The 72,089-nt window shown below is 37.4% G+C and overlaps 1 long non-coding RNA gene across 1 annotated transcript; it reads right to left on the bottom strand.

The window, feature by feature from the left end:
• Nucleotides 1-11,860: 11,860 nt before the first annotated feature.
• LOC119716426 (uncharacterized) lies at nucleotides 11,861-49,788 on the bottom strand. Its single transcript, XR_005264386.2, has 3 exons — nucleotides 49,326-49,788; nucleotides 14,778-14,927; nucleotides 11,861-14,215 (listed from the first exon to the last, which is right to left on the bottom strand). It is a non-coding gene; the product is annotated as an uncharacterized lncRNA (long non-coding RNA).
• Nucleotides 49,789-72,089: the final 22,301 nt, after the last annotated feature.

Below are 72,089 nucleotides of genomic sequence, written 5' to 3'. Positions count from 1 at the left end.
TTCGTACCTGTCCCTTTTTCTGTCTATCGGTATAAACTTGTATGAACAAGTTAACAGTGAACTTTAACACTGAAAGTCATAGTTAAAGTTTGAGTTCCTAGTAGTTGTTTTTTTGTTTGTATGTTTGTTTGGTTTTAATTAATGGTCCTCTAGCCATGTTTACAGACACCATGACAAAGGCTTAAAGAAGAAATAAAGGCTCTTACAGAAGAGCCAGGAGTGCAGAAACTGCATCATTAGCTTGGCTAATTAGCTTCACCTTTCTTCAAATTTGGAGACTCACAAGAGGGCAGTCCTGTAATCACTGACTCCAGTGACAAAGCTTCTGCTGACTATACTTGCTCAGGAGAAACTGCTAGGGAGTACTAATATGTATCTCTAGGCAATAAGAAACAGCTCAAGACTTTTCTATTGAAGATTTCTGTCCTTTCAAAACCTTCAATATTAGTAGCCAGTGGGCAAAAACTATCTATAAATATAACCAGTTAAAAAGAGAGCTAAATATTTTATGCACTGAAAGTGAACCTGTAAGAGGTAATTTGCATGGATTATTTTCTGAAGGTGTGTTTTATTGATGTTAGAATTCAAAATCATTGAATTTCTAAAAAATCTTAGGAAGCATATCAGTGAGAAGAGGTGTCTATTTTCTATATACTTTTTTTTTTTTTTTTAATTTATCAGATACACAAGCATTTTCTAATTTTAAAAGTTCATTAATTTTCATTTACTCACATTTAACTTTATCTGTACATAAAGACCAAAATCAGAACTAAGGCTGATTGTATGTTACATGCAAGTCTATTAAATCACAAAGAACAATGAATATTCTAGAGATTCCAGAAATCACAGAACCTTTTCAAAAAAAAAAAAAAAAAAAAAAAAAAAAAAAAAAAGTGAATTTTCACAATACACAAAAATTTTCTCTGTAAGTGTAAATCATAGCTGAGGAGAACCCCTGCATTTTCAGATTCTCAGAACTCAAATTTTCATTCAGTAAAATATACAGACACACACAGATCTTTAAATACACAAGTACTCTTCATTGGTATTGCATTTTGCCTTATTATGTCCTATTTCTTTTTATTTACTTCATTAATCAGTCAATGTGAGTGGAACCTAATTACCCTGGAAGGGCTCTATAGCAGACCATAAATTCATCCTCATGTAGCAAGTCAGAGGAACAGAAGTGAAGTTTTCCTTGTAAAAACAAAACAAAACAACAACAGAGACCTTCTTATGAACATTGATTTGGTCCTCCTTAGCAAGGTTTATCTTTTCTTTTTATTTATTTGTATTTCTAAATTGTAAATTCACAGTCAAAATGACTGAAAGGAACTGTGAAGGTGTTTGCAGGTAGTCTTTCATCAATCACAATTCCTCTTATTTTTAATTTGTTCATCTAATTGCATTGTAATGATTCAATTTAGTTTTTTATTTTAATTTTATTTTTTATTTTTCTACTGTTCTCAAAGTATAACTTCCACAAAGCAAATTTTGCAGCCAGACCTCCTTCATCTTTTTTCCATTCTGGGTACAATGTTCTGCAAATATCAAACTGTGAGAACATCTCTCTGGAAACTATGTGCCATTTCAAATTATTCAGTTGATCATGAGTGTTTTGTAATTGAATATTAGAAAAACTTTAAACAGTGTCACCTGTTAAAAGAGAATGAAACATTTCATTGTTTGCTAAAGTCTGCCATTTTTAACAAAGAAATCAACAATAAAAACTGATGTTCATCTCAGTGCTTTTCTTTAAGCTTTATCTCTTAGACCTATTCAACTGCCCTCTTCTGGATATCTGTGTCCTCTTTTTCTTATTCAAGTGTGGAAGCTGATTCTAGAAACCTTATTCCTCATACAGTTGAATTTACTTCAACACTTTTTTTTTTTTTTTTAAGACAGGGTAGAATTATCCCTGTTTTACAGATGAAAAATTGAGACATTGAAGGACTAAGGGAGAGAGCAGAATGCCTCATTAAGTACTTCTAATTTAAGCATTTCAGTATCTCAGTATTAGGATTCTGACTCATTTTAATTGGAGGCAACAAGTCAGAGTTCCTAATTTAGAAGGTTATTTATCTTTGTTGTTTTCTGTTGTCAACCAACCTGAATAGGTTTCATCTGACTGAACATTTGAATGACCCCCTGTAGGACAGTTACACTCCTGTCTGCTATTTACTCATTACAGTGCTCAGTGAGCAGTGGGGTGAACCCATGCTTTTATGCATGGATCCAGAGGATTCAGAATATCTATATTTGGCTTCTATGCTTCCTCTCATTGGGTGCCAAGCACTCCTGAGCTTAAGCACTCTAGTCACTCTGCTAATGGGCACTGAACATCCAAATGTCACCTAAATGCCAAATCCCTCAATTGCCTGAGGAATGGAAATCAGATCATACTCTCCCCAGTTCCCATTGAGTAGCCTTGCAACTAGGCTTCTGAACTATGTGTTTTTCTCTTCTTGCCATCCATCTGGTTCAGGTTCACCATTTTGGCATTATTTCTAAAGAAGCTCCCAGTGTCTGAACACAACCTTTGAACACAGCAGTGGGACACAAAACCAGGTAGACTTAGAACTGATTGATATCTCTCACTTTGCTCTACGCTGCCTTTTTATTATTTTATTTTATTTTATTTTATTTTATTTTATTTTATTTTATTTTATTTTATTTTATTTTATTTTATTTTATTTTATTATTTTATTTTATTTTATTTTATTTTATTTTATTTTATTTTATTTTATTTTTAGTAGAGGATGTCTTCCTTAGGTTTGATTTTGAATGAGATTTCTGTGCTGTAGGTTGTAGTCCATGTCTTTGTCATGTGAAGAACACAGCCAAGAGCTTGGCCTCCCTGGAGAATTAAACAGAAATCAGTTGTTGTTTTTTTTACCCCCAAGTTATCTAAAATCTCCAATAAGCTTGATGATAATGTTTCTTAATCTGTGCTTCTCCTAGATATGTATGGAAATTATATTTCCTTTGAAGATAAATAATTAAACTGAACCTTAATGAAAATTTAATGGTCATTGGAGCATGGACTACCATGATTACTGTTAGGGTTCTGAGAGCCCTGATACATTGTTACAGACTCCTTGGGACCTCCACCAACCCTGTCTGTGTCCCAGATCAGCCCAGACCAGGGCTGTCAGTCCCTTCCCCAGTGGTGCTGTAGGATGTTTGTCTCCTGCCAAGGGCCCCACTGCTCCAGGACCACCTTTGGGTTGACACATCAGCTTAGCTCTGACCTGTACCCTCCCTATGGAGGTGACCAGGGCTGGGGCTGCCCAGATAGCCCCTGGCCTGCCCTGTAGTCTGGATGGTATGGTGGGATGGGCCCTGGCTGCCAGGCTGTGCCCTGCCACCCCAAGGAGCCTCGGCTTCTCCCAGCACCCTGACAATCACCTTCATGAATTTATTTGTTAAATTACTTCTTAAGCATTCAGTCATTCCAGCTTTGAAAATGGTCTGCTTGAAGATACTTGTGTTGCACAGGATTTTTAAAATGAGTGTAGTCTTCTAAGCCCAGGAGAACCTTATTATGGCGCATTGCATACACTAAGTAGTCAATATACAACAGTCATTGCAATATAGTTTGCTGGTGGAATGGGTCCAGAAGACAGTAGTGGCAATCTGTTATGTTAAGATTTATAAGACAATTCCCAATTATCATATTTGCATTCACTCCTCCTGCAACCTATTAATCAAGAGAAAAACAGCTGATCTCTACAATTAGAAACGGTTACCCAACTTCTCCCCTACAGTAGCCTCCCCTGCTAGATGCAAAAGGGGTCATGAAGCAAAGCCCTCAGATGCTTTAATGTTCAACAAGTACCATGAGCAAAAATTGAAACTGATAGCACTTTAAGAGAACACCAGCTGCCAAGAACAGTTTTTGCTAAGAAGTGGACGTACCACCTATTTTGCCAATTCTTTTAGGGGCAGTAATTTCTGGCAGAAGGCAGGGCAGACAGCTGGAGATGGTAATTTCTTAAATTGTTCTGTATTAAATCACCAGAACTCATTAGTCTGGTCTATATTATTTGCTATTCTCACATACTTTGTAGATGCAGTGTGAGGTGTTTCATGTCCTGTGGCTGAGAAATAAGTGAGCTTTAAAGTTCAGATGCAGATTTGAGTTTCCAGCATGATGCAGTTTCCATTGTAGGTCACATACTTACATTTAGTTTAAGGCCACTGTTTTTAATTTTAATGATTGTGCCAATTTCTTTTTTTTTTTTTTTTTGGGACTGTGCATTTTTTTCTTAAATATGTTTCCTCTTTTAAATGCTACATATATAACTTACACTTAAGCAAGTATGTTTCACAGATACATTACATTAATATAGTAATATAGGCCATATGGTTCAAATTCTCTTGGAATAAATTAGGAGCCATTATATGTGTTGTTATTCTAAGTGGATTTTTATGAATGGTTGCTTTATTCTATGTAGCATATGTCTTCAGTATGATTCTTTTCTTAGTGTTTGTGCAGTGTATTCATTCAAACCAACCAGATTTGCTGCATATGAAGTTTTAATTTTGCAAATGTGATATTCTTAAAATTTGTAATAACGTTGCACTTATCTGTTAAACAAGTGTCCATATAGAGTGAGATATATTTTCAACATGTCTTTTAATAGTGTTCGAATTATTTTGTTAATTACAAATGCATCATCATGCTGAGTTGCTTATTTAATTAGTACTAAAGTGTTAATCAGAAGCACAAAAAATAAGTTTAGGAAGGAATGATTGTTCTTAAATCTTTAATTCCTTTTTCCCATCAGTCACATGGGGCTATTGCATAACATCAATTCTCTGCTCATTCACAGGCAAATGAAAGTGGTCTTGCCTGTAGTTGAAAAATAATCCATTGAAGTCTATCAAACACAAAGCCATATGCCTACCTGTCAAATCATCTTCAATCTAAGATTTATGTACAGTGGCAACTGAGAGACCAGGACAAGAGTTAGAACGGATAGAAATAGGTTCATTTCACTATCCTCTTTCTAGAAGTGAGCAAAACACCCACTTTCCATATTGCATGTGATACCTAGAAGACCTTTAGTGTAGTTTGATGTACTCCAAAATACTGAGAAACTTGTAATTAATAATTTGGAGAAAAAGTTTAACAATACATTTGAAAATCAAGCCATTTTTTTGAGATTAAAAACTCCAAAGAAGAGCCTCACTTTAAAAGAGGATAGTGTAATTCTGTGGCCTCATTAACACATGATTACACTAGAAACAATCTGGTTATGCCACTGAACATGATAAAGCATTTATTATAAGGCATCACAAATTAGTTGGCATAAAAATTCCAGCTGTCCTTGCTGTAGGCTGTGACAATGCTTTTGTAGAAAGGTCTGCACAGTCACACAAGATAACTACAAAGGAAGATGAAACACATGGCAGCAATCACTTCACACTATGGGTAGGTACAGGGTTGTGTCCTTTTTAAAAAGTAACCTGTTTCCAAGGATTCTGTTCTAATGGTCCTGGCAGTCAACTTCAAGCTCATGCCTACATAGCTACCTATATCCTTGCAAAGGAGATATGGCACAAATTTAGACTCAAACATAGCCTCAAGTCTGTGCTAGAAATTTGAGTTACATGTGGCCACTTATAATGCATTCTTCATCACTCTTAACAGCCTTGGGAGAGAAGATACTGTTAGTATGTAAGGTAAGTGGCAAATTGCCTTTCTTTTCCAAAAGGTGTTTTGATATTTCAGAAATTATTCTTCCATGCTGTGGAAGCATGCTGATTTATTTATTTATTTATTTATTTATTTATTCATTTATTTATTTATTTATTTATTTATTTATTTACTTTGGACAGGAAACAGGGACTGAGACAGTTTCTGCCACCCTCTTCTAAGAATCAGTGGTGAGAGCATCCACTGAAGATATTAGAGAAGTAGGAGAAATCTTTGCTTCCTCAGACATATTATTCCAGTTTCTACCTCAGTCTTACATACAACCACACACAAGAGTTGTTTTTAAATTTTAAATTCTGTCAGAACTTAAATTTTGACTAGAAACCTTACTTTTTTCTTCACACTGATTCTAATATTCTCAAGGGAAATACCAGTTTCAGCTAGTCAATATTTTCTGGTTATGGAGATTTAAAAGATAATTCAAGGTAGTTCTGCTTATGGTATCAGTTTAAAGAAGAACCATTAGACAATTCAGATCACTTGTAGTCAGGGGGCATCAGACTCTTAATGCAAGATTAATTTAGTATCCCCTCCTAATGACATACTATCCTACTTTTCTCCCCCCCCCCCCCTTTTTTTTTTTTCAGTATAATTTTCTTTTGTGTGCCCAGGATTTGATTTTTCCAGCAGTAAACCTTCACTGGGGCTGGGAGTGAAAGGTAGGGGGTAGGGAAGTGGCGTCAGGATAAGACACAAGGATTCTTAGGATATTCCTTGTCAAATATGTTATGTGATTATAAGATCTTCTCCTACCTGGTGTATTGTGTCTTCTCTGAAAGTTCATGACACTTGCTGGCAGTGATGCACAGGAAGTTGCCTGTGTTGGATTGCATGGAAGCTGTGACAATAGTTCTAGGTAGTAGGTTAAGGTGTTCACATCACTAAGGCAATCAAAAAGCATCAGATGTCAATAACACTCTGTCAGCAGCTTTCTGCTGTTATCCTGCCCAGCTGTGCACAAAACTGTGGCCAGGACAGTTTCTGTATCACACTGTACTTACTATAATTTGGCAATAAACTGAAGTCTATTAATAAGTTTCACGGCCAGCCTAAACTGTAAACAATTTTGCAAAGCAATGGGCAAATCGGCATTCACTGGAAGAATTAAAGGTTTTTAAACCTATTACTCAGCTTTTAACTGAGGCTGCCAGAATTTTTTCCAGTGTTTTCTTTCCCCCCAAAAAAGACTATAATCCTTTCTCAGAGAGCACGTACTTGTAGTATCATACTCTGGAGTTCTTGCCAGACATCTCCTTCACCTCCTACACCTTTCACAGGACAGTCTTTGAGCAAAATTGTATCCTAGTTTATTGTCACAATTCATATATATCACCATAAAATACACAGGAAGTCTGCAGATTTCCTCATGGATGCTGGTATCATACTTCAGGTCTATCGAGTCTTCTGGTATTTTCCCCAGTTGTCTGTCTTGAAACTGTGTTTGGTATAATTATTCTCATGTGTATTCTCATCATTACCTGCCTTGTTCTGCCTGCTGGGAGGTAGTGTCTTGCAGATGTTCACAGTGGCTCCCCACAGAGCTGAAAAGAATGATGATCTACTTGCCATCCGTTTTTTATAACTTTGTAACTTCTGTAGTTAAGTAATTAAACTGTGCAAAATCACTGTTTTTTATGGGGACAAGTTTGCATATGTCCTCTCTGAAATGGTCTGTGATTGCCATGGCCTTTCTACTCAGTAACTCGGTCAAGGTCACACAGTGGCTCAGTTATAAATATTGCTGCTACTCTATGAAATATTTAGAGCATTTGCAAACCTGTCACATTCCTCAGCTGCATTGACACTGTAGGAAAAGAGCAATCCTCGAAAGCATGAAGTAAAAAAACATTCTCCTAGTTCAGCCATCATTTCTGCACCTGCTTTTCTTTTAAGAGTCGAATGAATGTAGTGATTTCATTCAAATCTGTAAAACTGCATTATCAAAAAAAAAGTTCTCAGTGGTAGATTGAGATGTTGAATATCAAACCTGGGATAAAATATTCAGGCAAAAGAAGCAGACAGCTAGGGAGGGCAAACCAGGGCACATGAGATAAACTGTAGAACTGTAGCTAGCTCTTCCCTTTTGCTGTTGATTCTGAGTTAGTTGCTTAAAACAATTCCATTCATGCCATCTTACACTTGAGAATTCAGATGCTTTGTACTACAAGTCTCTGTGTCATTTCTATCAGTGCACTTGGTTCTCAGCTCTGAAGAGAGTAATCTCTCCCATGGCTTACTCAGAGAGTAATCTCTCCAGAACTCCTCCAGTTCTTGCCTTATACCTGTCCCTTCAAATTACCACTGCAAGTCCATTCATGGAAACACTAGAAGTTCCACTTTAGAAAACAGGTATAAGGAAGTGACTGAGGGTTAATGACTTTTTGTAGCTTCACAATATGGATTAAAAGTTCTCCCTTGCTAAATACAACCATAATTTCTAAATTGAAAATGAAGCATCAAATTTAATGGGAGATGGAAAAGTATGGAGGGACCAGAACTCAGCAAGATTTTATGGCTGCTATATAAAGTAATCATGGAAAGTACTTTTTATTTTTATTTATTTATTTATTTATTTATTTATTTTTGGTGGGGGGGAGGGTCACATGTAAAAAATTTCTGTATAAAAGGCAATAAATGCCTGACTAGGGATGCCCATGCACAAAAACTCCAGACGAAACAATTAGTTTCAAAGCAAAAAGTGTGTTGTGTGTCTGTGTTATTCTAAAACAGAGATTTCAAACTGATGTCCCCTAAAACAGGCTGGTCTGGTACAGACCAGATCTCATGTTACTCCTTGTCCTACTGTCCTGTGTGCTATCCTGTGTTTAGCATACAAGACCTTGGGAACAGGAATCGGTCTTCATCATACATGTATGCTTGTAAAATTCATAGCTCAGAGAGGACCTGGACTGTGTGCTGATCAGACAATCCCTGCAATCTGTAATCCCCAAAGTTATTTAGTCTCCTTTGTTCTTCTTAGGTGCCTTCCTCCTGCAAATTTGAGTGGGAATCCATGGCAAAACCTACATGTTTTTATGGCTAGGGACCTTAAATAAAGCTTGACACATGCTACTTTTTCATACATATAACAAATTGTTACCCTAAGGGTTTCAAATACATCTACAACCTAATTGAAATGCAGTTATCATTCTAGGAATTATTATTTTATGTTGCTTGGGTTATTATATTATATAAAATATGCCATGTATGATGCAGGCAGGTATGAGTAAGGACACAGCCACTGCTTGGGAGATATTAGAATCCATAAAAATTGAGACTGCCAAAGGGAAAAAGCAGAAAAGGGGAGAGAAATGATAGGTATATCCTGCAAGAAGATGGCCTGAAAATATTAAAACAATTTTGAAAGCATTTTATGTAACATCTTAAAGTAACATCCAAGCTATGCTTGATTTAAAATCAAGAAACTTGGTAACTAATTCCTGAAAAGGAACTTTCTATTCTTAATCATAATTAAGATTTTAAAGATTTTTCTTAATACAGCAAAGGCTGAGATGACATTGTTAATTAAAGGAAGTAGACTCCAAAGCCACCAAACTTTGCATGTCTTAATGTACATCCTTTTCTTTCTCATAGGTATACCTAAACTTATCAGTCTCTTCAGGAACTGAATGCTGCAACTAATTCTTTTGTACTAATCTCCAAAGAATTGAGAGCACCAGGTTGTCATCTAGGAAGCTATCTCAGAGATCTGTAGGAGGAGATGAAGAAGACCATAAATTGGAATAAACATGATCAAACCCATCTTGCTGCTTCTGCTCTCCAAGAAGGAAAGTGAGAAGGTCTATGGTGTCAATGATGAAGACAGCTGGAGGAGATAGGGATACTGAGAGAGACACCTTGAGAGAAAAAGTCCTTCTTACAAGCCTCCCATCCCCATATGCTGTTCTCTCTGAGCTCCTTCACTTTTGTTTGAACTACTTTGGGTCTATTTCTTTTGCTCCAAAACAGGGCTTGAATTTCAAGAGGGTTTATCTGTCTTCACTTGTTTTGGAGAGTGTACCCTACTCTACTCTATCATAACTGAACTTAACTTCTGTATCCCCAGTGCAAAATTCTGTTGCAATTTTTCTCCCTTTAAATGTTTGATTCTGTGGGTTTGTAGCCAAAAGACAGATTAAAAACATAGGTATTTCATCAACCTCTTGCCATATATCAGTTGCAAATTATGATATTACTATGATATTCCACCAGAATTTGCACATTCTGCAGCTCTGGATTATTAATAGCTTTTTCTTCTTTTGTTGTTGTTTGCTAAAGGGAAGAGATTATTAAAACAGTGGGATTCAGTCCTACATGTCAGTTCATGGTCTGATTAGCCCATAGAGTGGGTGCAAGGAAAGGGAAAAGTTCATTGTCATTTGACTATGATGCGTGTTCTATAGCACAGCGTTTCCTGGGGTATTTAGTTCCACATTTCTAAAAAGTTAAAAAACTGTCTCACCAAAATTTTCCCAACCCCCTTCACCAGTAAGGTGAATCTCTGTAAGGAAGGTGCAATGACCATTGCTGTTTTCCCAAGGCAAACAAAATGCTCTAGAGGTTCAGTACAAGGTAGGTAGAGCTGAGTATGTGTAAAGGATCTCAGACTTTTCAAACCGGGCTCAAAAACACTGTTAATGAACTTTGATGTCAATATAATTCATGGGCTCATTTTCTGTATGACTGAAAGATCTAGAAAGGTTGGAGTAATGTTTTGAATTCCAATGTCAATTGTAATTTATCTTATTTAAAATAGGAAAGCCTCCTTGCTGGGTGATCTGAAGAAAATTCTTCACTGGAAATCAGACATGATAATAAATCACTTCTTGGATTTCTTGCATGAATAATTTGTATCTTGTTATGCAAAGCCTGGCAGCTAATTTGAAGTTGAGACCAGAAACACACAAATAATCAATGTTTCTCATTCTCAGATTTGCTTTTCAGAGAAGCAAAAGCACTCTGTGTAAGAAATCAAGTAGTATACTGAAGAGTGAAGAAATAAATGCAGTGACAAGTTAAGGCTTAGCAATAACAGTACTGCAACACAGCAAGCAACATAGCCAATAAGTGATGGGGGCAATGTCACCTTGAGCTTCTGTACCTCCCTCTAAATTTATATGTCTTAAGGAAAGAGGAAGGATAGCATATCTTACCTCTACACTGGAAATAGGGACTGCACCATAGGCAAGGTTGGGGCACTTTAAGAACTGAGCTGTAAAAGACAGAAAATTATTCTTTTTTGGTAGATAAATAATATTTCGGTCTGATGTGTTCTTTGGTCATTTCCACTGCACTACACTCAAATGCATGTGCCAACAGAAGATCAGAAGTTAAAGAGGGGCACAAATGAGCAGCTGGAGTGAGAGCAGGGCAGAAGATTGTTTCTTCTGATGACTGCTCTGGCTCATGTCAGCTGAAAACGTACATCAAGCTTCATATGAACTGTAGTCTGCACTCACTTTGGAAAAGCTGTGAGAAAGAGTATGACCTTTAGTTATAAACACAGAAATCTGCCAAGTTATTTTTGCTCCTGGAATATCGCAATGTATGGACCAGATTCAGGTCACTTATTCTGCCTAAAGCTTTCTACCAGATGTTTCCTATCACTTGCCTTACTTGTGTTCCACTCAGCACCATGCTTAGCCCTTCTGAAAGTCTGAAGTATTAAGTGTCAGAGGTATTAGGTTCCCTCTTCTAACAGGCTCATGAATACTGCTGACATAGGGATTGCCTGGGCATAGCTGTATTTAGAATCTCAGCCATAAAGCCAGTTAGGTTTTTGATAGGTTCAGAGTTTCTTCTTCAGCATCTTCAGAGACAGGTAATTTCTATGTTAGGCAAGAGTATTTTTAAGAATAAAATTAAGACTTTTTGATATCCAATTGATATCCATTTTGATATTGATATTTAATATCCAGCATAGAATCAGAATACAACAAGGATGGTGATGTTGTGTTGAGTTACTTACTATTTGTGTTTCCATGTTCTGTAAGATATCAGTGCCTTTTCAGGTTATATTACTTTATTTTTAAATTTCCATTTTAACAATCAGTTATGAATTTGTGGCTAGACAGTTCCTTCTGGAAAAGTGTGGGAATGGCACATAATCCATTAACTACGTGCAGGAGGAAATAACCATTTCTGATTTTATGTTTTTTTGTTTTATGTTGTTTTACCTCTGAACAGTTATGAAATGCCCAGACACTGAAAAGTGTTTGGCCAAAATACAATTGGTAATGTGGAAAGAAAAAGCTCTCCTCATCTTTTTGAATCGTTAGAAGCCCTGAGTCAGATTCAGTTATTTCTCTTTCACCATGCTACTGATTTCAGCTTCTGTTAAAAAAATAAAGAATAAAATAAAACATGGATACCTTGCTACCACTGGGCAATCTAATTCTGTTCATACAAACCTGAACTCAGTTCATTAAAAGATTTTATTTCAGATATTTACTTGCACACTTGTATGAGGCCTGTTAATTTTGATAACAAAACTAATTATGTCTGATAACAATGCATACCCAAAACACTTATAATAGGAAGATAGAAAGACTTGTAGTCCAAGATGTAGTGTTTTATCTAGGTAATCTTAGTTCTAATTTAGATTATATAATGGTTTTACTATTTGTAATTTAACAAATCCCTTGCTTATGCTAGTTCAAATTAATCCTACCTGAGTTAGACACTAAAGACCATCATGCCTTTTGCAGTCAATGGAGGGAGACAGACTTCCAGCGGGTGTTCACGTCTCAGATTTTCTGACCTGTGAAGGTTCCATTTCCTTTCACTTGATGACAGGGGATGAGTATAAGTGTATGGCTAATGAAAACATCTTCAAATTTTAAAGTGAAGCAAACTTATGTGGATAGCCTTGAGTATGTTTCTATTACAGAGTATCCAAGATGGTTCTTACTGAGACAGCAGAGGTGTTCCTGTATGAGCAGCTGTAGGAACACCGTTGGAGATCTCAGCTCTGTAAAGTCCTGTTCCACCTTCCTTCCTGTGTTTTAGGAAGCACTATGTGGGATGTTCTATGTATGCAATATGTTCATCTTCCATACACCTTTATATCCACAAACAGTTTTTCCTTCAGGAAAAAGAGAGTGTAGTCCAGAATATTTATTATCATATAATAAATCATAAATCTTTTTCTTCATTCATATTTATCATTATTATATTTAAGCAGTGCAGATTTCTATGGAATTACATTCATGAAAATCAAATAAGGATAAATCAATGGGATTCATCAAACCTAATATTAAGCATTCACACTGTAGAGATTTTTTAATGCAGTTAATCATTTTGATCTACATTTTTAATCCAAGGGAAACAAAAATAGGCATGTCTATAGTAAGCCATGTGAACTCATTTAGATTTCTTCTTTTGCAGTAGCTGTATTATGTGCAAAAGGTCAGACTTCACCACTGAGATGAGTGACTAGCTCTAATGTAGACATTTCACCTGTAGATGTTTACATTCAGTGAGATTCATGCCTTCTGAAATGTAGAAAAATGTTGTGATCTTTGGTTCTTTATGACAGAACTTTTGCTAGGCCAACTCCTACACACATACTCCACACTATTCCATACTCCATTCACTATATACAATATGTTATCAGGTCTAATTAGTCATCTTCATGGTTTTCTAGATCACCATCCTTACTTAACACAATCTACCCGCGGATAGGAAGGAAAAGGTGATCGTGTCTTTTCTTCCATGATTTCTCTCATGAGATTATCTCATTATCATTCCAAGACCATATCTGAAATCTGAGCAGAAGTCTGGAGTATTTCTATGTGAAAATTCATTATTAGGTATTTTTGAAACAAGTATGACTTCAGTGTGTCTCATGTGTTATTCAGCTTTTGGCAGCTTCTCATGAGTGATGTTTCAAAGGAAGTTTGGAAAGTTCTGCAATGTATTTAAACATCTGGGTGATGTAGTAGTTAGTGAAAGTTTTCCTTCCTGAACTACACAGATAAATGGCTTGTGATTCAAAGATGAGACCAATCAGTCTTCAGAGCATGATTCTGGGTGCATCTCTACCTTGCATCATGCTGGAGTATATGGCACATTTATATAGTATTACTCAGTTCTTGGCAGAGATATCCAGTTGGACCCTGCAAACCAGGCAGCATTAATTCATCACAGGACATAAATGAATTACCTTGGTCTGTTAGCAATACTAATTAACCAGGACTCAGAGACACACTTACTTGGTTATTTTATTCTATTTCCAGAGATAGCCTGTCTGACATAGCTCGTAAATTTATACACCTTTATTCTTTGCCTGGAGGAGATGTGCCCTGGAGTATCCTGGCTCCTAATGGGTGTCACTTCCTGGGTAGCCTCTTTAATGTCAGGGTGGTATAAATCCTTATAGAACTAGGCAAACCTAGCTGTGCTTGCTTATAGCAAAAAATCATATCATTCTTGATGTTATCTGAAAACTGTTGGGCAGTAGAGAATCATCTATTTTTCTTCAGAGAAGCTCATCTAAGAATAGAAAACAGCATACAAGAATTAGTCATTGTAGCCAAAATCATAAGTGATTTTTATGTAACAAAGCCTTTATGATAGCAAAACCATAGTACTAGACTCAACTCACAACAGTCTTTAACTAGAAACAAAACTAAATGTGTTAGCAGCATGGTGATTTAATAGTTTCATTTACATTACTAAATGTGGAAGATATATTTAGATATATTAAAAGATTGAAACATTGTTTTGCAAAGAACTGTCTGATTATAACAGAAGAAGACAGTTTTTGTCTTAGGGGAGTCTGTACTTGAATAGACAAGAAAGATAAAAGAGAAACAGAAAGACTAGGGGTGACATAACTCACCTAAGCTCATAGAGCAGATCAAGGGCAGAGCTATATTTTACTTCCCCCTCCAAGTGTTCCCTGTCTTTCCTTATGTATTTTTTTTTTTGCAAGATGTTAAATTCATTCATTGATTCTTAAACTTCATGTGAATTCTGGGCTCAGAAGCAGTGTGATAAACTCAGAGACTAAAATCTCCTCAACAGCTGCAGGAAGAAGTAAATTCAAACTCACTTGTCAAATGCAAGCCTGCTGCTCGGCACTTCAAGCTCCCAGGGGCTGTGTGTGGATTGTATCGGAATCACCCTTACTGCTGATGAAGCAAAACACGTGTTCAAATCCATTCAGCCATTGAGACCCATAGAAAGCTTGTCACCTGGAAAGCTGTAGAAATGCAGGAAGAGAAATTGAGCCAAAACCCATATTTACTTAATATTTTAGCAGCAATTTAACTTATTCTCTTCCACAGCATAGAAAAAACAGCCTGGTTCCTCACTGGCTGGCTAAGTACATACATTGGAAATGTTCCTGGACCTTCTTCCCCTTGTCTCCAGCCAACCATGGCAGCAAGAGTGAGCCCACTATGTTTGCAGTGTTTTAGCAACAGGGAAAAGTACTATATTCCCTATTGGAAAAAGTTTTATTATCTTTGAGACTGATGGATTTAGTGAGAAATGTGTGTTTATAAGGATGAAGATATGACTCATGGCAAGGAAAATCCTAAACATCTGACCTTGTCATATAATCTTTCCTATTTTTTAGTTTCATACAGCTGGAGACCAGGGGGGATTATTGAAGCAGGAGCAAGGAGGAAACTGTTGTCACATTTACAGAATTAAACACAAAACAAAAGTGATTTGTAAATGTCCCCAACTGCTAAAACGCCCTAATCATGCAGTGGAATGCATAGTGTCACTTTGGGAAAAGGCTGTTTGGCTGCCTCAACTGTGCCTGTCACAAGCCATCAAGTATCATCTACTTACCTCCACGCAGAGGCCAGTCACATAGTCTCAGATCACTATTCCATGTCACTACAAATATACAAAGCTATAGTGTATATATAAAGCAAGAGAAATAGCAATGCTACCAATGCTCACAGCCTTAAACAGCTTTGAGGAAAGTCATTCAAGTAATTCTAACAGGTAACCCATGCCCCATGCCCATTTAATTTGCTAGTAGTCCTTGAATGGTCTGAATTAGGCAAGATTTAATGCTGGGAGAAAAAATTTGGCTCCTAACAAAGGATGATGTCTTATCTTGTAGGCACTTGACTTCCCATTAACTGGGCCTTCACAACCTGGATATCGTCCACTAGCCCATTAATTGTCTTCCTTCCCTGCATGACACACTTAACACATTTCACACTAATAAGGGTTCAAAAGTTCATTAACACTCCAGTTCATGAAGTGAACTTAGATATTAATAGCAATAGAGTCTCGTAGTACACATTTATTCACAGATTTAACATGAGTATGGAATATGTAGTTAATGTACAGAAACTGTATGCACATACAAGAAAACTGCCTGAATCTGTTTTGTTGTTGTTGTTTTGTTTTGTTTTGTTTTGTTTTTTTCCCTCATAAATACTTCAAGTTCTACCTTTCACTCAGTTCTGATTGTCATAGCCCATTTTCACACTCTCTCACCCTGAAGGACGCTGGCTACATGCTTGGCACATGGGCTTTGATTTTCACCAATCTTAACTGAGAGATGCAATATAATCAGGACTTTGCATGGCTTTCTGCTCTCCTGTACCAAAAACCAAAATGAGCAGAGTGTTCACAGAGCTAGAGCTATACTAATTCATTCCAGGGCCAGAAGAGGCCACCAGACCCATACAAACAGTAACTTCTTTGTGTTTTTTTTTGTTTTGTTTTTTTTGTTTGTTTGTTTTTTTTTTTTTTTTTTTTTTCTGACATATACCTAGCTTCATTTGAAAGACTTCAGAAGACAGCTAGTCCTTCACAAATACAGAAGCAAATTGGACAAGATGTTGCAATGCTTTAATTTCACTAATAGAAAATTATATCTTAATTTGTACAACTTCAGTTTTCATGTGTTGAGTCTTGTTTTCTCTCTGACAGAAAGGCTGAAAAAAAAGCCTCTTTCCATCATCCAATTCTCTCTATGCACAGCGCAGCACCAGGTAGAAGTTCTCTGGCTTCATGTTACAAGATCACTATCTAACCTGTGGATCATTTTATAAGGATCTCTTTGAGTACCAGTATTTTCATATCCTTCTTGAAATGGACACTATAAATGGGCAAGATGTTCTATAGTATCTCTGCTGCATGACTAGAAACTGTAGTTGGAAGGATTCTCTCTTCATACCCGTGTGGTAGTTTTAGTCACAGAATTGCATTGAAAACTCACAGTTTAATTTATTTCTTTCCATCAGTCTCTAGTTCTCTGAGTGTAATCTTCTTTCTCTTTTTCTGTATTTAATCTGTCTTTGCCTACCTCACCAAACTTCTGTCAACTGCAAATTTAAACAGCATTTTTCTATTAGTTTGTAGATCATTTATCCTCACAACACCGTTCCAGAATCCAAGTGTTCCTTTTCCATCTTTGGAAGATCTCCAGGAGATTATTGGTAAGAAAAAAATTTAATTCAGGCTTTATGGGACTTCTGGTGAATGGATTGTTGTGTTTTCCTTTGGATTAGGCATAGGATTAGGCCTGCCAAATTGGGTTGTCACGTGGAATCTAAATGGTTTAATCCTGTCAGGGCAGATGTTCCTCTAGGTATCTGGCATTCAGGTTTATAGACAATGTTCTAGAAGAAAGGTGGACACTTGGAGACTTTAAGAAGCTGAATGATTTCAAAATCTGAAGTCAGACTGGAAAAAGATTAAAATATAAGATTTTTTTGTGGATCTACATTATGTATTTTGATTTTATGATGGAGCTGGAAAAAATCATAGAAATCCCATGCCAGCTAGATCTATCTGTGGGAACAGAGTGTCTCAGGTTACTCACTATGTACATCCACATTAATAAATAAGAGAACCAGGGATGTCAGTACTAGATCCCTTGTTCTATTCCACTCCTTCATAGCTAGCTCACTACCAGGCTTCTTCTGAACTTTTCTATGTAGCTCTACCAAGGCTGTGACTGAAAATAGTTCTCAAGTCGTTCACTAGAGAGTACTCCTGAGTCTCAATATGAATGAGACTACTATAGATTGGTTTTAAATGTTATCCCAACAAACTTTACTCCCTCAAATATATGAAAGCAGGCAATAAATGCTATCCAGTGTGTTGCTATCAATCCTCCACTCTCATGGGCTTCTACACAGATTTCACATTATTCCAAGAGTTTAAAAGGAAAAAAGATAAGTGTTAAATGTCTTCTGTCTTTGGGCTATAATATAGGGCACAGGAGAGCTAGAGACAATTGGTAAAGAGAATGAGTGCAACAGGGCCACATTACTTAGCCTCAGAGCAAGAAAGAAGGTCCTTGCTCCTATTCACTGTAGGTGTCGCTATCTGTTTCCACTCAAAACTACAGAGTTCCATTGAAGAAACTTACCCATTCTTACCCATTTGTATTGTTCTCCAGACAGTTTATGTTCTGACGCATGCCAGCAAGGGAAGCTTCCTGTAGTGAATCTCAGCATCATTTTGCAGGCTTTTGGTAAATGACGTGGTTAAGTTATCCACAAAAATTATTGTGTGTTTAAGTGCTACTAACAGCTCTCCAGAATCTTTCTTTGCTCTGTTCTGAACCACTCCAGCACTCTTTATATCTCTAAAACAAATCCACTACCCTGGAGGTATTTAAGATGCATGTGGATGTGGCATTTAGGGATATGATTTAGCAGTGGACTTACAGTGTTAGGTAAAAGGTTGGACATCCACCTGCTCCACCGGGGGATCCTCCACAGGCTGCAGCGTGGAGATCTGCTCCATGTTGGACCCATGGGCTGCAAGGGGACAGCCTGCTCCATCAGGGGCCTCTCCAGGGGCCACAGGGGAACTTGTGCTGCCTTGTGCCTGAAGCACCTCCTGCTGCACTCACTTTGGGGGCTGCAGGGCTGCTTCTCTCTAAACTCTCACCCCTCTCTCCCAGCTGCTGTTGCACAGCAGTTTTTTTTGTTTGTTTGTTTTTCCTTTATTAAATCTGATTTCACAGAGGTGTAAACAACATTTCTTATTGGTTCATCTCTGGGCAGCATCGAGTCCCTTTGGAGCTTTCTGAAACTGGCCCTTATGGGTCATGGGTCAGCTTCTGGACTCTTCTCACAGAGGCCACACCTGCAGTGCCCCGCTACAAAAACCTTGCCATATAAACCCAATACAGTAGTGAAATGGGATCTTCAGCAAAGAAGGTGGCAGGGAGAGGGTAGCAACATATCTCCTGCCTCTTCCCCTACCTGAGAAGCTTGGGAGAATGAGGAAGCGAAGATCCCACTACTGCTTAGGTACCTCTGTGGCTTGGTCACCCCACTCCAGTTTCAGCTGTGAATTATGCTGCGTACAGAAATTTAAGTTAATGGGTATTCTGGTTTCATTGCTTTTATTTCTCAATTTCATCCTGACTGTGGCATTACTTTGGCATATGTTAAGAGTTCCTCACTTAAAAAAACGCTGGCTGACACATTTTAATTTCCTTTCAGCTTTCAATTTCTCTCACCAAAAAAAAAAAAAAAAAAAAAAAAAAAAAAAAAAAACAAGACGAAGGGACATATTTATTTATTTAAATAAATTTCTACAGTTTTTCTTCTCGGGCACTTAAAAGGTTGCTACAAGCATCTCTGTTGCATGCTTAGGGCACAGATTAGTTCACTGATTTGCCAAAGGCTACAGAGAAAATATGTGGCTAATTCATTAAAATAATAAACTTCTTTATTCCTATATCTACCACTCAGACTCTAACTTCTCTTTCAGATCAAAATTAGCACTCATTTGTGTAATTGTTATGGAAAGAGCCAAAGAAACAGGATAACAGTGAGATGTTAAAATTAGTACCTGAAGCAGGCAATGAAGGAAAAGGTGATGTTAAGAATTATCATGTCTTAAGAAAAAGCTCTTGCTTTTCGAAACCTCTTGCTTCTACTCGCTTCTTGCTTCTATTGGTTCTATTGTTTTATTTGTTAGGTAACCCTTATTTGTTAGATTTCTTAAATCACTTAAGACATCTCTTTTTTTCTCCTGACATTTGCTCTATTAAAAGAGAATAACAGTGACATTTCTGCTGAGAAACAGAAGATATTAAGGCCTAATACATTTCCCGATTTTTTATGATTTTTTCTGTTTACTTCTCTGAAGGTCCTGTACACTAATTCTTCTGCCCCTCCCTTTTAGATCCTACTCCTAAAAAAACGTTGTGTTAGTATAGAACCACTGAAGTATTGAAAATGAAGTTTCTGAAGTCTTGAAGCACCCAGGGCTAAAGGTGTAATCCAGCCACAGGTGTTTCCATTGGAGAGTGCTTTGCTGGATCAAGTGGAGGTAGAGGATCTGTGCCCATGATGAGGAAGAATTGAGTATGCATTGCATTACTCTTTGCATCAGGGTGAACTAAATCTATGTCAGTTTCAGGTAATGGTCTCTAGATTGAGTCTAAGTATTGCTATTATCAAAAACCACTAAAATGCCTTAGTGGTGTTTCTACTTCTGGTGGCTACAACCTTTTAGACTGTGGTCAGTGTTTTTAACAATCATTTGGGTTTCAAAACATTATCCTTCTGTATCATTCATACGTCTGCTCTATTTTTAATATCTTTTTTTTTTTTTTTTTTTTTTCCTCTCTACTCTGTTCACTTTCTATCTTCAGTTTAAGAAACACAACTACACAGGAAAGACACTTTACTTTCACAGAGCTCATTGAACCATATCAGAGGTAATTAGTCAATTTAACATCCACCAGGAAAATCTCATCTTTTCATCAGATGTGACCAATGTCATCCTGTTCCAGACTGTGCCATCAACTATGGATACATTTTTAAACCAACACCTGAATGGAAATGACAAGAAGGCATTTCTGTTCAAGCTGTCTTTGTAGCTGAGTCCTTTCCTGACAATACCTCTACTTTCAAAAATGAACACAGAAGACATTCTTTTTTAAAACGCCCTGAGGAAAGGCCTCTCCCTTTCTAGTCTTTCTGCAAATGACCACCGTGCCTAGCGGGAGAACATGTTGAAAACCTGAAGTTCAGTTCTCTCAGCCTGGACAGCTTCAAATCTACATCTCTCAATGTAGAGACCTGGGGGACAGCTTACGTGGAGACAGAAGGAAAGTGAGTTTTTAGGCCTCTTCTAGAAAGGAGGAAACTGTTCCAGGCCCTATTTCCAGCACTGTTTATACATTTTACATAAAATGGTAAAGTAATAAAAAGTGTGAAAAATCCTTAATACAGGTGCTGGAAAGCAGCCTCAACGAGTTCCCTAACTGTTCACTCCAAAAAACAATTTAATTTGAATTTTGTGATTTCTTTGATAGTTGATCATGCTTAGTTTTTATTGATCATGCTTATTTTTTCCTGTATGCAGCATATACACTGACAATAATTCTACCGTGTTGGAGAAATGCAGTTCCAGAGCTGAAGAGAAGTGTCAGGGATGAAGTAGAGTTAGGTATCCCACACTCTAGTTCTAATAACTCAGCTGATGTATATAACAGAAACCTGTTTCTGTTATGTTTACAAGGAAAGCCCCGGCCATGTCTTTCTGAGCAGCCTGGTCTTGTCAGCCTGTATGACATGGTCTGAAAATTGTGGCCAGGGCGACATTAATTGGGGTGAGACTTATCTTCCCTGGTCTGAGATTTTTGTGGTGTAGACATTTACTCCTGAACTCATCCCATGTGCTCCTTTTTAAAGTTGTGGGAAGCAGGAACATTCAGAATATGGGTCATTTGAACTATTTTTTGTCAAATTGTTCTCTGAGATGATTCAGCTTGCTAATGTGGAAGAAAATGATCCAGTCACTTTTCCTTGGTTATTTCTTTGTTAGGTTAGTGAGTTAAATTAACTCACAAAAGGGTGCCAACAGGAAAGATGAAGACAAGCATGAACAGAGATAAACAGTTAGATTAGTGCATCCTGTCTTTTCAAACTGAAGCCTTTGACACCTAAATTCTGTTTATATCACTATTTAGGTGTCTGGATATGTCTCATAGCATAGCAGTTTCTGAAACAACATACCCATCTATTTCTGCTGATGGGGATACGTAGTTTGAGAGAAGCACTGTTGTTTCCAAGTCAAATGAGTGAATGTGCTGAATATTGCAGTTTTTACAGCATAGATGAAGGTATGAATGAGAATGGGGAATGGTATTGAATTGATTTAATGATAATACCTGTAAAATATGTTTTAAAATATTTAAGGTATCTCTGAAAATGGAATGACACATTTGGCTTGTTAAATTTCTGGAAAGAAAGAGGTAAGGTATATATTGTCAGCTTAAAACTAGTTCTAGTGAAACCTTCATTGAAGAGAACAGATAGATCCTCTTTAATGTGGAAAAGTGATTTGAAAAGACAAGTTTTGAAACATTTGTCTGAATGAGTATGCGTTTGATAGTTGGTTTATACAACACTTGCTCACTATAGAACACTGTAATAATACACAGATGATTTTGCCAGCTAAAGATATAATATGAATAAGTAAAGATTTAATTATGCTTTTACATTGGGGTGTAGGTTTTGGACCTAGGCAGAGATACACCTACAGAGTATTTTGCAGATGATGTTTTTAGCCTCCCCTATCTCAGCCAAATCTGAGCAAACTCCAAAGAAGAAACTACAATTTATGCACTGCTGAAAGGCAGACTATGTTTGCTTAGGCTCTGAAGTATGGTCACATACCTACCAGGCCCCTAGTTTGGAACTGTCAACTGCTGCCACAGGTCTGTAGTTCCAAACACATGAGAAACAACATTAACATTGGAAAACTAACATAAGGATTTATTCCTCAAGAATGCCAGCTTCAGGATTTTTTTCAAGGCTATAAATATATCTGAGTAACTAAATGCATGCCTGGAAAAGAGTCTGTCTTGAATGTCTATTCACCACTCTCACGGGTATTGGAAGAACTGATTTGACCTAGACATGCAATATACATTAAGGTTTCTAGACAAAAGGCTCTGTATTTTCAGAGTTCCGTTACAATGAATGAGCTGAGTATGCTGAGAGTGTTGTTACAATTTTAATAAAATCAATTTAATTTGAATTGGTAAGCAGTTGCTGAGAGACAGCAGTTCCCACTCTCACCTGTAAAGGAAACCAGATCCTTAAAGAACTTTGAAAGATGTATAAATGTAATAAAGGATGCATTAAAAAGTCTACAAATGAGTTTCAAACTAAGCAGGAGAACAATTGAATCATGTCTCTTCCCAGGCTTGATTTAAGCTAATTCTGAAAGAAACTTCCGTGAAGAAAGTACAGTGTGGTGGGTTTCTTGATAGCAGCACTAAAGGTAAATACTTGTAGAAAGTATTAGACAGGCTTCCATTTAATCTGCTCGCTGTTAGAAGTATACTTTCACAAATACTGCTGTCTAGTTCTGAAAGCTAAAACCCAGATCTGATGTCATGAATAGTTTAGACAGTGTGATTAATTGGACTCTGAGGAAATTATATCCAACATAATTAAGAAGTGTACCTAGAGTTTAAAGAAAGGATGCTCTAACAGAGCAGAAGGAAAGGATGTGTTGCCAGACTCAAATATGCATAAAAAAAATAAAAATTATAGATGAGATGAGAAGCTAGACAGAGATGGAAGTTTGCAAAAAGGAGCTAGAGAAAGGAAAGAGGGTTTCTTGGGACTTCTTGGAAAATTAGCCAGCTATAGGAAATTGTCCTATCTCCTAAGTTCATGCAGTAAACCCAGACATGCTGAACCATGTTCCCTTCTTCTGTCTGGCTCCCATCCTGTGGAAAATGGGTGGGTTTGGACTTCAGCACAATTTCAGCAAGAGGTGGAACCTCTGTTTACTGGGAAACTGCTGCAGGTTTTGCAACTGTGGTTCTTCCTGGTAGATTAAAGATGTTGGGATGTAACACCATCAGTAAACCACATGGCTATCGATGTTGATGTAGTGTAGAAGTCTGGGGAAGCTGTTAATTAATATTTACACAGTTGGCCACTGTATGATAAAATATAAAACAATAGTGTCTCTTCAACACTTGTGAGGCACTACTGAGGGCATGTAATATTCATGTAGTCATACCAAACTCCCTAAGAAAATAACTAGCTGTAGATGAACAGGACATAGCATCCATATTACTGCAAAGATCTGAGTCAACACAGGTGTACTACTTGATAACAACCTACAGACTGTGAATATCAATCACATTTAGAGCTTTCTTGTGACCCAATATAGTCTCCCTCTATTGTCTCCACAAACCATTCTGCTTTTCTCACCAGTTCCTATGTTTAGCTTCAGCTGCTCCTCACACAGCTCTCCTAAAAGTGGGAATCTCATTCAGAAGGGCTTGTATCTCCCTCTAACACAGGTCAGGAGTTTCTGCTTGTGCCTAAGGTTAGGGTGAAATATCTAGATCCCAGAATTTTACAAAGACTTTGTGATAATAGATTTCATAATGGCTGTGAGATGCTCAGGTAATTTGGAAGTAGGAACTCTCCAGGTGATTTAGTTAGGTGGGTTAAAAAAAAAAAACTCCATAAAACTCTTTACCAGAGTGACACCTGGACCTGCTACTGGGTCTTGTCTTATGTTACTGTTGTTATGTTTGTTTTACTCTCCTGTGGCTCCTTGTATTTGAGTATTAACTGGTGCCATTATTACCGAGCTGTGTAATTGCACAGTGGATCTCTCAGTAGCACTAAATATATAATTATGAAGTTCTCCAAAGTAGAAGGACAAAACAACTGTTCAGTGTTTGCAGACAGCAGAGTTTTACTGTATGCACTTTCCATACCACTTAGTTTACTGCCTACTTAACTTTCCATAAAATGTAATTAGGTTCTGGGTTGGGTTGGAAGACACATGGAGTCTAATGTATTAACTGCACTTCTTATTCATAAGGTAACAAAGACTCTGCATCAAGTTAATGCCAACAGTTTCCCTTGGAAATAGCACAAATAATTTGTCACTGCTCATTACTCTCACACTACTACCCCACTGCTGGCTTTTGAAAAGACAGTTTCTAAAATTATCCAGAAGAGCTGATTACTGGTTTTGGTATTGTAATGTTTAAATGGACCAAAACAATTCAAGATCTACGCATTTAATGCAAGCAAATAGAAGTACTTTATTTTTGCATTTGTCTTTCTGGCATCTATGGATTGTTTCTTTCTGAAGGATGAAGAGTTCCCAGTGGAATACAGACAGCACAGAGCCAGTCCAAGACCTTTGTTTAAGTGAGGTGCAGACATTTGTCTTTTGAACAGAAGCCAGTCTGACCTGAGCCTGTTACCAATGACAGGAGTGTTTGCTCTTTGGAAGCAGAGACACCAACAGAGGTTAGGTCATGTTGTGTGAGAGGCTTTCACAAACACAGTGAGGTTTGAGACAAGCTGGACAAAAAAGGGAGAAAAGAAGTTCTCCAAGGTCACACACAACAGACTCATAGTAGAACTAGGAATAAAAGTAAGAATTCCGAAATGCTGTTAGTGCCAGGTCCACTTGAGCATACTGTTTAGTCTCCCTGTAGCCCCCCTAATCCACCTCAAACTCATTAGGGAGCCATTGCTGAATTGATCCATTTCTTCCTGTGAATCCAGCTTGATTCATCTATCACTGTGCATTTTGATGCTTTCTTTGAAGATGCACAGGCACCCTCCACTCACAGTGTTTGCACCTGCATCAACAGCACTGGCAGGGGGAACTGATGTACTTTCCACTTGTACACTCACAAGACTGAGAGATCTGATTGCCATGCCACTTGTGGTTTACCAACTTGTGTGAATGTTCCTTTCTGAAATCATAACTCTTTTCCTTTACAATACCCATCCCTGGCTGGGAAGGCTAGGGATTCACTCCCCTCCATTTTACCATGGTGAATAAGAATGCAGATTCATATGCATTCTCCTGGGAGCAGAACAGAGGAAAAATTATGATGGAGAGACATATTTCATGCAGTTTTGGAATGGAGAATTATCTTTTTAAGATACAACAGCTCTCCCTCTCTCACCTTCTGAGGTATGAATGGCTGACTGGAGCTAGGTCTCCTGCAGCTCTGTAGAAGATACAGTGTGGGGGGTTCCCCTTCCTTCACCTTGGAGCCATGTCACCACCAAGAAGGGAAGCAAGAGTGGTTTCTTGCATATCTTAACAGGGATGGGAGACATTACCCCAGTGAGGTCAAAGCACTTAGTGTCTCTCAAAGAAAAATGAGTTACACAAGACCGGATCTTCAGTCCCCAGTCTCAGTCTCATCCCTTTGCTATACTGACACAAAATCAGCTGACCACTAAAATCTGGCTGTCTGTTAGAGGGGTATCAGCCCAACATAAGCAAACTCAGGGGAGACTAGGAAAATAGGAACTGACTTTGAAGTGATCATTTCTACTACAGAGAGAAACACTTTGATGGACTGCTGGTACTGTTTTACTCCAAGTTTCCCCAGCTGCTGTATCTCTCTTTGTTCTATGAAATCACTTCACAGTTATGAAAGTCCTGCTATATAAAGAGATCACATTTGAAAATTACTAAAGAGTAAAGAATCCTAAAGAGTAAGCTTAAATTTTCAAAACTGTCAGTCTCCTCTGTTTCATAGGTGGTAGACAAAAGGGGAAAAAAAAAAAAAAAAAAAAAAAAAAGTATTTTCTAGATCTTATTTTTCTATACTTTGCTTTGGAGCCACCATTTTTCATGTTATGCTCCTTCTCATCTGCTTTTTTTTTTTTTCCTTAAAGAAAATAAAAATAAAAAATAAAAAAAAAAGTCTTCAGAATACAAATCGTTCTTTCCTTTTCCCACTGTTGTTTGTCACTTGAATAATCACCCAGAGAGACTCAGTGTGGTACTAGCTTTTGTGAGCATGTCCATATTTCACTTGAACTGAATTTCTGTTTCCATATTTAAAGAGTTAAGCTTCTATTAGGCTAAAGCAAGGTGATGACATGATAAACAGAGACATAATGAAACTTTTCCTATAGCTACAGAAAATGCAGATAACAGAAAGTAACTTCTCATTTCAAAAATCTTCTCATAATGATAATTTCTGATCCTTATAGAGAGAAAAAAGACCCGTAATTAACTCTCTTTGCTTATCTGTCTTCCATCATATTCAGGCATATTTTGTAGGACTCCATAGCTTTATATACTGCAGCACAGTCTCATCAATTGTGGTTATGGTTCCTTGCCTGTCTTGAGTATCTTTGTTCAGCAGTGGATCTGAAACACAGGCAAAGCTGAAAGGAGCTACCAGCAATGGCACATGAGGACAAAAGAACAGCATGAATGCCTTAAGTAAGCCTCAATATCATAACAATGCTTCTCAACAGCATGGCTTATCAATATGAGGCTCTTAAAATGCAGTTTAAAATGTTAAATAATAGCTTTATCCCCACCAGCAACACATATAAAAACACTGAACTGAAGCAACTGTTAACTTCAATTGCTTCTAATTAGAGATGACTGACTATTCCCATTAAATGACTTTTATTTTAATAGGAAACTAATTGTTTTCCTCCAAAAATTACTTTTATCACATATTTCTTTGGCTTTCAAATCAGTCTATTAGTCCACCTAATCTTGTCATTCTTTCCTCCCAAGAATCTATTTTTATTTGAAAAGTAAAAATTTCTAAATGTAAATATTAAATTAGGATTTTATACAAGAAATCCGTGTCCAAATTCTGTTATCCATTTCTGTGTCTTTCAGTAAAGCTTAATTCTCTGGTTCTATGATTCTATGGTACTATGATTCTATGAATCAGAAATTGAATCCCCTGAAATACAAGAATATTTATAGACTCGTGAAAAATAAAATAAATAAATCCTTGTTGGATCAAATGTCAGCTAATTATTTAATAGAAAAAAAAAAAAAAAGTGGGGGGAAAACTTATAGAGATCATTCTCCTACTTCTTCTTTAGAAATAGAAACTTTAGGTACAGAAAATTCAAGGTGCCTTTAGTTGTGTTGTAAACTTGATATAAATTGCATGTGACCCAGTTCAGTATCTGGTATGTAAAACTTTCTCTTCTCCCTAGAATATTCCATAAGACTAACGTCCTTGGCTACAAAGAGGGCAGAGGGAGAGGGGAAAGAAGAGAAGGTCAAGAAGATTCTGATTAATCTATTTCCACTTCTAGAGATTCTTCTTTTCCCTTCAGTGAGAGCAAAAACCTATTCCTAAACATGTTGAAGACCAAATCAGACATGGGGCATGATATTTATTTATCTGCTACTTAAAGACTGACAGTATGGGCAATTGATTTTTTTTTATACTCATAGAATCATAAAATCATAAAACAGCTTGGATTGGAAGGGACCCATCCAGTTCCAGCCCCCTGCCATGATCAGAGACACCTCCCACGAGACCAGGTTGCTCAAAGCTCTATCCAACCTGACCTTGACCACCTGTGATGGGGCATCCACAGCTTCTCTGGGAAACCTGTTCTACTGCCTCATCATACTCTGAATAAAGAATTTCTTCCTAATAACTAATCTAAATCTCCCTTCTTTTAGTTTAAAACCATTCCCCCTTGTGCAATCATGATCTACCCAAGTGAAAGGTCTCTCTCCGATAGTCCTTAGCGAACAGATTGATGCAATACAATCCTCCCCTTGTGTGTCCCACAAATGCTGTCATCATAGACTGAATAGCAGTAGTCACTGGTCTTTAGACCCCCACACTGTGCCTCTATTTAGTAATAAAGGAAATCAAATATCATAATAATATTTAGATAGGAGTAATTAGTTTTACATCTAGAGATCACAGGTGTCCAGGAGACACAGGGGAGAGGGTAACCTCCTCTGACAGCAGACAGACTGGTTTACTGGCCAGGGAAAGTTTAAACTGCTTCAAGACAGTGTAAATGACACTGCGTCACTTGCAAACAATATTATTCCCTGGGGACATTTCTACTTGTCAGATCCATCTATCATAGAATGACAGGTCAAGTCAACACAACATGTCAGGGAGAGATCATCATGAATGCTAAGAAAGCAACTGCAGAATTACTTTTGGCTGGTTATGCACAGTTCTCACTTCTATCTCATATCTGCTTCTGCCAGCCCTGGTGCCTGAGTTGTTTCCTGTTCCACATGTAGTGATGGGAATGCTGCAACATTTAGTGTTGTACAAACAGTAAAAATGCTCCCTTTGTCCTAGAACACTTCTTATTGTAATATATGTTATGTTATTTCCAAAGTAAATGATAAAACTTCCTCTAGCTTTGCTGCAGCATGAGCAGACCTCAAGAGATACAGGACCTCAGGACATACAGTCAGGAAGAAGATTTAATTCTTTGAACTTGCTATACTTAATTTGGTCTAAGACAGACTGATGCCAAAAAAAAAAAAAAAAAGAAAAAAAAAAAAAAGAGAAAAAATAATAATGGTAAAAAAAAAAAAGGTTTCCTGTTGCCTGCCATTTGCATTGGTCATGCAGTCCTGACTTTTCCCTTGGGTTGGCATGGATTTGGCTGCATGGTGAGTTTGAGGTGTTGTGAACACCAGAGGGACCATTTTCCATTCGATTCAGCAAAGTGTTTGCTTCACCCCTTGGTTCTATAATCCCTGAACTGAAGCATGGCAGCAGCAAGAATACAAACCTGGCTGGGAAAATGTAGTAGTGGAGGAAGTAGGGGTGAAGAGGACTCCATCAGTTAACATAGTGGGATCACATAAAGCATAACATGAAACCCAAATCACCAGTCACAACTCACGTGAAGCATACAGATAATTGTTTAATCACCTTTGCACTCCTGGAGTCCAGGATCTGCTTTATTCTGTAAAATAGCATAACTCCTAGGCAGCTCTAATTATGTTCTTCCAATTTCAGTAAACAGGATCCAACCTTTTATCATCCCCTTCTTAGCTCAGCCTCTTACTCTGGGATCCCAGAATGGCAATGCTGTTTTCATAATGTGAGAACTAGAATTTCCACCAGGAGAGGTGGTATACTGTAGCTATCAAAAAAAAAACAAAAACAAACAAACAAACAAAAAAAAGATTCTGACTATATGCTCATACTTTTTAAAAATTCCTTTCTCTCCCAAGGAAGTAAAATTTACAAAATTTTGGGAAACATTGTTAGTGTTATATTTAGGATTCAAACACATATTCAACTCAGTTGAGTCAAACTGTGTACATAATTTTAAAACTGGTCCCATGAACACTTACGGGGCAAGAACGGCAAGAACTGTAAATGTATAAGGCTGATGGCTGACTACAACAGTGAATTGAATGAAGAAGGAAGAAAAAGTGAGAATTTTCTTCTTTTGTATATCAGAGGGGAAAGAAGTCAGGTGTAAAATCTGTTCATTGAAAAAACAAAAACAAAAAACAAGCAAACAAAACAAAAATAAAAATAAAAACAAACAAACAAAATTAATATTTGTGGCATCACTGTTCAAAAGTGTCATAAAAACTAAGGAAATTGAATAACTTTTACATGTATCGATATTGAGAGCAATTAATTATGTCTAAATGTGCCTGAGTAAATATTCTCCCTAACCTAAAGGAACCTTGAAGTGCTGCAGTATATGCTTTCTGTTCTTGCTGCACAGGAAGGACCATTCTTGAGCTTGCAGGAAATTATCCTTGATAATCAACAAGCTCTTGTTGACCTCATCTCTTCAGGACTGATTCCCAGGAAAACATAGAGTCACAGAATTGCTTGGGTTAAAAGGGAACTTAAAGACCATCCATTTCCAAACTCCCTGCCACATCCCTCTAGATCAAGTTGCCCAGGGCTTTGTCCAACCTTGCCTTGAACACCTCCAGGGATGGGGCATCCACAGCTTCTCTGGGCAACCTATGCCAAGGCCTCACTACCTTTTTCCAATCATTATATGCCTGAGCAAAAAGTTGCTCTCCATCTTTTTTATAAGCACCCTTTAAGTATTGAAAAGCTGCAATGAGGTCTCTCTAGAGCCTTCTGTTCTTCAGGCTGAACAATCCCAACTCTCACAGCCTTTCTTCATAGGAGAATATTTCCCTGAAAAGGCCAAAGACTGCTCTTTTCAAATCTGGGTTTTTAATGTTGATTTTTGCCCTGCTCATTCCTCAAAAGATCCTGAACTCCACCATTTCATGATCACTGCATCTTTCCTAGTTTTCACATCCCTGACCCGTTCTTTGTTGTTTGTAAGTAGTCCCTCAGTAGTTCATCAGTCTCTTGAGTTGACAGTACACTACAGAAACATTCTGGATTTCTTGCACCCTATTATGTTGTCCTTTTAGCAGCTACTCAGGTGGTTGAAGTACCCCATCAGGACCAGGACCTGTAAACAAGAGGCTTCTTTATTCTGTTGAAAGAAGGCCACATCTACTTTTTCCTGATCAAGTGGCTGGAACCAGGTACTAACAATGTTGGTCTCTGCTGTAATCCTGATGGATGAATCCCAGACTGCCTCCTCTCTCATTTCCAAGTAGAGCTCCACACATCCCTTCTGCTATCTCGAAGGCAAATCTCCCTCCCTACCCTCCCAAGCTTGCTCTTCCTAAAGAGCCTGTATACATGAAGAGCATCTATCATTACAGGACTCCAGCTGCGTGAGCTAACCCACCAGGTCTCTGTGATCCTTATGAGATGACAGCCTTTCACACAGATATCTAATTCCTCCTCTTTTCCCCTATGCTGCATGCATTAGCATACAGACACTTCAGAGAGACACCCACTTGTGCTGTCCTTTTCCCACAAAACATATGAGAGTTTATCCCATAATCCGTGCCTTTAGGCACTTTATCCATGTACAATGGGAAAGGCACTTCTGCACTATTTTGTTGTTTTCAAGGGTGTCTCCTGTACAAATCAGCTGTACCCTTTATTTCTCAACCTGGTCCATCACTTCCTCACTTGATTACAGGTTATCTTCTTCCTCCCCTATAATTCCTAGTGTTATATATGGAGTGGTAATTCGTGTCGAGAAAATGGTTGACATTAATAAAGAAGGGGGAGATTTGAGAGTGCGGCCATGGGGGTTGGAAAGCCCCGTGGTTGATGATAACATCAGACTCTTAACAATGAGACCATCCAGAATGTAAAAGAGTTTAGAGGGAACAAAGACGGGTGACTCAGGAGACTCCATGCAGTCTCAGGTTTCTTGTTCTCCAGCCATTAAGGCATGGAAGTTTCTGGGTGTTTGCTGTTGTTGTTATAGGCAAAGTTGTTTGACCAATTAAAAGTTGTTTTGAAAAGGACTGCTGTGGGGAGAAGGGTATAAGAGGGGAGCCTGCCCTTAGGATAAAAAAAAAGGCAACACAATGTGATGAAGTTATGTCATCAATAAAGAAGCAGAAAGAAGGAATGAAAAGGAACAGGCTAGCAGAACGGACACTGGGATGGGAACAGGCACATTGATCACCTCATAAAGATAGGTTCGTCCAGACTCAGCAAACCGCTCAAAGAAGCTCGTACTGAAAGTCGCTGGAAATAGGCAGCACTAGAGCTGGAAAGAAGCTCAAGCTGAGAGAAGAGGACCCATGCACACAACTGCCCCTCACTGGTAAGCAGTTGTGCATTATGGGGAATCCTACGTCCTTAGAAACAAAGACTGTCCTGGTAACCTTACAGCTTTTTCTCCTTAACAATAGGACAGTTTATGATCCTGAAATATGGGACCAAATTGAGGTCAAGGTGTGGGACTCTGCAACTAAAAACGACAAGGTTACAGTGGGATTGCTCGGCACCTGGCGAGCAGACTCTGAGGCCTTAAAGAGTCATGTGGGGCCACAATCACAAACGTGTGGTTTACCAGACAGTGAGAGAGCTGTGGGCTCCTTTACTGATCCGACTGCTATGCCATTGGCAAATCCACTGCTACTGCCATCGAAGGCCTTTGCTGTTATGCCCCCTGCTGACCTGGACGAACCTTTTGACCAAGGCCCTATTGGCCTTGAAAAGGAGATGGATCTGCTTTTCTTCTATCTGGGAAGAACGGGATACATAAGGCCTGAAGACCGAGTTGCTTGACAACTTAAAGCGAGACATATTGTTCAAAAGGAATGGAAAATGGAGACTGTTAAGTCATGGAGCTTAAAGGATTGTTTGTTACCTTTTCTGATTGTACGTATGTATAGGCATACTTGCGTTTAGCATGTAAAGCAATGTTCTATATATTTAGAACGTTTGATGTTCGTGTGTGCATGTTGGTGGACTGTAGACTCCCCGCACACCCAACGCTGCTTACTTGCCTTTTATACCTTTTTTAAGTATAAATATTACTAAATTCAGATTGAGTTGAGACTTCATTTATAACACTAGCTTATTTAAGAGTTGAATAACTCTATGTAAGGTAATTTATTCAATCAATGATCTCTTTAATAAAAATTAGCGCACAATAAATGAGTAATCCAGGATCAACTATGCACACAGTACAATATCTGTGGAATTTCATAAATGACAGATTCAGTAACCTGAATGTATAAATAGGATAAGAACTTATCTTTACCCTTATTATTACTTGGTATATTTTATTTCATTCAGTCTTTAGAAATTTTTATGTATGATGTTACAAAGACAGGTTACCGTTGTTTCTCTACCAGGCCCTGAGAAACATTGGAAACGATTGTAAGCGCAGTGTCAAATATTGATGACTCATTCTTAGTTTCTGTTCTGAATCATTTTTTATTTTATTTTTTTTCCCTCTGCTTTTGACAGCATACATCCAAACTAGAAACACACATACAATAAAGGATTGAGTTTTCCCTATATCCACTCTGTATCATCCACTGAAAAGTTCTTGTCACGGCAAAGATATCTACTGTCAGTACAGATGATTGATATGCACCTGAATTAAATTCCAGAGACTGGTAAATAGAGATGATGATGATGATGATTACTATTATTAATGAATTATTATTATTATTATTATTATTACTGTAGAGGACAAGAATATGAATCATTTCCCTTTCAGAACTTCTACCTTCTCCTTGATTTAAGTAAGGGACCAATGTGGAAAATTTTTCATCCTGAGACTGAATAGGACTCTTGTGTAGGCAAAGGTACTTGCTTATATGCTTGGATTTGGGCTTAAATATTTCAGCTTGAAACAGCTTGACCTTTCAGGGCCTTCACTGGTCTCAGAAAAATCTCAAGAACAGCTGATCAAATCTGAAAAATGTTCATGCTTTAGAGATTGCAATGGTCAAAAAGGATCCAGACAGACAGACTTCTGCATGGAACAAGATTCTTGCATTTGCAAGCTATTGTCAAAACACTGAGATATTACTATATTTATGTTCTGTCAGTTATCATTATTTAATTTTTTGTCACAATATTTATCAATTCCATTTATCAACAAAAATTAGGAAAGGATCCTGGCTTTGCTGTGCTTTTAGTCAAAAGGTCACAGGGGTGTCTTCCTCTGACAGAAGAATCTGGGGGCAGAGGTATAACTTGGAGGCGGCTCTGACTGACCAGGTGGAGGAACAGGAATATGATACTGTTAGTTTCCCTGTCAAAAAATCCTATGAGTGCGGGAAGCTCAAACCAAGTTGTGAGAGGGATAAATCTGCCAAGAAGCATTTCATTGTGCTTCCTTCAGCCTCACCTGGTTCTGCATTTGTTAGTCAGCCATGCAAGGATGACTCTTGGAGACTTTTTCTTCTTGTTCACCCTGTCTTCCTCCCAGAGTTTTGGGAACACTTTCATTACAGTGAAGTCTTTTCTTCCAGGAATCAAATAGGGGTAGAGGCATATGTGATTAGAGAAAGAGTCCAAGAAAGTGTTAAGTCCAGAATGACTGTCCCCATGGTTATACCTTCACATCTTCCAACAGTTTAGGAATTCACTGAACTGGAGACTGAATCTGGGCCAATGTTATTGCTTTAAATGTTGCAGTCATTTTTCATTGCTTTAATCATTTATACATTAAAAGCCCAATGGGGTCCTCAGAGCTAAGTCAAAGGATAGTAGTAATGCTTGCTCTTTTGTGGGGATGCAGCTGCCACAAGGAAGTATAGCTTGTACCTGAGTCCCCAACAAAAGAAAAAAAAATAAAAAAAAAAGTAAACACTGAGGTAATATTCGTCTGAAGGCATTTAAGGATGGAAAAAAAAATGGCTTGCTTTTCTGTTTTACAGATACTTTGCCTGTTACAGGATATAACAAAATATTTAATGAGCATATAAAACAATAACAGGATACAACACATCATTATAGGCAAAATATTTGGAACATAATGTGAAATTGCAGCAAATCCCATCCCTCCCCCAACTCACCCTGCTCTAGCCATCATCATAAAGATACTTACTCTACATAAAGGCAGTCAATTCTTGATTATGCGTAAGTACATTAGCAGCCTGCACAATAATATAGACCACATTTCCTCCCTAACACCGTAGTCTGGAGAAAAGTCTACAGAAAGCCCATACTGCCTATATCAAGCTATGTCAAATTTCTAAAGAAACAAACTTACAAGATTCACCAATTTAAAAAAAATGTATTAAATATGTTTTTACAGATAAATTTAAATAAACATTGTATTAGCTACATCTTTCCTTTGTTAAAACTACCCTGCCCTGCTGTGACTCTAGATTGATAAACTGGCTCTCTTAATACATGGCTCTACTCATGTATTAAGAACAACTTTTTTCTTACCAGGAAAGGGGAGGACAATTTCAAGATGAATTTGGTGGTTTAGACCAAATGTTTATAGCTCAGAAATCTTACCAGTTAAGCTGTTTCTCTGTGCAGTACTAGAAGTGGGAAATTTAGAATGATCAAATTAAAGTTTTCCTCTCATTTGTTTCAAAACTGAGTACACCCTGCAACAAGATTGATATAGAGAGATGGATTGATATGTTTTTTTTGTATTTTTTATGACAACTTTATTATTTTTAATGACAATTTATGACATAATTCCCAGACTTATAATTTCTCTTTATTCAATATCTCCAAAGCTATCACAGTTTGTATTCAGCATACAACAGGAAAGTAGATGCATTTCAAATTATTTGAATGACTTTTCAGTTGGAAAATGGCATACTTCAAAGAAAACATAGCTTAGGTCTATGAAGCCAGCAGTGACATGGAAAAATAATAACTGTAGCATAATTTGTACATTGGCTTTTCCAGGGACATGTAAATGGAAAGATCAAGCAATGTTGTATTTTTTGAATGACATTTATTTCTTCAAGTTTTGGAATTCCTTACCTCAGGACTTTGTGGATGCTGAAAGATTATAAGTACTAAAAAATAAATAAAATAAAATAAAATAAAATAAAATAAAATAAAATAAAATAAAATAAAATAAAATAAAATAAAAGCTAAATTAAAATCACAGAAGAAAACAAATAATCAAGGAATGATTAAAAACAAAACACAGATCTTGGTTCAAGACGTCTCCAAGCCAAAATTTCAAGGGAAGATATTCCTAAAGAAGTGTAAATTATCTTATTCTAGTATCCAGCCTGAGCACCTGCTATTAGATTCACTATGAGAGGCAGCAAACTGGCTGAGGTAGACTATTGCCTACTGTGTAAAACAATAATAGTATTTTTATGTGTTTTATGTGTTAATATGGTTAAAATATGTAGCTCTCAAGATACCAAACTGTGTCTGAGGAACTAAAACACAAACGAGATTTACATGAGATCAAAGTCCTTCTTTACTGGTAGCTGGAAGTTCAGCAGAATATTTTAGGAAAGCTAAGTTGGCATAATACATCTGCTTTAGAGCAATGAGACCTTGGAGATCTAGTCAATACAGACAATGGATTTTGGAAAGATATTCAGTTCAATTTATAGTAGAAACATACCTTTAGACAGTCAAATAGTTCACTAGATCACTTTGGCTTAAGTGGGACGTCCATAACAAGAGTTATATCTCTTAATGTTACAAAGTCCACCAGAGAGAAAACTTCTCCATTTAAAATTCCTCCTATTTATTAGACACATATATCAAGAGATGTTGTACTGGAAAGTTTAAAAACTTTTTAGACAAGATATCTTCTATAGAGATTCCTAGCAAACAGATCTTTTTAAGGATCTATGAAGAGGGAAAATAAATAAATAAATAAATAAATAAATAAATAAATAAATAAATAAATAAAATAATCTTGTCTAGAAAAAAATTGAGGCACTGGTGCCTCTTTAATTAAAGCAGCAGTAAGATATTTCTCTAGAAGTTTGCTAATGGAATCTAAAAAGTGAATGTCCTCTTTAGGTAAAAACTGGACATAAGGGGCAATGAATAAAGACAATTTCCTTATAATCCTCACCTTTACTTACCTTTTGAAAATAAAATTGCCGGAGGACAATCTGTTGCAGCAGTTTCTTAAGAATGATACCAAAACTGAATAACAGGAAAGAAAGTGGATGCCTATATCAAATATATATTCACATGAACAATTTCTACTCAACTATTTCAAAAGTTATTTATAAAATCTTTTTCTCTTTTACACAGAGAGAAAAAAAAATCAAATGTTAAATCTCTCTCTTTTTTTTTTTTTTTAACTGAGATGGAACTATCTTTCTTACATTGGTATACATTGCCTCTTACATAAGAGGCATTAAAACAACTGAAGTGTAACTTAAATGATTTTATTTAATTTAGCAAAAAAGTAGTGAGAGACCCAAGATTTCAGTTGTATTTATTAAATTTATGATAGAAAATTGGGGTCTTTCAGGTCTTTACTTTTAAAATAATTAATATTTTATGAAATCATCATTTGTAGTGAAGTTGCTGTGAAAATGCAAGAGGAGTTGTAACAAAACGCTGGAACAAAAGTGATCAGCCAGACCAGTTATCCAGCTCCAAACCAAAATAAAGATATATATTTTTTTTTCAGTTTGGATTGGCACACTAAATATATTCCTTCAACCAGATAGTTTTCTTGTGCTAATGCAAACACTCCTTCACAAATCTAGAACTTTAAATGATTTTCTTATAGAATTATTGAGCCCTAACTGTACAGCTCTTCATATATAACTTTAATAAAGAAGTATTTTTCTATCTTAAATCTTAATCTAATTTGATAAAAGAAAGAAGTGATCCCGGGGAAAAAAAAAAAAGGGGGGGGGGGGGAGGGAGAGAGGAGGGAGGGAGGCAGAAATGACTGTCAATTAGAACAAAATCTGAACTTGACATCAAGTGTTGTAAAGTTATTTTGGAGTCTAGCCTCAAGTTCTTTTATCCTTATGTTCTAAGAGAGTCTTGACCATTTTCCAGAGGCATGAGATAACAGCTCCCTTAAGGCTTTGGCTATCTCCCAGAATAAAGGAACAGAACTGTTCCTAATGATATTTGTCTGTGCCAACAGTCAGTATTGATTTTTTTTCAATAATTTTTGGAATGAGGCTTTCATGTAAAGCTACACTCATCCTTGAGAGTTCCTTGCTGTTCCAGCTGGGAATTTTGTCTAAAACTAACCCATGTGAGGTTAATGACAGCATCAGGATTACCTGCATGGTCAACTAAATGTTCTAAAATAAATAAATTTATGTATTAAGAAAAAAAAAAAATGGGGGGAGAGAATCTTCATAGAAATCTTCATAGAATCTTCATAGAAAACTAGAGTTTTTTAGTTATCTATATGTGCAACCTATTATTTGTATATGGAAGGATACATGTGTTTGTAAATGCAATGTTAAAGTCACCAGTTAAAATCCAACAATCCTATAATATTTATAAGAATTTCTCTTGTAACCTCCATCCTGTTTGATTTTTGTTCCCTTACAATAATGGTTACTAAACCATATGCAACCTAAATTCTTTTTTTTGTTCATTTTGTATCAAAAAATGTTGCTGTATTTGAATATTCTTTGCTGTATTAGTAATAAATAAATAATAAATTTAATATAAAAAATTATTACATGTTATTCATTTGCTACATCCTTGCTTATCAGCCCTTTTATCTCCTCTATTGATTAACTCCTTGATTTGGGCTTTGGTTAGAAACCTTGTGTTCTCCATATCTTTTAGCTCAGATCAGCTCCTGTGTGACTACAACAAATAATTTTTTGAAGTGAAGACATACGAGATATATTTTCTTTGCCTAGAAAATCTATAAACTTGTCAAAGATTTTTATCAAATTAACCTCATATGAATTATTCCTAAAATTATAGCTGACTAATCATCTCAATAAGATTATTAGGTTTTAGATTTTTACAAAGTCAGAATATGTAAGCATATTTTCGGTTTATCTAGAAGACCTAAACTGTCCCATTCCACCCCCCTCCCTCCACCTCCCCTTCACCTCAGCCAAATTTGAAAGAAACATCAAGGACTCAAAATTATGAAGTTTTATAGAAACTATTGCATGGTTAACCACAGTGGGATGGATACAAATGGGACAAATGCATTAAGAAACACAGACATTATTGGATCTCCTTCCCACAAAAAATATCTGCTCTGCCCTTGGTAACACATGTGTTAAATATCATAAGTTAAAACTCATGAGGGCTAATTATTTCATTGTAACATTTTGACTGTGCTGCTTCCATGCTTGGGGCAATGGCTGGGTTGAAAACCTTCACCATAAAGAAATCTTAGAGGCTTTTCCACATCTAACTTTTCCTCAACAAAGCTAATTTTCAGACTATCCAAACAATGTGTTTACTCTCATTTGCCTTTTGAAATCAAGTAACTTATATTCGGACTAACTTTTAGGGCAGGTCTTTTTTTTATTTTTTTTTTTATTTTTCTTTTCATTCAATGGATTTGGATCAACTGTCAATCCCATCATTAGGATTTTAATATATTATTACCCAATATGTAATTCTAAAATTACTAACTGTAATGACGGGAGGGTGTAAAGAAGATGAAGCCCCGTTATTTTCACTGGTGCCCCACAGCAGGATAAGAAGCAGTGGACACAAACTGGAACAGAAGTAGTTCCATCTAAATATCAGGAAGCACTTAGTTATGGGTGATGGAGTACTGGCACATGTTGTTCTTAAAGGTTGTCAAGTATCTCTCCCTGGAGATCTTCAAAAGCTGCCTGGACATGGTGCTTGGCACACCACTCTGGGTGCCCATGCTTGCCCAGGGGTTGGACCAGGTGGCCTCCAGAGGTGCCTTTTAACCTCAGCCATTCTGTGATTTTGTAACTACATTTATCTTGTCATATTTTGTTATGTATTGCTACAGCAAACTTCTCAGAAAAAAATACCTATCACAATAAAATTTCATGTGTTTGAGTAAGGCTTTTCAAACTATAAACAGTCATGTATATGGATGTGGAAATAAATGTATCTGATTTGTTTCTTATGCTGAAGAGAATACATCTCTCATCTATTCCTTATATAGTTAGGGAACTCCAGTTAAATCACATTATTTTATTTACATCTCATTCAAACTTTCCATCTCTTTTTTTCCTTTGAAAGACTATAGCTAGATTTCATAGTCTCTGATGAAATCTCAGTGCTACCTATTGCTCAAGAGTTTATTACTGCTTTAAACTAACTTTAGAAAAAGTTGAGACTAAGAGGAAAAAAAAAAAAAAGTAAAAGAACCCATGATCTAATTTAATCTGCAAGTGACATTTAAATAGGCAAAAAGCAAAGATATAATTTGATCAAGATTCAGAGATGATTTATTACTTTTCTTATGATAAAAGCCAGAGGCGTTCGTCATGTATAAATGCTCCATTGTGCTGGTTGTTTTACATAGTATAATGAAATGTCAGGTCCCTTCACTCTTCTATATTAAGAATTTGTTAGAAGATAATGTAAGGGCCTTCCTAATTCTAAACTTCCATTCTAGCAACAAGCATCTTGAAACTGTATTGACTACTTTGGTTTTAAGACTCCTCTTATTAACAGACAAAGAGCCAACACCTAAAAAAAAATAATAATAATAAAAAAAAGCTAAAAAAAAAAAAAAGTTAAAAAAAAAAAAGTAGACATGGACAGAGGAAAGAACAAAAATGAAGTAATACCATACCAGTTTTAATATGTAAGCCACTGGTATTCATCTTATCTCGCTTCAGAGAGTTTAAACACCCAAGACTGAACTAGTGTCCTGGATTCAGTTAGAACAGAGTTAATTTTCTTCCGAGTAGCTGGTGGAATGCTGTGTTTTGGCTTAGGATGAGAAGAGTGCTGATAACACCCCGATGCTTTAATTGTTGCAGAGCAGTGCTTATACTAAGCCAAGGACATCTCAGCTTCTTGCTCTGTCCTGCCAACGGGCAGGCTGGGGGTGCAGTAAGAGCTGGGAGGGGACAGACCCAGGACAGGTGACCCAAACTAGCCAAAGGGGTATTCCATACCATCTGATGTCATACTAAACAATATATAGGGGTGGCTAGCTGGGGGAAAGGGCCGGACTGCTCGGGGTTAGGCTGGGCATCAGTCAGCGGGTGGTGAGCAATTGCATTGTGCATCACTTGTTTGTACATACTATTACTTTCGTATTATCACCATTGTATCATTATTATTATTATTGTTATTATTATTTTTGTTATTATTATTTTCCTGTCTTATTAAACTGTCTTTATCTCAACTCACGGGCTTCACTTTCCATTTCTCTCCCCCGTCCCAGAGAGGGAGGGGAAGGGTGAGCGAACGGCTGCATGGTGTTTAGCTGCCGGCCGGGTTAAACCACAACAACTAGAAAAATAATTTTTTTGTTTGTTTGTTTGCTTGTTTGTTTATTTTTGTAGCAAAACACAAGGAATCAGCATATGCAGAGCATATTCATGTAAGTCATTTCAGTAATTTAAATTCTAGAATGATACATACGGCAGCATAAAAGTTCCCATATTTTTTAAAAAAGCAAGCCTACAGTGACAAAGATTAAGGTTATGTTAAAAGGCATAGATGTGTATATTGTGTCTATAAACCATTTGCTGGGAGGATTTCCCTGGATGTTGCATCAAATTAATTTCTTTTGGTTCTGTTATTTGTGAGAATCATTCTTCACACAAAGATGCTCTGCCAGCAGGATATAAACATGTTAAAATAATAAATATATACAACTTCAATGACTGGCTAACACAGAAATGATGGCTAGAATGTAATGAACTCCTAGCCTAAGCACTAGTTCAGCATCCCATTAAGTCATTTGAATAGTCTTTGCTCGCCAGACAGACATTGGTCAGGAACAGAAGTTGTAGCCTCTCCTGCTCAATAAAATAGCTTCTCCATGCTGCTGACTTCCACCAACTCTGTCAGCTCATTGTTTTGTTTGTTTGTTTGTTTGTTTGTTTTGCTTTAGGATCACATATATTCCAATGTTGATGTTTCCACCTCTCAAATTATGTAAAAAAAAAATAATCCTGTCTTAAGGCCCCTGCCTCTATCCATGATTTTACCTTTGTTACCTCCTCTGGCTCTGCTATAGTGCCCTTCTTACAACTCTCTCACAGTTTTGCAATTTCCTGTGAAGTCTAAGCCAAGGTTGCATAGCTGGGCCGTATCAGATTTTGGCCTTGGATCCCTGAGGCACAAACAGACAAAGCCATGGAAAGCAGTGAAGCTACAGAGGGTTTACACAGAGAAGTATATGGAATATTTCTAAGAGAAATTTGAAAGGGAAAACAGAGAAGTTACTAGATGTACCTACAGTGTTCCTCTATTTGTACCAAATAGCTTGTATGAGAGCAAGAATAAGAAAATTTGAAAGTGTAATTTGTCAAACATAACAAGTGGTTTCTGACACAGCTTGATGTGGGAGAAATCACTTATTAAAGAGGCTTAGACAAGAAGTGAAGGTACAAAAAATATTTGACAATGAAGACTAAAAGTTGTTTGTATAATGCATATCCCATATGATGGAGAAAACAGAATCAAAGGAAAGAGACAAAGGAAAATATGACATGGTTAGAATATGACCTTTACTGCAACATTTTGAAAGTAGGAGGGGTCAGTGGAAAGACTGGCCCAGTGGTAGAGATGTAAATGCAAATGACAATGCAGATGGGAGGTTTTACCCACAAAAGAAAAAAAAAAAAATCGTTAAGATGCCATGGAAAAACGTCATCAGCACTTAGAGAGAGACCTTGCCACAAAGTGCACCAACATACTGGGACTCATGGAGAGTGAAGATGATATTTTTGTTTGAGTTACTGAGAAAGAAGGGTAAACAAGAGAAAAGATCAATAAGAAGTACAACATCCGGATATTTCAATTGTGATTAGTTTAAACTGAGAGATGACATTAATGAGGAAATACTAAAATGACAGCCTGAAACCAAGCACTTCCCTTTAGGAGTCCTGGAAATCATAATACTGATGTGTTAACTATAATTGCACCTCTACCCTTATCCAGGGAAATGTTTGTGAGCCTGTCTAACCTCAGCTATGTTCTTACATGTCCCATCTCATATCACTGTTCTCAACAATCCAGAGTAACTTGTCATGTGATCCAGATTTGGGATTAAAAGTGTTTAAGGGAGCAATTCTTTGCTCATTCATATAGGATATGCAGGGAGGATTGTAGCAGACATAAGCAAAGAGAGACAGAGACAGGGAATGGACAAAAAATGGGTTTCTAACCTAACAAAAAATTAATGTTCTCCATGTAGTAATTCTGCAGTATACTTTATTGGTGTCTGATTAGTATTCTTTTATCATGCTTTATGAGAAAGACTAATGTAATTATACTTTGACCATATTAGCAAAAAAAAAAAAAAAAAAAAAAAGGAAGATGATAAGATTCAATTAAAAATTATGCTAATTTGATAGGATGGAAAATTACTTGTGTGGGTTACAAATATATTCCTAAGATATATCAGCCTTAAGAAAAGTTTTATGGTGTTTATGAATATTTATTTTATATAAAGGAACAGATGAGGGAAAAGAAGCCTCTTGTAAACATTAATACCACTCTAGATTTATTATTTGGTTCAGCAGAACCTACGCTAATAATAAAACTTGGACTGACAGTTTGTATATCTTTACTCTACCACGCCACAGAGATATTGGAGTTCATTATGGAAAAGCTGGCTTGCCTTTTAGTCTTAGGTGGCATAACTATTGACATGAACATGAGTTGTTTCTTGACAGTTCTGATGAGTCCATGCTAGGCAAAGTGGCTGTAATGCTTCTCTTTGCTTTGGCCTCTAGAGATTTAGCTTTTCCTTAAGTAATTTCCAAGCCCCATCTACATTTGCTTTGCTTTTGTATGTGGTTTTGCATTGTTCTGCACACTTCAGAAGTTTTTTGTTTGTTTGTTTGTTTGTTTGTTTTTCATTTTCTGTTGATAACTGAATGCATTTGTGCCCACCATTAGCACAAGTCTATTATCTTGACCATTCTACCACAGAAGAGGTGATAACTGATAAATTCTAAAATAAATAAAACTCAAAACCATGCATACTACAGACTACATCTTGAATAAAATTAAACAGCTTACTGCTAATGAGAAACAAGATATTGTGAATGATATCTCCATGACATTCTTCTTTCGATGTTCTATAATTTAAAAATTATTTTTTAATTAATTTTTAATTTAAAAAGTAATTTAAATAAAATTATTTTAAATGTGCTTTAGTAGAAATTTTATTTCTATTAATTCATAGCTTATACTTGGGTGTCAACATGCCCTAAATATATAAGCTAAGATATATTTGAACCTAAAAAAAAATCTAAATTAATTTTTCAGGTTTTCCTTCTGAAGTCAAAACTTAACATTTAACAGTAACTTAACGCACTGTATTTTACTTCCATTTCTGGCAGTTAGAGCAAAAGCAAAGGAATTCTTCGAAACAGAAAGAGGAAGGCTGGTTCTTTTCTCCTGCCCAACAGTCTGGCTTTCATGCAGCACAGAGACTGTAGTTCCTTCTCTCACTGAGAAAACTCAAAGACCTGTTGTAGCAATATCTTATCAATCAGGTGAAAATGTAGAATGAGGACAGACTAGCAATTTATTATGTATGAGTTTTCCCACTTTGCACGATATACCTAAGTATTAATAACAAAGAAAACAAAACAAAACAAAAATCAATCAAACTATGAAAAAGCTTCTCCATAGCTTTTTGAAATACTTACTTATAAACTGTTGTTCGTAAAACACTTTCCATTTTATATATTTATTCATTTATTTTGAGTTCTTGTCTGCCAGAAAATCAGTAGAATATGAATTGGACTGACTGGCATTTAAATCCATTCCAAAAGACCTGAAAGCCTGGCTGCAGCACTCTTCCTGTTTCTGTGAGATTGTGGTTTAAAGATCATCTATGAATCAAAATGAGAAGAGACTTGAACTTAAATTTCCAGGAAAATGCTTTAATTTCTGGGCTACATTGCAAATTTTGGTTCATAAAACCTGACACTTCAAATTAAATTATTTGCAGAGTGCAAACAAATTTGAGTATAGTCTCTGGAGAAATAAAATGCTTTTAATTGATAAATGGATTAATCTATAAAATAAAAATTAAAAAAAAATAAAAATCCAGTACTAGTTTAATTCAAGCTATCTGAAAGCTAGACTCTTAGTATAAACCTATCACCCTTTACAGCTACTGGAGAAAGATCCAAATTCAGAGAGCAATTTTTCCCATACAGTTTGGAAACCTATTTTATAATATGGTGAATCAAAACCTTTAAGTGCTTATCATGTAGCACAAAAGAGTTATTTAAACATGTGCCATGGTTTTGTCTGGGACAGAGTTAATTTTCTTTGTAGATACACAATTTTTGGACTTTTGATGACAATAGTGGTGACAACACACTGATGTTTAGCTGTCACAGAGCAGTGCACATGCAGAACCAAGGACTGTTCAGCTCCTGGTGCTGCCCTGCCAGTGAGGTACTTGGGAGAGCACAAGGAGCTGGGCGGAGACACAGCTAGGAGCTGACACACACTGGCCAAAGGGATGTAAGGACAAGCTGATAGATGACTGTCCTGCAAAGGATGGAAACACCCATCTTCAAACCTGCCTTGATATCTCAGAAGGGTTGCATATGGCCAGGTGCCCTCCAGACAATTTATTCTTTTGGTTTTTCCATGCTATCACCAGCTATGACACTGCCAGGTATGATATCGAGAATATCAAGAGTGACTATTGATATCTGAAGACAAGCATGAAGTATCTGCAGTTTCTCTCAGTTGATTTGCTTTCTTTCTGTATCACAGCCCGTGTGTTAGTAGGAGGAACAGGTCCACAAACACACTGTTGTCTGAGTTTGGCAAATATTTTGTTTCAGTTTCTGATTGATACTTAAGGAAATGTTGTTTCTGACAAACAGATGAATTCTGAATCACAATTGGTTGTTCTGATGGAGCTGTCAGGGGTGGCCATCGCCCCAGATTTAGACAGCTCTTGAAGATCTAACCCCCGCATATCAATCCAGGAAGTAAAATAAAACTTTATAAAATACTTGCTATTATTTGCCTGCAATTACTAAGTCTGTATCTCTATTTGAAAGAAAGGCAATGGACAGTCCAATTTCTACATGATCAGCAGGATTAAAATTTGTCCACATGTTCTTTTGCATAAAATTAAATGTCAAATTGTGAAAAGGTTACCATATTTTACCCCGTCAACATCATGCTCAATAGGAAGCATTTCACTCATTATTTGTGGATTGCTGCTTTACAATTATATTTTAATTGACTTGATCGCCAACTTGAACGCTTAATATTACAGTATCATTAGCACATTTATTATTCAGCTAAATCATACAATTACAGCAATTAAATTGGTTGCCTTTTAAACACTTGGTTCACTGATCTTTAATTAGCCTTCTATGAACTGAATTACATGGAAAAGGTGCTAAATGTTGCAATTGTCGTGAAGGGGTTTATTTGCTGTATTATACAGCTGAGTTAGATAGATGTCATGTATATTACAACATGCTGTCTCCTTGATACTTTCTGGTAACCTAGTGATTCAGAGACTACTTATTAGATAATATGGTAGGAAGCTTCATTCTCTTTTAATCTTACTGTAGGTTATGTATAAAAGGAGCATAAACATAACTAAGCATTTCAAATCTGGAGATTAACCTGAAATATTATTATTATTTTTTCTCTGTCATCCATTTTTACAGAAAAAAGGATCTTGGTGACATGTTAACAGACTATAAGTGTATCTTTGGTACTTGCCTGCATCCTCCCAGCTGTTAGTTTTCAAGTATACTATTCTCCAGCTTTATGAAATTAACTTTCCACTATGCTATACAAGACTTTTCAATTAAAATACATAGAAAGAACTACTTGGGATACTAGGAACCTTTATTTTTCCATGAGTTTTCTCTGTGTTTTCTCTCAGTCAAAAGAGAAAATTCAAGGAATAGAAAACAAAATCAGGAACATAATTATGCCACCACATGTTTTGTTTCCATTTTAAAATCTAAATGTGGCTATAATCCTCTAATCTCTAAGAAATAATAGACCTCCAAAATGTTGAGGGAAGAAAGATCAAAGTTCTGAAACTTCAGTTCCTCATATATGAGGAATGACTGAGTCACTAAGGATATTCAGTCTGTAAAAGAGACTATTCAAATGAGAGATACACTAAGTTTATAAAATCGTGAAAAGCATGACGATGTTGAATAAAAATTGGTTATTCATTCTATATTCTAATACCAGAAGAATAGTAAGAACTGTTAGTCAAAGTTAGTCAAAAGTTAGTTGAAGCAAGGTTCAGAACAAACCAGGAGATACAGTTATTCAAGAAAGGGTAGGAGACTTGTTGAAGGTCATGATGGGAAAAAAAGCTTCAAAGAAGAGTGTTGGAAGAGGAATTCTTTATGAGTAAAAATTTTTATTTTTTTCACAAAATCTCTCTTCACAGATGTTCTAACTGAAAAAAAAAAAAAAAAAAAAAAAAAAAAAGAGAGAGAAAAACAAAAAACACCCCTCCAAAAACAACAACAAAAACAACAACTATAAAAACACCTAACCAAAACAACAACACAACAAAACCAGCAAATAAACAAAGGAAACATTTTTACTAAAAAGCACTGTAATATATTTTGGATGTTTTGGATATCGTCTTTGAAGCAATCTGTTTCAACAAAGTACAAAGGCTATGATACATAATAACTTCTACCCTGTTTAGTTTGGCTATCTAGTCTGAGGCAGTCTAACCATGGAACAAGTCAGAATGCAGACGGAAGACACCTGAATTGCCTTCCTTGTAAATATATTACAATATTTTGCAGCAGGAAAGTTTTTGGTTCTCTAATGAAAATAAACTATTACAGAAATATTAATTACGAGCAGTCAAAACCCTTCAAACAGAAAATTCAGCTTATAAAATATTTTGCTGTAAAATCACCATTTCCAAACCTCCAGAATTCTAAAGAGGTGTAGTCAGGAGAATTGTCTAATTTCTGAAATGCTGAATAACATCACATTTAAGAAATATGGTCAACCAGAAGGTAAGCTACAGTTTTGATTTTTTCTTGAATAGTCTATGTAATCTACTCTGTTTAACCTCTCCTTACAAGAAGTAGAGATAATATCACAAATTTTCATTACTTCCCATGGATATTACGGGATAAAAATCCATTAATGACTAAGAAGTGTTCAGGTCTTGTGTTGATGAGGATCATACAAGTGCTTAGCAGGATGATATAGTGTTCTAGCTGTGCTCTTTTAATGAAGCCATTAACAATTCACAAAAGCCAATTATGAATTTTAATCAACGAATAGAACTAACATGGTTAATTTCATAAAAGTTTTGATAACATTCTCAAACTGCGAAATGAAAAGTATCAAATTGTTAACCGGGGTAGTAATTAGAAGTGATGCAATAGAAAAAGAAACTTGATAGGTGAGTTCATTATACAGAGTCTAGTAATACAAAGATTCTCAAAATCAGGTTAAACTTGCTAGCATTGATAAAATGATAAAATGACAAATTCTGCTTTATTGCATTTCTTAATTGAGATTTATCCAGCATTACAAAAATAAATAAATAAATAAATAAATAAATAAATAAGATCATGAGGAAGATAGGAAGATAGGTATGCATAGGAACAACATTTCTAAGAACCTTGGGGTACTTCCAGCTAGTGACAATTTTTTCTACCTCTTTTTCCCCTTCTTATGGCCACCTTATATGATATGGGAGGTTGTTCTCTACTGATGGCTGTACTCTATTACTTCAGAAAGACCTGTGTCAGACGGATCTTTCAACAACGTTTTCAATAATTGGCCTTCTTCCTTTGTGACTATCTTTTATTTGGTGCGGGGAAGATCAGAACAAATTTCAGAATTAAATTTCCCTGGTAAGATTTCATACTGCAGACTTCCAACCTAGTCTTACAGACTACACTTAAGCTACCAATGAAGATAAGCCTTTGAACAAATCCCTGGACTCAAAGGCAAGCGGTACTATTATCTTGCATTTAATTTCTTTAGTTCCCTCTCTATAAGGTTTTTCTTACAGATAAGTAAAATTAAGATCTCTCATTTACACTCTTCTGTACAGTAGAAGTAAAGATGTATCCTCTGACTGAAAGTACTGTTGTTTATATTTAGTTCTTTACAGGAAAAAGAAAAAAAAAAAAAAAAAGCACCATACAAAAACATTGAGTATATTCACTGCAATTACAGTACTTACACAAATGAAGTTAAGCATCTGAATGATCAGTCTTTTAAGGCACATCTAAATTCAAGAAGGTTCCTAAGTTGTAAGCATTTTATGACTCATCTGTATATATTTAAAGGTAATAGCTTAATTAATAAAAAAGTAATCATAGATTAATCCAATAAAATATTAAAAATGTCAACAGGATTAAGGCATTTAGGTACTTCTGAACATTTCAGCAAAACTCAAACTCATCCCACTTCTTTACTTACTCTGCTGATGTTCGTAGCAGGAGCTTATTCTTGCTTTCTGGACAATGTAGATGTTGAAACTGTCCTGTAGATGTTTCTGCCTCCATCTGAATCTCCCTACTAGTTCTTTGATGATGTTATCCTGTTATTAGGTTCCTTGTTAAAATATCTACAAGCAACTTGGAAGAGAAGAAATCTGTCTCTTTTTCTTGCCTTAATTACCTCTATAGATGACATAAACATTTGCTCACATACACTTCTACGTTTTCTCTGAATCCCAGATGCAGACATAACCATTTAATGGTATGCACTTCCTTAAATGGTGTCTTTATACAGTAAGGCTTTTGTTGAGTTAGGATCATTCTAATGTTTCATCTTTCCACTATCAATGTAAGGATTGGTATGGATGAATTGGTAAGAACAAAAGTGTGCTTCTATCTTAAATTTCACAGCGTAGTAATTCAACATATGTTACTGCATGTACAGGCTTATTTCCAGCACACAGTATTTTGGCAACGATCCTGTCATCACTCTGAGCTGCTTTGTATTCTATCTACAATCAACAGCTGTGTTTATTCATTTGCCTTCTGCTCTTCAGGGGTCACAGTGACAGGATGGTGTTTCCTTTTTAAATATTGATGTAGAGTTAAGCCATGTAATTGAGATCCCAAATCTCCTCTTCCTTCAGAGTGAGGAGAAAACTTTGGAGGTGAGGGAAATTTTAGAGGCTATCCTTAAAGTGATTGCCATGCAAAAGTATAGCCAGAAGCTAGGCAATTAGTAGAATCAGAAGTTTTCTCATGAGTAAGAATGGGGTGTGCAGTAGTCCAGTGATTTTCCTACCATCTGTCCATGGTGTGAAACAACTGGAACAACTTAATCCTGTAAACTGCTATCCCTCAAGAATGGAAAGTCCCAGATAGACTTAGATTTAGACATTAGAGGGTGGTGAGGCACTGGAACAGGTTGCCAAGAGAAGTTGTGGATACTTCAACCCTGGAGTGCACGTTGGACATGGCCCTGGGCAACATGATTTAGTTGGTGGTATCCCTGCCCATGGCAGTGGAGTGGAACTAGATGAACTTTAAGGTCCCTTCCAACACAAGCAGTCCATATAAAATGTCTCAAGGAAGAGAGAGTGTCATATGTACACTAAGATAGTTCAAATAAAAGTGTAATACCTGACCATCTGTGTGATCTTTGCCTCTCATTTCACCTTTTTAACCCACTCTTTACTCTCACACTTTTTATTTTGTCTCTCAGTCTTGAGAGCTCTTTGTGATAGGGACTGACATGGTGATTAAATAATGCCTAGTAAAGCAAAATTTCTGTCTTGTAGAAGCCCCAGAACATATTTTTTTTTTTAATAAAAAATTAAGAACCACAATGGCTTTTGTGAGTAACAATGGAAATTCTACTGTCACTTTCCTTATTTCCTATGATAAAAGCTGTATGTTTGTAAGTAATTCAAGGACTTTCCATGCAAAACTTGAAAAATAATACCTAGGCTCCTATGCAACAAATGTATTTATGAAAAAAATATCCCAGCTCCATTAATTCAGATTCATTGCCAAATTTCTAAACACAGAACCAGAATTGCATTCATTTTTCATTCTATGTACTTGAAAAAAAAAGGGGGGGGCGGGGAGGAGTTGTGCACTTAAATACTCAAGCATAATTTGTAAGTTGAGTTTTACATGTCCTTTGAAAATTTGACCTTTAATGCTGCTGTGATTTGGAGAAAAATGTCAAGTTTTTATTATTCATTTTTTCAGTTAGCATAAATTGCAATACACTGACAAAGATAAAATTTGACAGAACAAAAAAGTTAAATTTCCAAATAAAACAAGTGAACTCCTGTGTAAATAAAGGGGCTGTCTCATACTGTAAAATAAAAAAATATATATAAAAAATCATCTACCATGTAAATGAAACAGATTGTCTCAAGGTAATACTGCAGTAAGCTGTAAATCACATATGCCAGAGGTGCAGATGGTTGTTTGACTTTAACCTGGCTCTGTGAAAATTACCTTCCTGATATTTCTATTTTACAGAGTGGAGTTAAATAGTTTTAAAGGTGAAATAAAATCACCAAGAATATAGAGATATAGATTCGGTGGTGTAGAGATACAGATATATGGTCTGTGGCCTGATTTTTGAGTGATCCTGTGTGGAGCTAGGAGTTGGAATTGATCATCCTTGTGGGTCCCTTCCAACTCAGGATATTCTATTAATCTATGATTTTATTAAATATTGGACCTCTTGGACCACTGTTTCTTTCAGACACAATATGGTCACAAATGGCAAAAGTAATTGACAAGCACTAAAAAAAAAAAAAATCAAAATTACTGTTTCAGTCAAAACAAATGGTACATTTATTCTTCTGTTTTGTCTCCTCTAGTGACCAGACGCTTTTAAATGTAACTGCTAGAATTCCATAACAGGCAAGTGGTGAGACATGCCTAACACAGAAAATTCCCTAAAGCCTGAGGCCATCTGTGGAAGTCTAATGCCCTGAAGCATAAAGTTACATCTTTTACACTTTTTATTAAAGCAGGCACTCGCAACAGCAGAGACACAGCAAAAAGATAGAATAAAAATTATATTAAAAAAAAAAAAATCTAATTTTTCTCCTTATCACTTTATGCAGAGGTGTTTACTAACAGGCATTCTTCATCACATTAAATAGACATAGAAATTAGATGGAAGGATTTGAATATCCACTTCTATCAGTTTGTGTAATGCTTAATTTGAGAAATATTCCTGAATACTTAAAATCTGTGACACAACAAAAAGCACCCAAGAACACCTGGCAGCCCTTAATCCTCCCATGAATGCTTCTCTGGAGGTCTCTGCCATACAAATACAAGGATACTCACCAGTACCCTAAATGCATGTGTACAAATCACATAATAAATGCCCATTTAATCCAAAGTGTCTGACATCATGTTTACTGTACGTTTGAAGTTGACTCTGGAGGCCTAAAATTATGGTACAAACACAAATCTTGGTCTGTCTTTAATTCATATCATGGAAGCAATAAAATATATACTATATAAAGTATCAAAATCTGTTGAGGAAAGGAAAAAAAAATGCAATTATATGTTGCAACAGCTCAAACTAAAGCAAATTAGCTGTAACCTGATTTTTTTATTTTTTTTTTTCAGCTTGGTTCCTGTCCAGCATGAGTTTCCTCCAGGGTAGTAGACTGTTTTTGTGTATAGTTGCTCAAAGCAGGTACATCCAGGCTATTGTTTCCATGTTTCTTCCCATGGGCTGCTCTGTTCATGGAATGATGGTTTTACCCTTTCTGTAGCTTAAATATTTTGTGGGAATAACTCTTAAAGCTTAAGAAAGAAATTAGGCAGGATTTCTCTATATGTGAGTATATTGGATATTTTATTGGATATTTTAATTGCAATATAAGGGCAGAAAGAAATTAAGTTTGTTTATTTATTTCACTATAATCTTCAGATTCTTCTTCAGTTTGGAGGAGCAGTGATGGGCAGAAGGATCACTTTTTTGTTGTTTTTTTTTTTTTTTTTTTCCTCATTGTTGTCATGTAACTTTTTTAAGAGGATTTTTTTTTTTTTCTAAATGTCTGCAGCGATTTTAGGTAATGAGAAAATAAGTGTTCATAGGACCCTTATCACAATTTGTTCATCCTGTTTCCAGGATTTTTCTTCTTGTCAAGGACTTTGACTTTAAGGAGGTACCACACTCTTTCAGACTGCTCCATGAAAATGAGTTAATAATAATAGTAATCTGTTCACCTTCAGCTGGTCTGAAATTTCCTTCCACAGAAAATGTCATCAAAAATGCCAGTTCAATTAGCCAGATGTACTCAGTTTGAAGCAGCCCAAATTTGCGGAAATTTTAGTGGGTTCAAGGCAAGATTTTAAAGAAGCTATTCTTAAAGTCATTGCAAAGATAACCTGGTGACAAAATACTGAAAACTAAAAGTGTAGACCTGACCAGTGATGGCTAACCTTTCAGTTACCTTTCAGTTTTGCAGATGTAATTGTTAGCATTAAGATACCTGAGTGAAGCCTAAATTACAAAAGAAATAAAAACCAACCAACCAAACAAAAAATATCCACAGAACTAGAAAATTCATCTTGACTGTGTTGAGCCTGCCATTGAAATTCTACCACTACATGAGAATGTACACATTCTTATTGAAAACAACCAATTTTTGAAGACAAAGCATGAGTACAAAAAGAATTGCTCTAGTGAATGCCTCCTCCAGCAGATTTGCCCTTTGTCAGCTCAACTCATTCTGACATTATTCAACCTATGAAAACTGTGCAAATAACCAATTGCCATATATTTTTTTAAATAAACATTGCTAGGAAGAGCCCACCAGGAGTCACATGAACACAGGGAAATTTACTTTATTCTTCTTCCTTTGAAGTTTCTAAGAAATGTTTCTTGAAAACATACCCTGGACACATTTTATCAGCTCAGATCAAAAGGAAGGAAGGAAGGAAGGAAGGAAGGAAGGAAGGAAGGAAGGAAGGAAGGAAGGAAGGAAGGAAGGAAGGAAGGAAGGAAGGAAGGAAGGAAGGAAGGAAGGAAGGAAATGACAGAGTCCTGTAATCCAGTTAAGAAAAAAAAAATCTACTTGTATTTAAATTTATGTAGCATTCTCATAATTAGGGTGTGGAGGAGTAAAGGTAGCTATCAATTTTTAAATGGCCAGCTGGAAACAACAAAAAAAAAAGATTAAAATTACTTGATAAATTAGTTGTGAGTTTGGCACAAGGCAAACAGGCAAGAACTAAAGAACTAGCCAGAAAAAAACATTCAGGTTGAGAACTAGAAAGTATTTTCTACTATCAAAAGGAGTGAAGCTCTGGACATTCTTGTCAGAGTATCAGGAGCTAAAACACAACATGCTTTTGAGTTAAGGTACGATTAACTTATAAATGAAAATGCATGGTATGGCTGCTTGGGATTACAGCAAGCTGGCTCATGAAGAGACCTTTCCAATCTTCTGCTTTTGACCTCATGCTGACTCCCACCATTCCAGGATTACATCATCTTTTTTGGTTATGCAGGACTCCTCATAATGAAAGGTTTTAATTTTTTATTAAAATTGGAGAACAGAATTTGTATATGGAGAATAAGAATTGTTGCATGTTCTCATATTGTTTAGCTGCTCCACTGACAAACATAGTAATCTTTTAAGTGTTAGAACAAATAGCATACAATTACTTCTGGTAGCAGTCACAATGGAAATGCAGTTGACTACATTTTACTGATTTGTTTTCTATTGTTAAGCACCACCTTAAATAAATAAATAAATAGATAGATAAATCAATAAAAATTAAAAGTAATATAATAAAGGAATTTCTTAGTGGCCCATCTTCTATATAAAAGGGAAACAGGAAAAATATGTTGCCTTATCTCCTTCATTTCAGGGCAATGCAAGCAGTATCATAGAATCATAGAATACCCTGAGCTGGAAGGGACCTATAAAGATCCTCCAGTCCACATGCTGGCTTCACTCCAGGACCACACAGAAATCAGACCTTATGTCTGAGAGTGTTTTTGTCCAAACACTAGAACTCTGGCAGGCTTGATGCTGTGATCACTTCCCTGGGGACCCTGTTCTCAGTCTCTCCAGTTCTCTGGGCTGAACAAACCAAGTGATCTCAGCTGCTCCTCATACACCTTGCCCTCAGGACCTTTCTCTGTCTTTGTATCACTCCTTTGGACGCTTAGTACTAGCTTTATGTCCAACTTATACAGTTCTTAAACTGAACACAGTACTTGAGGTGAGGCTGCACCAGCATAGTGGGACAATCCATTCCCTTCACAGAATCATAGAATCACAGAATTGTAGGGGTTGGAAGGGACCTCGAAAGATCATGTTGTCTAACTACCCTGTCAAAGCAGGTTCCCTAGAGCAGGTTGCCCAGGTAGGTGTCCAGATGGGTCTTGAATATCTCCAGAGAAGTAGACTTCACAACCTCTCCAGGCAGCCTGTTCCAGTGCTCCATCACCCTCACCGTGAAGAAGTTCCTTCGCATGTTGGTGTGGAACTTCCTGTGATCCATTTTGTGACTATTGTGCCTTGCCTATCCCCACAAACCACTAAAAAGAGGTTGGCCAAATCCCACTGTCTCCCACACTTAAGATATTTGTAAACATTGATAAGATCCCCTCTCAGTCTTTTCTGAAGGCTGAACAGACCCAGGTCTCTCAGGCTTTCCTCATAGGGAAGATGTTCCAGGCTCATAGGAAAAATTCTCCCTTGACCATCTAACAATGCTATGATTGATGCACCCCAGGGTAAGGTTGGCCCTTCTGGCTGTCAGAGGACACTGATGGCTCATATTCAACTTGCCATCCACCAGAACCCCCAGATCTCTTTCTGTGGGTCTGTCTCTCATCCCCTAGACTGCACGCTGTCTCTTCCCAGGGTTGTCTCTTTCCAGATGCAGAATCTAACGCTTGCTCTTGTTCAGCTTCATACTGTTGGTGATTGCCTAAATTTCTAATTTGTCAAGATCTCTCTGTAAGACCTCTCTACCCTCAGTGGAGTCAATAGCTCCTCCCAATTTAGTGTCTTCTACAAACTTAGTAAAGCTTTAAGTCCTGCACCCAAGTAATTTACATGTATGAAAACATTGAAGAGAACTGCCCCTAAAAGGAGCTCTGGGGAACCCCATTAGTGACTGGCTGCCAGCCTGCTGTAACCTTGTTTACTATAACCCTCTAAACCCATCAGCCAGTCGTTCATCTCTTGCATTATGTATTTGTCTAGCTGTATTCTGGATATATATCCAGAATGATACAGCAGCTTTGGCCAATCGGCTTTGTACAAACAAGTAGAGTGAGTTTGACACACTTTTGTGCAAAAGTCATTATAGATGTATACAACATTTAGCCAGATCTGCATATTCCTAAAATACTCAGGTTGAGAATTAGATTCAGAAAGAGTAAGATATCCCAACTAAATTTACATGTAAGAATCTAAGATAGGAACCTGGGGTTCAAGATTCATTCTCTATTCACTGGGAGTAAATAATGTGATGAATAGTATGTGTGAGCAGAGTGAGGAAATTATGATTGATACATCATGCTCATTTAGGATAGGTTATAAGCATCTTTACATATTTGTGCAAGAGACATCTACTTCGTACTGCTGTTGCAGTCCTTGCACTAGGACTATGAATGTAATTAGAAGCTAGTAATGTTAACACCAATCACTGAAAGGAGGTTTCAAGGGACACTGCACTGTCTGTTGTCCTTTTTCTCTCTCATTTGCCCCATACAATGTAAGGTCTTCTCTCCTGGAAAGAATATGGTCAGCTGTTACGGTGCTTCCTGATTAATGCAACCACATTGCCAAATAAGGAAAAATATGTGGAAGTGGATGTAAAAGAAGTAGATGGTAGTTGAAGGTCAGTGTTTTGACAAGAAAAGGAACAGATGAACCATGTCCAAATCAAAATTACTGTGTCTGAGCAATCACACCTACGGAGCACCAGTCATACCACAGCCCCACATCAGATCTCTCATTTTAAAATGCCCAGCTCCCAGAGCCCCAATCCAAGAGCCTCCCACACTTACTAAATCTGATCCATCACCCCAGAATCCAAGTCCTCATTCACTCCAAGATCTCCAGCACCAACTCCAATACTTCCCTTTTCCAGCCTAGTACAGTAACCCTAAAGCACCTACATGTACGCTCTTCCTACCACCCTGACCTAAATCCCTTCCTACATGCAACCTCACCAGCTCTTCCCCAAGCCCTGCTGCTCTGCATCAGCAGCCTTGTACACATCTGCGGTTCCATGGAGCCAGGCCAAGTGCAGCAGCTGCCAGCACTTCAGATCTGAACACTGTGTGCACGCCTCCTCCTCCTCTTCCTTCTTGCTGCTGCCTGCCTGCCACTGCCCTGCCACTGCCCACTGCAGCTTGCCAAGCCTGCCTCTTGCAAAGCTTCTGCTGGAAATTCCCATGCCCTAGATACAAGCTGTACTTTTTTCGAGAAATCTGCTTAGATGGTGCTCCCAGGACAGAAAAAGAAGATATATCAGGGAAATCCAGGCAGCTGATATCTCTGCTTCTGTGGGGAGGCAGATCTGTTTAGTAGCTACTGAGGACTCTTGTTTTAATAATAGAACACAGCCTTGAGATTTATTTAGCAACATATGTCAGATAGCAATAGCTATCTGTAGTAGGCACTTGTGAGCATTGTCAGGACTGCAGACTTGGCACCAGGGTGATTGCCTGCTCCTGCATGTGGTGATCTGAGTCCCCCATAGCCTTTATTGTTGATCTTAGTTTTCACTGGCTTCACTAAAAATAAGAAAGAAATATCTGGGCCAACTGTTTATCTATTCAAAATGTTCTGTCTGACAGCTTTTTATCTCTTCCTTTTTTAGGTGACAACTTTCAGCTTTCCACCCCAATCTTGGCTGTTGAATGATGAATAAGTGATGTACTGATGTTAATCAGTTGCACCTCCTGAATTAAGATTTATGGTTGTCTATGTCAAACTGCATTATGCCATGCAGCAGGATATGGCATCATGTTGTTTTTCCATTTGTTCAGAGGTAGAAGGCATATTCACTATCAGAAAATTTAATATGTCATCTATGAGACTGCAGATTGTTTTTAATCACTGATAACGTGGTGGATACTGTTGTTTACGTAAAGCTCATCTGAGCTGTACCACTGATAAGAAAGCATCAGGCAAACAACAAATCTGACATGACATCTTTCCAGGAATCATATTAGGTAGGTTTGTTATGAATGAGACATGGGAAAAGTAGACAGATATATTTATTATAGTAGAAAAGATATATTTATTTCTCAATTTGCATTTCTAACCTGTATCTTCACTGCCGGGTCTATGGAGTACAAAAAAAAAACAATCCTCCAATTACGAGTCCAACTTCAGTAGCCACCATATGCACCTCTGAATGCCCTGCCAGACACAGAAAATTAAGTGTGGGAAGGCCAGGAAAAACAAAACAAAACAAAACAAAACAAAACAAAAAAAACACCAGTGAAAAGACTTATATGGGGCTCCTTTATGTCTGTGTTTTACATCCATGAGACTCTGATTCAGGTCCTACAGCTAATTCCATTTTTATTCTTTGGGTTCTACAAAATATTGGAAGTAGGCTGGGAATTTATATCACAAACACATTTTCAGAAAAAAAGCATCTTTTGAAATGTTTTAGAAAACCACCCTTTTTGTTTCATATCAAGCTGTCGTTCTGATCAGAACAAAGTTTCCTTTTTTCCATTTTCATCTAATTCTCAGACTTGTAAATAGACAGGATCATTGTGTGTGCTTCGCTTTCTAGATATATTGTTCTTTTTGGAGAACACACATAAAAGGGGAACTTTTTCCTCCCATTTTAATTTAATTAAAAGCCAAGAAATGTCAGAAGCTTTGAACTGATCTGGTGAGAAGATGATTGATCAAGGATATGTTAGCACAGCTGCGGGTAGCAGGGTTACAGTCCTTTCCTTGGTGGTGAACAGAAGTGCAGGCAACAGGTTAAAAAGTACTCTCTTGATTTTCACAGAAAAGGTTTGTTAATACTAGCCAGGAAGAAGAAGACAAATATAATTTTGAAGGCAATGAAATCTGAGAGTGTTCAGATCTTTAGAGGTGAGTGGCCTTAAATGGTCTGCAATCATATGGACAAAGGAGAAGGTTGTGGTGTTCACCTAATGGAATTAAGGGGAAAACAAGTTAACAAGGTTCCTTTATCATTACCTCGTTTATCATTATCTCATAATATCATTTGGGCTGCATCAAAGGCAGTGTGGCCAGCAGGCCAAGGGAGGTAATTGTCCCCTGTACTCTGCCCTTCTAAGGCCCCACTTGCAGTCCTGCAATCCAGGTCTGGGACCCCCAACACAAGAAGGTTGTGTATCTATTATATTGGGTCCAGAGGAGGGCTGCAAAGTTGGTCAGAGGTCTGGAGCACCTCTCCTGTGAAGACATACTGATAGAGCTGACATTGTTCAGCCTGAAGAAGAAAAGGTTCTGGGGTGAATTTAATGCAGCTTTTGAATACTTAAAGAGGGCTTATAAAAAAAGATGGATAACATCTTTTTGCTCAGGCAGATAATGATAGGACAAGGGGGAATGATTTTAAACAAAAAGAGGGGAGATTTAGACTAGAGATTAGAAGGAAATTATTCACTCAGGGGATGGTGAGTCTCTGGAACGTTTTCCAGAGAAGCTGTGGATGCCCCATCTCTGGTGGTGTTCAAGACCAGGTTGGATGTGGCCCTGGGTAAGGTGATCTAGTGGGTGGCATACCTGTCCATGGCAGGGGATTGGAAGTAGATGATCCTTAAAGTCCCTTCCAGCCCAAACCATTCTGTGATTTTGTGATTCTATAATCTCATGCTCCTTTCAAGATATTCTTCTCTCAGAAATAATTTAGCCCAGAGATTGCTAGAGTAAACCCAAAGCATGCTGACCCATTCTTATCCATTAACAACTCCTCTGCAAACTGTCAGGTGCACAATCTTATAGCTTTTAGAGAAGTTGCCATGGTTCTTCTGAGCTGAACTGTCTCCCAGCAAGCTCTTCAGACTGATAAATGTAGCATGATACTCTTTTGCTGAAAGTTGAATTACCTTTCATTTGTCAAAACCAAGAGGAGTGTCATTAGCACTAGCACAGTTTTAATGGAATCATGGTTACTTTGTAAGATATAGTAATTTCACTTGCCTACCCCGTTCCTGTTTTTTTCTTCGGGTTATTTTAAGATCAAGGCAACTACTCTCTAGCTTTTCAATGTGAATATCTTTATCTGAGTGACAAACAGTCAGCATAAAATTAGAAGATTTAAGAAGAACTGAAGAACTGTAAATGGTACTTGGAGGTTTGAAAACCCCAGTCAACTACTGTTTTTCTCTGGAGATATCATCTATCCTGATATTCGTCAGAGAGCTTTAAGAACAATAGATGGCTCCTTAAATTTGTCAAAAAATGCATTAATATATATGAACGTATGTTTGATGTTATTCACTAGCAGAAAATGGCTGATGATTTTATATGATTGCCCAAAACACTGGTAGGAATTAACTTGGCAGTTAGGAAATTAACTGAAGAAGTTAAGTGAAGTCTTACTGGTTTAATAAATAAGTTAAAGCTGGTAAAAGAAAAGAGATATCAGATTAAATATTGCATGGTCTCTTCTAGCCTTAAGGTGTAGGAAATGTCAAACTGTAGAAACTAAAAACTGTAAAAATTGTAAAAATTACACACACACACACACACACCACCAATAAACAAAAAAAAAAAAAAAAAAAAAATCTGTTCCTATGACCTTTCAGACCCTGTACCAGAACAGTTAGGTGAGACAAGTATTCTTCCCCCATCTTCTGTCATCTTTGAGTGTACCTTTGGCAAGTTTGCCAATGACACCAAGCTGTGTGGTGTGGTCAACACAGTGGAGGGACCTGGGCAGGCCTGAGAGGCAAGCCTGTGCGAACCTCATGAGGTTCGACAAGGCCAAGTGCAAGACCCTGCACCTGGGCTGGGGCGATCCCAAGTAAAAACACAAGCTGGGTGGAGAAGAGAATGAGAGCAGCCCTAAGGAGAAAGACCTGGGGGTTCTGGTGGATGAGAAGCCCAATATGAGTCAGCAATGTGTGTTTGCAGGCCAGAAAGTCAACTGTGTACTGGGCTTCATCAAAAGCAGTGTGGCCAGCAGTGCAAAGCAGGGGATTGTCCCCCTCTGCTCTGCTCTCATGAGACTCCACCTTGAGACCGGTGCTCAACTCTGGGGCCCCCAGCACAAGAAAGACATGGAAGTATTAGAACAAGTCCAGAGGCCACGAGCATGATCAAAGGGCTCAAGCACCTCTCCTGTGAAGACAGGCTGAAGGAGTTCGGGTTGTTCCGCCTGGAGAAGACAAGGCCTCGGTGAGACCTTACAGCGGCCTGCCAGTACCTAAAGGGGGCTACAGGAAAGCTGGGGAGGGACTCTTTTTCAGGGGGTGCAGGGATAGGACAAGGGGGAATGGCTTTATACTAAAAGAGAGTAGATTTATGTTATATATTTCAAAGAAAATCTTTACTCAGAAGGTGGTGAGTCGACCAGAGAAGCTGTGGATGCCCCATCCCTGGAGGTGTTCAAAGCCAGGTTGAACACCTGGGACTTTGAGCAACCTGGTCTGGTGGGAGGTGTCCCTGCCCATGTCAGGGAGTTTGGAACTGGGTGGACTTTAAGGTCCCTTCTGACCCAAACCATATCAGCACCACCAACAGGGCTTTTGACCATACCATTGAAGGAATTAAAGTCATATGAAGCTGAGATAAATAGCTCTAATAAAGGGTAGTTTTATACTGAGAAATAAAACATGAAGAATCATGTTATGAAATGTGTGTGTTTATTTATTTGACTTCCAGGATGTATTTGCTCTGTTAACAGCAGAAATCTGTTTTTAAAGTGTTTATACACTTCTGTTGTTGTTGTTATTAATGAGACAGAAAATCCAGTTTGAACTCAGAAAACTTTCTGAAATTCTGAAATTTTCTGAGTTCTCAAAGCTAGAATATTTAGGTCTCTTTGACCTCAGTTCCAGGGAGGCTCATGGAGCGGATTATCTTGAGTGTCATCATGCAGCACTTACAGGGCAACCAGGTGATCAGGCCCAGTCAGCATGGGTTTATGAAAGGCAGGTCCTGCTTGACGAACCTGATCTCCTTCTATGACAAAGTGATGCACTTGGTGGATGAGGGAAAGGCTGTGGATGTGGTCTACCTTGACTTCAGCAAGGCTTTTGACACTGTCTCCCATAGCATTCTCCTCAAGAAACTGCTCATGGCTTGGACTGGCGTACGCTTTGTTGGGTTAAAAACTGGCTGGATAGCCAGGACCAAAGAGTCATGGTGAATGGAATCAAATCCAGTTGGAGGCCAGTCACTAGTAGCGTTCCCTAGGGCTTGGTACTGAGCCAGTCCTCTTTAATATCTTTATCGATGATCTGGATAAGGGGATTGAGTGCACCCTCAGTAAGTTTGCAGATGACACCAAGTTAGGTGCGTGGGTCGATCTGCTTGAGGGTAGGAAGACTCTGCAGGAGGATCTGGATAGGTTGGACCGATGGGCTGAGGTCAACTGCATGAAGTTCAGCAAGGCCAAATGCCGGGTCCTGCACCTGGGGCGCAATAACCCCAAGCAGAGCTACAGGCTGGGAGAGGAATGGTTGGAAAGCTGCCTGGAGGAGAAGGACCTGGGAGTATTGGTGGATAGTTGGCTGAATATGAGCCAGCAGTGTGCTCAGGTGGCCACGAAGACCAACAGCATCCTGGATTGTATAAGAAGCAGTGTGGCCTGCAGGTCTAGGGAAGTGATTGTCCCCCTGTACTCAGCTCTGGTGAGGCTGCACCTTGAGTACTGTGTTCAGTTCTGGGCCCCTCGCTACAAGAAGGACATGGAGGTGCTCGAGCGAGTCCAGAGAAGGGCAACGAAGCTGATGAGGGATCTGGAGAACAAGTCCTATGAGGAGCGACTGAGGGAGCTGGGTTTGTTCAGCCTGGAGAAAAGGAGGCTCAGGGGTGACCTTATCGCTCTTTATAAGTACATTAAAGGAGGCTGTAGTGAGGTGGAGGTTGGTCTGTTCTCCCATGTGCCTGGAGACAGGACAAGGGGTAATGGGTTGAAGTTGTGCCAGGGGTGTTTTAGGTTGGATATTAGGAAGAACTTCTTTACTGAGAGTGTTGTGAGGCATTGGAATGGGCTGCCCAGGGGTAGTGGTGGAGTCACCATCCCTGGAGGTCTTTAAAAGACATTTAGATGTTGAACTTAGTGATATGGTTTAGTGGAGGACTTGTTAGTGTTAGGTCAGAGGTTGGACTTGATGATCTTGAGGTCTCTTGTCTAATTGTCTAATTCTGTGATTCTTCTTTCCTTACACCACTGTAGTTTAGTCATCTGCCTTGGGATTGTACATATCTCAGAGCGAGGCAGCATATTTGTAGAGGTAGTGACACAGGTTATCTTTGGGCATCCCCCTTTTCATAGGTAAACTGAGAACCTCGGGCCAACACACAGAGTGAAGATCTTCCAGAGGGCAATTCAGACCATATATCTGCCACAGCATGTTCTGAATTGCTAGATCTGTTTTACCATATTGTGTTTCTTATTGGCCCTGCCTTCCTGAGTTTTCTTTTTATAGAAACTAAGACACCAAAGAGGAAAAGAGAAGAAGAAAAGTAATTGTATCATCATTATAGTAGTCAGACCCATCTAGGGTGCACACCTAAACACAGTATTAGAGAACACTGCTGAATTTGCTAATAAACAGATAGCTTCACTAGATAATACATATATGTACACTTCACTAAATAATATGCACACTTATCTAAAATGTCTTGTGGAAGAGTCTAGCATATACTTCCTAATGCTGTTTTTCTGACAGAAGGTAAACAGTGACAGTATTATCTAAAGTCTCACACTAAGTCTTTGTCCCACTATATACATGTATATATATAATGGAACTGAATAGAAATATTTTTAATACCTTTTATCATCAAAATAAACAGATTACTCGTATGTACACACAGGACTTTCACAATTTACTGCACATCCTATGGGCGCTTTTTAATAGCATATGAAAAATTCACTGGACAAAAGTTCTGTACATAATACGTATGATAGCATCTTACAGCCACTTTAAACAGGTGCTGTGTTCAGCAGCTGTGCTACGGAAATTAGTTTACAAGCCTTTTAATTCTATTCATCACTGAAGTATCTGCTAATCCATCCTTTTCCAGCTAATCTACCATTATCCACCATAATTTACCTCAATCCTGTTCTTGGCATAGATTACACCCGTCCTATGTATCAGTGTTGTAATCAGGCAGTACCCTACCAACCATATAGCTTTAGTGAAGTGGTACGCATGAGCCAGTTTCCAGAGTAACAATTAATATGCCTACCTCATCTAAAAAATCTTTTAGAATATCCTCACTGTAGATACATAATCTCTACTTTGCAGTTGGTATTGTCAAGATTAAATATAAAAGACATCTTGTTTTTCAACTAGCTGTAGCTCACAAAATATACCCTAAATTTAAAACTTCAGATTAGAAAGGTATCACACTGTCAAGTCATACTAAGACATCTCTTTTGAGAGAAAATCCCCAAAGCAATAGATTATTTTCCTTAGTAGAGATGACAGTAAAAATGTTATAAATCAGAAGAAACTTGGACTTTCTATTAGCTGCAGAAATGTTCAAAATAACACTGTCTATGTCTTCTTAAGGTTTTATTTCCAAGGACACAAATTAATCTATCTTGGGGAACAATATTCAGCACCTGTTAAGGCAGCTGCAAACCTTCATGACTATATGACAGCAGCGCCCTGGGCAGAGATGCAAGCATCTTTCAATTTCAGAGCATTTAGCTTACTTAGAAGTCTCTCCCATGCCCCTAAATCCTCACTGTTTAATCAGTTTATCAAACACGTCCATGCAGCTTGAGGCCAATCACTTTTCCCAGTCACCTCAGCAGCAAACATACGGTTTCAGTTTTCTGTGAAGCCTCTGGGGTATCCACGGTGCACTTTTCATGGCTGTCATTCCAACTCCTGTTCTGTCAGCAGCACCTTCATGCTGGGAGTTCTATTTATGGAGTTTTCTGAATTTTTATGGGGACTCACACCTCCGTTTGGCAGAGGAGTCACACCCTGAAAATTAGCAGTATCACAGCTGTCATTACCAATTCAATATACAGTTTGCATGGGTACTTCCCTTTAAAACAACTTTCCTTAAACATCAGACTGCAGCCTATTTGGATGTGCTCAAAAGAATAGATCTCAGCCTCTAGGATGTGGAGAGGGAGATTATTCTCCCTTTCCGACTTTGGGGTTATTTTTTTATTTTTTATTTTTCAATCTCAACAGGAAAAAGGAAGCATTTGCTTCATGAAATGTTGCTGTCATGCTCTTTCCCTACTCATGTAATAATCTCTTTTGATAGAATCAACTGACTGTTCATTCAGAATAATCCGTTCTAGCACCTGCTGTCCTGAAATATCTGCACATGTGATTCATCAAAATATAGAAGCATTCACAAGTCAACATTTGTATTGGCAAAAAATGTTAACCTGAAATTAAATATCCAATCCATTTAGGGCAACACTTATTTCTAAAAATATCTTAAGTCACATCATTAAAATATTAATTTATAGTGAGTTTTGAAATGGCTTAAGATGCCAACTTGTGGATAAGTGATCTGAGCCCTAGATCTCCATTGGCTGTTGGAATGTATATGCCTAGATCATACATTGACTTTAATTTAGGCAACTATGTATGCTGAGTCCTGTTTCAAATTAGATCCTATCCTTGACATCTTAAGCAGATTTCAATAGAAATAGAAGTTTCCAGAAAGTCAAATACTACAATCCCTCTTCATAGTTCATTCTTTTACATACCTTCATATCTTTATTTGGGTGGTGGGACAGGCACACAACACACTGCCAGCAGATTATACACAATTTAAAGAATAAAACAATGATTTATTGGCTGGGATACATATAACAACTGTGATTAAATTTTATATACTCACCACACCTGATAAGGCACTTAAGGAATTGGCCTACCATCCATCAGACAGGTAGGGAAGGGTTGTCCTCTGGTGCTGGTGCTCCTTGGAAGGACAACTGATTGCTGCTGAGTTGTCATTCACCACCAACACTTTCAACACTGAAAACATCAAACAAATAACTCAAAATAACTCATTGCTTGCTGACTAGTCCCCAGTTAGACTAAGTATTTTGACTAGTATTCCTCAGGAGGTGGAGAGGTGGGGAAGCTTGCCTGCCCCCCCCCCCCCCCTTTTTTTTTTTTCCTGCTGATGTTTCTGCTTTAAACAATTAAGCCACACTGGCTTCACCAGTGTGGCTTAAACTCTGTCCATGATTTTACCTTTCTTATCTCTCTACAGAATTTCTTCCCAGCTCCTTTGCCATCTGAGTCAAGGTCACACAGCTGGGTCTTTGATTCTTGGGAGAGAGCCTGCTAATCTCCTTGGGGTGGTGTTGGGCTTGCAGTAGGGTTACAGAGACAGTTACAGATTGCCTAATCTTGGAGGTCCCTAAAGTTTATAAACTTTAACTCTACAAACTTATTCAATTTTAAATCTCTGGCTGAAAGTTCCCACAGTACCTAATTTTACAAGCATGTCCATGAGCAAAAGTGTCTTTGTGTAGGTAGCAAGACTCTTAGAACTCCATTAGATAGCATAAACATAGATTTCTATTGTTCTTTTCAATTTACATACATATCCAGCGTATCCACAGGAGAATATCAAATATGACAACATACTACACTATTTGAGAGGTGAAAGCTGAAGTTGCAGGAGAATCTACAGAATCTCAAATGTCATTTAGCATCTTTGCTTGGACAATTGAATCAAGCCTGAGGTTCTGAGGTTCGTTTCACTTGCTTTTAGATATCACAATATTGACATTCATATTTTAGTCATCAACTGACAGAAAGATGCAATTTTAGAATAAATGTTCTCTGACTTCTCTTAGGTATCTACCTTAAGATGATGATCATGTCCAGTAAATGCCTTTTTTTTTTTTTTTGCCTTTTTTTTTCCCCTCATGCTTCTCATGTTTTTTTTTCTCATGCTTCTGCTTAAGAGAGGTTATAAGGCCAGCTCAGATATAGATGCTGACACCAAACTTCTAAATTAAATGAAATTAACTCAGCTGCCATGCATTCAATTGCAATGCAGATGGGAGAAAGAGAGTGAATTAAATTCTGCCTATGCTCTGTGAGGCAATTCCTGTGTCAAGCATGCAGAGATGGTAAAAAGCAAAAAGAGGATGCATTTGCTTTCCTTTTTTCTTATTTATAAATTACTTGTAAGAATAACCCTATTTTCTGATTTCAGTTTAATTTCTGTGGTAACTTTTCATTTTGGTGTTGAATACTAGGAATTAAGCTTTTTCATAGTTTGCATATTGTAGTTCTTTTCCATGTATGGTCAAGCTTAAGATTTCTGATGGGAAAAATCTCAAATACAACTCAGTAATTGAAAATGTGATATGATATTTGCATAACATTTGTTACTTGGTCAAACTACATATCATATGCACAGAAATTTAGTCCAAGAGACAGAGGAAAATATTTTTAATAATAAATTAATTCTCATTATGAGGTTCTTTTTAAAATAACTATTGGAAGAATGCTAATTATATGATTAAAAATATATATTGCAAGTGAATACAATTCAGTATCTGGATCTTTACTTACTCAAATAGATATAATGTTTTATAATAGGATTTAATTTTATTCTGTACAGAAATTAAGAGAAAATTCATTACTACTCATAGATTTACTTCATTATCAAAGTTAAGTGAGTAGGAAAAATTGATTATCATGGGCTCCTATAAACACCTTCGTCTTCAAAACTGTGTACTGATCCTGTATATAATTAACCTGACTGGTAGAAATTCATGAAATGATGTAACCACAAAATACATTTAACTGGTTGTAATATCTGGCACTGCTCAGTTAATTGAATCTGAGGGCTCTAATGGATAATCTGATGGATTTATCACGTCACTTGACATTCTGTGAATGCTGTCTGATGCAGCCCAGGCAGCTGCTGACCTTCTCAGCCCCAAGGATACGTTGTTGACTCACTGTCAATTTGTACCTAGGTCCTCCTCTGCAAAGCTACTTCCTAATTTTTTGGTGCTAGCCTGTTTTGGTGCCTAGGATTATTCCTCCCCAGATGCTGGACTTGGCATTTCCCATCACTGAGTTTCATTGTATTATTTTTGGCTGAATTCACCAGACTTTCCAGGTCTTCTGAAAGGCAGTGCAACCATCTGGTGTATCACCTGCTCCTCTCAGTTTTATATCATTTGCAAACCTGCTGAGAGTGCAAACTGTCCCCTCAATGATGTCCCCTCATCCAAGTCATTAATGAAGATATTAAATGATATTGACAGCAGTATCTGGCTCTATGGTACACAAATACTGACTGGTCTCTGGTTGAACTTTATGCCCTTTAAGCCCAGCAGGTCATTCGCTTTCAGTCCAACTAGCTGACTACTTGCTGAGTCTGTACTTCATCAGTTTCTCAGTGAGGATATTTTGGAATCAAGTAAAGAAAGTCTTGGTAACATAAGTTACCAGGTTACCAGTCCTCTAAGTTACTAAGTTACCAGTCCTCTTTAATATCTTTATTGATGATTTGGATGAGGGGATCAAGTGCACCCTCAGTAAGTTTGCAGATGACACCAAGTTAGGTATGTGTGGTGATCTGCTTGAGGGTAGGAAGGCTCTGCAGGAGGATCTGGAAAGGCTGGACCGATGGGCTGAGGCCAGCTGTATGAAGTTCAACAAGGCCAAGGCATATTAGAAAAATCAGCTGCTCTCCCCTCACCCAGCCAGCTAGTCATCTCATCTCAGATGGCTATCAGGTTGATCAGGAATAATTTCTTCTTCATAAATCCTTGGTGACTACTCCCAAACACCTTCTTGTTATGTGTTTGGAAATAATTTCCAAGATTATTTGTTCCATCATATTTCCAGGGATCTAGGTGAGGCTGATCAGACTGTAGTTACCTGGTTAGTTACCTGGTCTGTCCTTTTGCCTTTCTTGAAGATAAAAGAGATATTTTTTTTTCTTCCACTCCTTCACTGGAAGTTCAATATAAAATGATGGGTTTTATCTATGACTAAACACCACCATGTGTTCAAAGAGAAATCTCTGGCACAGAAATAGTGTGGACTGGGACATCAGCAAAGTCTCTAGCCATCTGCAATAATTGTGTGTCAGGATCTCGTTGCTATTACTACTCATTATAAAACATATGGTTAGAGCAAGTCAGGGCAGGGAGAGCAAAGTTCAACAGAAAAAGTCTACAAGGTTAATCCTTGAAGTAAAGGCTGGCATGTCACCCAGCTCTGCTGATTATCAACCCCTGTTAAAATGTTTAAATAAGTCTAGATAGGAATGCAAAACAAATGGAGGTTAAGATTTAGTACAATCTTTTCAACTGAAAACAAATAAACAATAACAACAAAAACAGAAACAAAAAAATACAAAGAGCAGTTTTGAAACAGAGCTCAAAAGTGTCATCGATCTTTTCAGAGAACTCTCGCTGAACCTGTAAATAGGACGCTCATGCTTCAGTCTTCTCTTTTTCTTTACTCTATTCTCTTTACCCCAGTTATCCAACAGAAACATTAGTCCCTGAATGCATAACACTATCCTACGTTCTCTAAAATGTTAATTTATAGCCCACATTCACCTTTAATTATCCAAATTAATTAATTAGTTTCTGCTACCAGTACAGTGATGAAGATTTAGAGTGGCAACATGCCCTGTTAAAGCACTTCTTGGCATGGAAAACAATTCCAGGTGAACAAGGAATTTTCCTATGGGAACGTTAAACTGTAAAAATTGCACACATTCTTCAGGGTTATCACCATAAACAGTTCTCTCACTTTTCACCAGACAGGAATAGATTGAAGCACTTGAACCCAAACAACAATAAGGAAAAAAAAAATTTCCTATGACTTTTGAGTGTTCTGGAGATCCATTTTCCCTCTTGATATCCAGTGCTAGTCCTCTGAAAAATTAGGCTTTTTATAGTAAGTTCTTTGAATCAGAATGCAGAAGTGGGATATAACTCTACAGACATTGAGAAGCAGATACAGTTGTCCACATGTAGTCATGTAATAATGTATGAGGGGCCCTAGGGTATCAAAGATTTCTGCATGGGGCTGGCAGAAATGTCACAAGGTCAAGAAGAGTTCTGTGCTGTACTAGTCTGATAGTTGAGGGAAAAGAAGGTGCCCCATTCATTTCTTGAATGTCAGCATATGTATGGGCAACTGAGTTAAGCCCTAACTCTCTAGCTAACAAAACAGAAATGATTGCTAGTGCTATTCTAGAGACAGACTACTCCAGAGGAAGACTCGTCCTGCATTGTAATGGAACTAAAAGAGGTAGAGTAAATCATAGTGCAAGGTATTTCTCTTCTCTTCAGGAATTTGGGTTTCTAATTCATGCTACACAATTAACTCTCAGCCAACTAAATTCCACTAATCCCATTCAGTTATTTAGGACTTGGTTCAGCTTCCCTAACATAAGTGTTACATGTTAACATATTCCAAGGTATCCTTCCTCATCTCTATCTGCTGCTCCAGAAAGATATGGTCTTCTGTAGACCTCTCCTGCCATTCAGCTGTCTCATATGCTCACATTTCACATGGTGTACCTCAATCTCACAAATGGCACTGGTGTATGCATTCAGGCAAACAGATCTGTCTCTTATGGTACTGCAGTGGGAAGAAAATGCTGATCTTCAGTGTGGAATTATTCCCCCAAGTATCTTAAATCAACACGATAAACGGAGACAAAATGTATTGCAGGACTCTGAAAGGTGCCCACGCCCTTGGACTCCCAGGTTAATCATCTCTCACAGGCCAGAAAATTGTGTATGACATAAGAAGTGCTATTAAGGAGTCAGAAATCTAAGCTGAAATAGAATTCAGATGTCCTAACTTCCAAGCCTCTGTTAAAATATGCAGCAGTATTTGACACTGACCAGACACACTACTCATTAATGACCTACATGAAGAAGATTTCTATTGATTTCTGCTATAGGTCTGACTCACTATGAGCTATTCCTTCAAATATAAATACTTGTGTTGCACCTTGAAAGGCCCATGAGGCAGCTTGGGAAATATTCCATGCTGTATGATGATAGCTCTGTCTTTTTGTTGTTTGTCTCTTGTTCTGGAGATCAATAATAGAGATTTGCTCTTACATGAGTTAAGAGCCCTGTTCTTAGTGATTGAATTACTCCATGATAATCTACCCCCTTGAGCTATTATAAAAGCTGACTTAATAGTCTTGCCTAAATGACATTTGAATGTGATGCGTCTGTCTGAATCATATTGTTATAACCACCTTTTGATTGCCAGAAAAATAATTCTAATAATTCTTTTACTATTCCTGTTACTATAATGAAATGGTACCTCTCTGGAACAACAGAAAACAGAGTAAAGAAAAGGTTCTATAACATGCCCACCCCCACTTTTTTTTTCTTTTTTCTTTTTTCTTTTTTTTAGAAAACTGCATGACTGTATCCTTTAAACACCTTTTCATGTTTTTGTTTTTCCTAAGAACCATTTTTGAACACACTGACTTATCTTTGTTCTAAAATTCTATTCTAATCAGATCCAAATCCAGACCATTAATGGGAAAAATCAGTTAGTGTCCAAGTCATTACAATAGCCTGCATTCCTAAATTAAAATAACAAAAGTATTACTACCAAGAGTGACAACTTGGAGAGATTTATATCAAACTACTCTTGAATAGGAAAAATAGGCCAAACTGTGAACTGATGTATCTACCCTGTAATGTGCTGAGATGGACATATCTGCACTTGCCCCCAAAGGACAGTATCAAGAACATCCTCATGACTATAGTGAAGGCTGCACATATGAAGAACAGAGAATACACTCAGGTTGCTGCCAAAGCTTACACCCCTGAAACTGTTTGTCTCCATGTTTTTAGCCTGTTTAGATGAAATCACACATTACAACACACCCAGACAGGCTGTCTGCCAGCACCCTGCAGAAAGCCCATAAGGCAGCTATGTGGACAGGATGCTAGTGGCAGGTGTAACATACCATCTGCACAGCCATCTGGAGACCACCCTTCCTCAGGGTACAGACGTTACACCAAGGCCTGGTTCTCCTTCCACTGGCGCAGGGGGGTATTTTAAACAACTCTATCAAAGTCACTG

Source organism: Anas platyrhynchos, chromosome 1 (assembly GCF_047663525.1).
Source record: "Anas platyrhynchos isolate ZD024472 breed Pekin duck chromosome 1, IASCAAS_PekinDuck_T2T, whole genome shotgun sequence".
In the NCBI taxonomy this organism is placed as follows: domain Eukaryota; kingdom Metazoa; phylum Chordata; class Aves; order Anseriformes; family Anatidae; genus Anas; species Anas platyrhynchos.
Note: the sequence above shows the minus strand (reverse complement) of the source record. Positions and strands in the feature narration are given on the sequence as shown.